This window comes from Malus domestica, chromosome 11, assembly GCF_042453785.1.
Source record: "Malus domestica chromosome 11, GDT2T_hap1".
Taxonomy (NCBI): Eukaryota; Viridiplantae; Streptophyta; class Magnoliopsida; order Rosales; family Rosaceae; genus Malus; species Malus domestica.
In genome coordinates, this window is record NC_091671.1 from 36,530,138 (window position 1) to 36,591,687 (window position 61,550).

General features: G+C 35.5%; 4 protein-coding genes across 4 annotated transcripts in view; 2 read left to right on the forward strand and 2 right to left on the reverse strand.

Annotated features, from left to right (window-relative positions):
* The window catches only part of LOC103448797 (uncharacterized), a 5,602-nt gene extending 4,717 nt beyond the window's left edge, over window positions 1-885 (forward strand). The window contains exon 7 of the mRNA XM_029089103.2: window positions 628-885. Within this exon, the coding sequence (XP_028944936.1) occupies window positions 628-753 (126 nt within the window). The 3' untranslated portion in view covers window positions 754-885. The remainder of the gene's footprint in view (window positions 1-627) is intronic.
* Window positions 886-1,506: 621 nt separating this feature from the next.
* LOC139189547 (seipin-3-like) lies at window positions 1,507-2,647 on the reverse strand. The gene is made up of 3 exons (XM_070808521.1): window positions 2,276-2,647; window positions 1,934-2,106; window positions 1,507-1,597 (listed from the first exon to the last, which is right to left on the reverse strand). Exons 1-3 carry the CDS (start codon window positions 2,645-2,647, stop codon window positions 1,507-1,509), a joined length of 636 nt encoding a protein of 211 aa, XP_070664622.1.
* A 1,343-nt stretch (window positions 2,648-3,990) lies between these two features.
* Window positions 3,991-12,213, reverse strand: LOC103448796 (probable LRR receptor-like serine/threonine-protein kinase At1g53430). Its single transcript, XM_008388062.4, has 24 exons — window positions 11,744-12,213; window positions 9,492-9,663; window positions 9,332-9,403; window positions 9,148-9,216; window positions 8,980-9,045; window positions 8,827-8,898; window positions 8,537-8,608; window positions 8,382-8,453; window positions 8,192-8,263; window positions 8,001-8,069; window positions 7,842-7,913; window positions 7,669-7,740; window positions 7,494-7,559; window positions 7,288-7,347; window positions 7,120-7,155; window positions 6,990-7,033; window positions 6,528-6,895; window positions 6,201-6,399; window positions 5,979-6,113; window positions 5,780-5,901; window positions 5,372-5,582; window positions 5,062-5,299; window positions 4,697-4,847; window positions 3,991-4,564 (listed from the first exon to the last, which is right to left on the reverse strand). The coding sequence occupies exons 1-24, from the start codon at window positions 11,856-11,858 to the stop codon at window positions 4,157-4,159; spliced, it is 3,033 nt and encodes a 1,010-aa protein (XP_008386284.2). The 5' UTR covers window positions 11,859-12,213; the 3' UTR covers window positions 3,991-4,156.
* A 30,599-nt stretch (window positions 12,214-42,812) lies between these two features.
* On the forward strand, window positions 42,813-55,041 carry LOC103448880 (probable leucine-rich repeat receptor-like serine/threonine-protein kinase At3g14840). Its single transcript, XM_070808239.1, has 24 exons — window positions 42,813-43,178; window positions 43,561-43,732; window positions 47,524-47,595; window positions 47,745-47,813; window positions 48,102-48,173; window positions 48,293-48,364; window positions 48,508-48,579; window positions 48,691-48,762; window positions 48,848-48,919; window positions 49,005-49,076; window positions 49,157-49,225; window positions 49,442-49,513; window positions 49,898-49,954; window positions 50,523-50,585; window positions 50,677-50,712; window positions 50,854-50,894; window positions 50,998-51,383; window positions 51,540-51,735; window positions 52,266-52,436; window positions 52,791-52,909; window positions 53,033-53,243; window positions 53,361-53,598; window positions 53,885-54,035; window positions 54,174-55,041. The coding sequence occupies exons 1-24, from the start codon at window positions 43,079-43,081 to the stop codon at window positions 54,567-54,569; spliced, it is 3,051 nt and encodes a 1,016-aa protein (XP_070664340.1). The 5' UTR covers window positions 42,813-43,078; the 3' UTR covers window positions 54,570-55,041.
* Window positions 55,042-61,550: the final 6,509 nt, after the last annotated feature.

The following is a 61,550-nucleotide window of genomic DNA, read 5'->3' on the forward strand; positions in this document are numbered from 1 at the left end:
AGATCACAAAAAGTTAGGAGGGATTAGAAATGCATCATATGAGCATAACCAAGGAATGTGGGAGGGATTTGCAAAAAAATCCCCTACTTGGAGGGAGTCATTTACAAATCCCGCCTATATGCTTGTTGATGCTCATATGATGTACATCTAAACCCTCCTATCTAATATTTTGTGATCCATTCCTTACTAACTTGTCATTAAACCCTTGGGACTTGGAAATCCCTCACCTAAACATATCTTGTAAGTTTTATAATGCTGTGGTGATTTGCGAAGCTTTTTCATTTAACTTCATTGTATATGTATAAATCATGAAACACACATTTACTAACAACGTTCCTACACGCTCACTAACAACATTCCTTTATATGTTTATCCCGTATACAGTTACGTTATATGATACAGTTCATTTCCATTAGCATTAAGTTGTATTAGGTATTTGACCTTGCAATTCAGTTACCATATACAACGTATATAACATATTTGTTCGGGCTCTTGGGTATCTACTTTTTTGCTATAAGTTGTGTTTGAAATAACTTACGCACAAGTCACTTTTTTGCTATAAGTTGTACTTTGCCGTACTCGCTTTTCTCTTACTATCTTCTTCTTTGTTCGGTCTTGCATCGTCAGGTTGGCAGATCCAAATGGAATGGAAATGTTGGGGACTCGGGGATCGTTTTAAGAGTGGATACTCCTCTTTCCAATGTTGGTCGACCATACTTCTCGATTCAGTTAAATAATGTTCTTGAATTTTGATGGCTTAGGTCCCAACAGAGTGCAAAATGCAAGTGTATATAGTCAGTCTCAAGCTCAAAAACACCCACCACATGTGAATATGTGAATCATGTTCTACTGCTAATTATACTAATGTTACCTGTTTTTTCTCCACTGAGACCTTTTTTGTTTTCTTTTAATTTTTTTTTTTTCAATTTTTTTTGCTTGTAATGTTCACTAATTAAAATTTTTGCCCTTCTGGAGAGAAAAGTCTTTTCACTATGTGCGGCGCCTTCAGATATTCCCTTGTACATAAAGCTAAATTTAAGTACGCAGTAAGATTTATTGCACAGGATATACAAAATCATCGCATTTCGTTTTTAGTTTTCATTTTTTGTGCTCCGACGATAAGTTCCTGTCCGGCGGCAACTGTTAAGTCACTACCAAGTCCAACCCGGCGTATGCTGAATGGGTTCATACGGACCAGCTTGTCCTTTCTTGGATGAATGGCTACTCTGGGTCATCAGGCTCTTGCCGCGACTGCCTGATATACGATAGCCCGTTGAGTTTGGCTTGCTCTTCAACAGCGCTATGCCTTGAAAACGAAAGCCGCATTCTTCAACTTTGTGTCACTTTTCTTCCAGACCAGGAAGAAAAGTTATCATTCCAATCTTTCCAAAAATGAGAGGATTAGAATGGAGAATTATTTTCACGTCTAATCCTCTCAGAATGAAAAATCACTCTCCTCTTGCTTCAATCTACCTTGAATTTCGAGAATTTTCCACTGGAGTTCAATCATCTAGACCAAACAAGGCCTAATGGAAGGATTTCGGGATAGGAAAAACCAAACTTCACATCATTCAGAATGCAGAAAGGGTATTCAGCTCTACAAAAAAAAAAAAAAATGAAAAATAAAAAACGAGACACAAAATTGAGAAAAACCTTAATCATGCTTGCATTTCAATGGCTGTTGAACAATTAAAATTGGTATTTGCTACGGTTCAGCTCAAAGACTTATTTAGTGTTCCTTGGAAGCACATAACTGCTTTTCTGCCAGAAAATAATGTTTGAGTGATCAAATTTCTTAGTACTGTAACATATTTTCGGTCTTCCTCTTGGGACAATAATAGGTCTGAAAAATGCTAGGATGAACATCAACTCTGCCAAAAATGAAACAAGACTTGTCCACACAAATATTGTTCTCCTCCACTTCCTAACAAACCTTTTTGACCGAGGAAGCTCAGATTCGAGCACTAGTGATGCAGCGTAAATTTGAGGTAAGCCGGCACCATTTTGGAACTCGGCTCTTTGCTCTAGTATCACCTTCAAGTAGGCAGTCGGCTCGAGTCCTTCAATGTGTCCGCTCATTTTTATGTTCAGAACTTGCGTTTCTGACTGTAAACCGGTAATGAGAGGAGCGGTTTTGAGAAATGTTTCGATGAAGTGAATTGGCTCGCTTTTGTATCGCAGCATGCACGGATGGCTTGAGCTAGCTTTGACACTGCCGTTTGCTGACAAGAACTCGACCCTTACCTTACTAACAATCTGTGATCAGATGTCATACCTGAAAAACACCCAGCTTGTGATTATATTCGGATTCAGGTGCAGTTAACGAAACAGCGAGCTGCAATTTGTGGTTATAAGGTATCGCACGGTCGCTACTGACACGAGAAGATGACATGAGTGGTACAAAAGCAACTGGACATGATTTGGTATAATCAAAGTTGAGGGCTTCTGTTGTCTGAATTGGATTCTCAACCAAGTGTCTCATAATAAATCCACTTAGTACAAACGCGAATGCCAGAATTCCAAGAAGCATGGAACGCACATAGAGTGACCTGAAGAAAGCAAACCCTACATTCACTGCCACTGACTTTTGAGCTTGCACGCGGCAGGATACCGCTGAAGTAACATTTTTAGATATGACACTGCACATTCTTGGTACATTTTTGAGAGTTCGAAATGGAAACAAGAAGAGCATGAACGAGAAATAGGATAATCGAATTGGAAGCGTGAAAAATGCGACCACTAGACTAAGTTGAAAACCTATGATTTTATCAGTAATGCCACAACGAATGCCAAAGTTTTCAAAAAGAAATGGATTGTAGCTTCGTAATGGAGAATGTACCATTTCGGCCAAATTGATAAAATCTCTTCTTTCTTCAACCTCATTTTTCACACTCCAATCCGAACTAGGCCTCCTTTCTTTTCCATGTCCACCCTGACCCCGAGGGAGATTTGCATGCAGCAAAGCTAGGTTTCAGCGTCCTTCGGTCCATGATCACCTTGTCAGCTCCATCTTGAGCTGGTTTCAGCACAGAACATTTCAGGACATTGAACAATTTGTGTGAATTCACGTCACATTTGGGATCGAAACTCCATAAACCATTCTGGGTTTTTAAGAAACGATGATCGCCAGGAAGACCAGTATCAAGAATTTCTGGCTCATCCATGGTGATGAATTAGAACAAAAAAGTGGCACTTGGAACTGGATACAGTTAGACTAGGGACTGAAATGGTTGCAATTTGCAACTATAATAACTGTATGGAGGACCATTTATAGGCGGGAAAGAGATGACGTGGCAATAATAACTTAGGCGGTTCAGATTGGATGGCGCATCATGACACACAATTCAACACTGGACTTGTTCATGTCTCAATCTAAGAAATCTTCAAAAACTTTGAGCGATAGTGGGAGTGTTATCTGTCTGTTGGCTAGTGGCACAACTACCCAGGTGAATCCCCGGCTAGCTCAATTAGGAATTTCCAGATTGTTTTCTTTCACCAACTTGATTGGAGTAATGGATGATACATCAAAACAAATCTTGAACGTTGAATCTCGAAACTAAACTCGTATTTTGTCTACTGGTAGTTGTTTCTGCTTAGTTGGAGGATATCCCCGATTCAACTCACATAAATGTGAGGATGACACATATTTATGATGAGTTTGATTTGATACATAACTTTTCTGCGGAGGTTTATCCCATTGTAAATTCTATCGTTCGTAAAAAATGTTGGATTTTGATGTATTATGTACAAAAGTGTCATGTCATTTGGTGATTGAAATGTATGAAAATGAATACTTGAACACTATTTTCTAGGGAGCTGTAGTCACACCCAGCATTTATCTCTTAACACCAGTCCACTGAACACTTGCAGAGATGTTCGGGGGAATGTGCCCAAACAATTTCACGACGAGCAGCACCAAATTTCACACAGCATGCCACAATTTGATTGTGAGGGTGAAGAAAGAAAATGCAGGTTTCTTTGCACCAAATGTGGGAGAAATATAATATTGACATTAACTGGAAAAATAAAATCAAGAAACCAATTATTCTTCAATAACTTCAAAACATATTTGTCTCATAATCTCCTTTTAAAAAAAATATGGACCAATTGAATTTGAGAAAAATAATTTGAAAACCTTCATTTCTTCAGCTTTTCATCACTGTAAATTATTAAGTAGCTTGCTTGTTGAGGAATGTTCCATGTTCTCATCCTTACTAGGAAGAGAAACCGAGGAATCAACCCACGGACCCTCCATTGATGCGCCTCGTACATGACTATCTTGTGAGAATATGGAAACGTTTGTTTGACTGTCTTGTGATAGCCTCTCAAAGGCCTTAAACCTTGCATCTTGTTCCACTGGACCGCGCTTCATTGGTGCTTGAACTGGAGTTTTGCCTTCAAGCATGCTTACTACAGAAGACATGGTTGGTCTGAGAGTGGGAGATGGATTTGTGCATAAGAGCGCCAGGTTCAGCATTGTCATCGCCTCCGTTTTAGAGTAGTTTGAACCAAGATCTGGATCCACGAGTTCTAGCATGTTTCCTTGCTCTTGTAGAACATAGGCCTTCACAAACATTTAGCACCTCTTAGAACATATAAATTTTGTTTATTTTAAGGACATTTTGAATGTTCATAACATGAAGAGCGGACCCGGAAGATCTTCTAAGGATTACGGAGTAGAATGGATAAAACTTACCCCATCAAGAAGATACACGAACTCCTCCTTTGGCTTGTAACCCGTGTTGCTCTTTCCACTAACAATTTCTAAGGCAACGATACCAAAACTGTAAACATCTGCCTTGTCAGTTAAGTAACCTCTCATTGCGTATTCAGGAGCCATATAACCTCTGCAGAAATAGCATATAACTCCAGATCATTGAGTGTGGTGCCATAAATCAACAGCGAACAAAGGCTAAGAGAAGCGTATATAAATTAGGGTATCAATATCTTTGGATGCATAAACCATGCTGTCTTCCTGACCTTTTGTTAACACTGAATGTTGTAAAGCAGTCATACTAATGCATTATAGTGAAGTTCAAATATGTGAAAGATAACACTAACATTGTTCCAGCTATTCGTGTGCTGATATGCGTGTTTTCTTCTTCATCCAGCTTAGCTAAACCGAAGTCAGATATCTTGGCATTTAGATCCTTATCAAGCAGCACATTGGTTGCCTTTATATCCCTATGCACAATTTTCAATACTGATTCTTCGTGAAGGTAAACTAATCCACGTGCTATCCCCAAGCATATCTTCTTTCTTGTTTTCCAGTCCAAATGTAGACGTTGTTCCTCACGACCTACAAATTTACAGAGAAATCAGATACAAATACCAAATTTGACATTCTGCTCAAGATGTTGCAAGTGTTTACCAAAAAGCGCGCGCGCAAGACTATTGTTTTCCATGTATTCATATATAAGCAACAACTGGTTTCCTTCAATACAGCAACCGAAAAGCCTCACGAGATTTGGGTGCTGCAAAGCTGATATCATGCCTATCTCGTTAACAAATTCACGGTTGCCTTGCTTTGATTTGGCCGAGAGCTGCTTAACAGCAATGATAGAACCATCTGACAGTACACCCTACGAATTGAGGAAGGTTATTTCAAATTCACATCTATAGAAAACATATTTCTCTATCAGTCCAACAAGCTCTCTCTCTGGCAGAAGACGGGTTTTGGAGGGAACTATTTCTTGCGCTAATAATCATTAAATTTCACATTCGTGCTATTACTGCCAACACCAAATGTGAAAAATAATATTGTTGAAGTAATCATTACCTTGTAAACAGGCCCAAAACCTCCTTCACCAATCTTGTTTGTAGGATCAAAGTTACCAGTGGCTGCTTTAATTTGTCGTAGAGTAAAATAACCAGTTTTTTGTTCCAACCCACGACGCAGTTCTGCCACAAGGAAGAATTTTAGAAAATAACATACAATGAGGCATATGAAAAACTTTATATGCAGAGATTATCCTTACCTTCATCTTCATCTTTACCCCCTAAGTAACCAGCCTTTCGGAGGATTACCAAAACCAATACAACAGACACAAATGATGCTACTACAATACCGGCAATAGCACCAGCAGATAGCCCCCCAGTATCAACCTTAAAATCTGAGAAGTAAAAGTTCTGATGAAGTTAAGAGGCATGCGAGTAGGGGAAAAAAAAAAAAGAAATCCTACAACACGGGTGAAACTTACTTGGTGTCACAGTAATTGCAGATATAAGAGGCCCATAGACACCTCTGTTGGGAATGGCAGTAGTTCCTTTCCCTGCCCAGTATAAGTGAATCTCTAGAGTGCTGCCGTGGACAATAACATTATCCAATTCTTTGACGACAACCTTACCAACACCTCCTGCTTCCTCCATAATATTGAAATCCTTCCAAACCAAATTCCCCTGCGCAAGAATCAAACTACAACATTACTTGCTAGCTTCCACCGAATTTACTCAATAGCCAAACCAAATCTTGTAAAACCAGCATATAGACGAAAATTCAACAATAATAAAAATCCACTCGTACTCACTTGAATTGAGATGTCAAATATGCGCTTCCCAAGGCTGCTGAATGTCTGGTCATCAGTATACATTATTTCGGAAAAGTGGAGCTGAACTTTGTAACTACCCTTTAACATGCAAAGGCCATAGTACTTGAGTGAGAGAGGAGAAAGGCGAGCCGTTTGATAAAAGTCTGGACCATCCACATTAAGAGAAAATGTGTTTGTTGCGATGTAATCTGCTTTATCCTTGTTCATGTATACCCCTGTACTACTATAACCCCATTTTTCAGATGTTGAAATGAAGTGTGATTGTCCCACAGTGCTCAAGTCCTCTTCGTATTCATTACCCTCGAACTCCATCTTCCTCCCTCCGCAATTGATAAATATGGAATGGTCTATAGGTGTGACAAGAATCGTTTTAGAAATTTATAAATGACATAAGTTGTTGCATGGTCATGGAAGAAGAAAATTAAATGAACCTAAACTCACGTTTCGGTTTTGACGAGCAAGGGAGATCCTTCTTTAAGCACCATCTATGCATTGAAAGAATTAAGGCTTAGTCATACATACATCTTGCAAAGGTTGATGACAAGAGAAGTAAAAGTTTTAGAAAACTTACAAGTTTTCTGAAGACGAATAACTAGAAACTAGATTCCTGTTTAATAATCAAGGGAATTAGCTAGTAAACAATATCCAACGAAGAAAGAGCATGTAATAAGTACATAACGACTTGGGAGAATAACATAGAAAGAATACAGTACTTGGGTTTGGATATTAACAGACTTACACAGTCAACTGTTGGCAACTAACAGAAGGCGATCCTGTAAAATTGTTGTAAGACAAGTCCCTGCAACAGATTTTACATGGGATTGATTACAACTCTAGATTCATAGAGAAGCATAATTGAAATCGAAGTTGGCTAGCATTTTGCACATAAAGAAATAAACACAGATAAACAGAACTTCATAGACTAGTAAAAGATTATAGACTGACAAGCTATATTTGCTGTTCAATATCCAGGTTGGTACTTCTCCGGTGAGTGAGTTGTTGGTCAAAAACCTGCAAGCTCAAATTCTTAAGATCAGTGGACATAACTAACTCAAGGAATAGATAAAACACGAAGCATTTGCTCGAATAAACGAACGCTTCTTTTATTTGATTGACTTACATATAATCTAGAGTGTCAACACGCTGAATCGTTTGTGGAATTTCACCAGTCAAGTTGTTAAAGCTCAGGTCTCTACAAGTTAGACAGAGGAAAAAGCCATCATACTAGCTTACATCAGTGTGGTGACGATAAATTTATGCATCTATAAGTATATTGATTCTAAAAGCACTCACAATGTTTTTAATTTTCTCAGCTCGCCAAAATAATTTGGGATTGTACCACTAATTGAACAGTTTCTCAGAGTCCTGAGTCATAGATGCAAACATAAATTAGCATAATTGCATTACTAATTACACGGAAGTAGAATTTTGATAGGGCTGTGTTATACTCACACTAGCTCGATATCCTTCATATCTTCCAAATTAGGAAACGGTGAACTTCCGTTTAAATCAGATATTCTCCTGATACAAAGGACACATCAGAAATATTTATTTTTTTATTGTTGCAGATTTCGAATTAGCAACCAATCTTTAGATCAATACCCTAAACATGTAATTACAAGATAGAGGAGCGGTGATCTCACAATTCAGTTAAGTTTTTCAACGAAGATATGATCGAAGGTATAGGGCCTTCCAAGGATGTGCCTTGCATATCACTGCAGTAGATTTAATATAATTCTTCAGCGGAAACAGTATAAACATTAACCAACATTCAAAAACTTGATTTAAAGAAGTGAATGATGGGAGATGAATATAATGAGGAGCAGCACGCACAGTCTTTCAAGTTTGGTCCAGTTTCCAATAAAATTCGGTATCTTCCCTGATAATTGGCTCCCATCTATCCTACTGCAGGCAGTAAAAGAAGATGAGAAATTGTCTGTTCAAGAATACTACACATCTAAACAATCAAGTCGTGCCACATCACTTACAAATCAGTTAAGTTCTTTAGGTTTCCATATGAATCTGGTATAGTCCCTGTAAAATTGTTGGCAGAAAGAAGGCTGTGGAAAATGAAAGAGACGGTTATGCATTTATTTCGAAGCTGATAGATTTCTCCGGTATTTACATACATAACAAGGAGCTGACGCTAATCATATGTACATGAAGAGCATAGTCTGATAGAAAATTTCTGATTAATCAACAAAAGTTTTCTGCATTGTTTGGATAATTAATTAATGAAAGATTTCAATGACGAATAGAAATGAGAATTTTGTCTTACAGTCTTTTTAAGTTGGTCAGCTTTCCGATGTTTTGGGGAAGACGCCCTTCAAACTGATTATCTTCCAACACCCTGGAAAATGCAATTTGGCAGTCAAGGTTATGCACATTCCTTCTCTTTTTGTCAATAAGCAAAGAACATTGCAATACTTACAACTCTGTAAGCATAGTAAAGCCATCAATGGGAATTGAACCACTGAGTCGATTTCCCAAAAGATTCCTGCAGCATACCAACAGTTAAATTACATGTTAGGCCTACACATGCTCAAGGTAGCCACACGACCATTACTTAAGGTCTCGGTGATACGAAGGCATCACTTACAGAGCGCGAAAAGGAGCACGGGAGAGGGTTGCAGGGATTGATCCATTGATGTAATTGCGAGTGAGATCACTGTTTAATACGGATAAACAATAGAAATTCATCTCCATAGTCCATACTCCAGCTAACGTGCATAAACAAATTCAATAAGCTGAGAGACAAAAAACGTAAAATGTGTATCACTTACATTGCTTCCAGATGTGTAAGATTTCCGAGTTCCTCAGGTATAACTCCAGTTAAATTGAGACCCTTCATCTCACTATAAAACCAACATTTAAGCAAAACTAATAATTAGAAAGGAACAACAGAACTAAGAACAATAGAACTTCAGACCAACAAAGTCATACATGATTGTGACATGGCAAGTGTTGCTTGGAAAGGAACAGTTGCAAGTGACATTGCTCAGAATATCATCAGTGAAGTATTTGTAGAAGCCTGCTCCACCATCTTGGCAAGAACTTTGGCTGATGTTCCAGTGAGTGTTGTGTAACTTTTTGGAAATTGTTTCAAGAATTTTCACTGCAACGTATGCAAATATCGATTAGCGATATTAAGCAAATAGGTTCAGTTAGAGAAACAAAGATTAGAGGTAACTAAAATAACACAATTCTACCACTTCAACAACCAATTAAGCTATTTAGTGCTTTTTATTGCTGCCTATAAAACTACTCATCGCACCCAACTTTTGATGAAATTAGTTTACGTCGTGTTTACGGCTAATCAATACTATTCACCGCACCCATGAATTCACAAGTCACACCCAACCCAAGCACAAACCCACACACTTAACATCATCTTCAGAATCAACATTACCAACCCAAATCACATTACAACACTGAGGTTTTATGGGTAATTTGGGACCCATATCAAAGCATCAAACTGCTCCGGCCAGTAGGTCAAGACAGTATGCCCGCTTATAACCAAATTCAAATATCCCGGCTCATAGTTTAAGTAATTTAAAATATATACGGTCTTGTCATATAAAAACGGCTGTGAGGTTCTTACGATATTAAATAGAGGTTATAAAATTACATTTCCGTGGGATTTATTGACAAATTTGAACAAATATTTCGTAATATATTGACAAGTTCTGGTAGAAGACTTTTCAGCCAAAACCAAAACAATATAGCAGTCTTGGAAGCAACTTGAAGAACATCACGTGGTCAAAATTCAATATGCAGAAAAATAATGGCCAGTATTCATATATATTTAAAAATATCCTCTGTTTGGGTCTGACCATTTAGTCAGAAAACTAGATCATGTGCCCCTGTTCACGCTTCCAAGGCATTTACGTAGTCGTCCAACTCAACTATAACCTAATTCCGGTCGACCTAAAATTAATTGTGAAACTCTATCCAGGAAAATAATATAATTGATAATTTAATATTTTAAATAGTATATCGGCCGACAACCATTTAGTACTACTCTCCAGTAGTATTCCTCTCATAGCTTGTAAGTGAGGTATTACGTTTGATTCTTGCCAAAGAGTAATTTAAACCATATTATTACTAATTCATTGTAAGATTTAGTCCGGTTCTTTATCTGCTTAGTGTAAATATTATTGTTTATTAAAAAAACAGTAAATCGTTTGTCATTTTGTTTTGATGGACACATTACGCAATCATTGGTATTAAGAAATTGCCGCATTATGTAATTATTGGACACTTGTGAGGCAATCAACCTACAACATTTTGCTATATGATAATCAAATATGCTACAAACAAAATAGATAAAGATAATTGAATTAAATTAAATTCAACCATGAAGATAATTATATTAAAATTATTATTTTTTATTTTATGAAAAAGAAAGAAGATTTTGTAGATTTGGAACAGGCCTATGCCCACATCTCCCTCAAGGTTTCAAGACATGTAACATCAGTGCAGACAGATGGACTGCCCATTTTGCAACTTGTACTCATGTGAATTATATAAGGACTATTATGTCCCTTATCATCAGAGACAAATAGCACAGAGCCAACTGGGAAGACCATGCATGTGGCATGAAACAGAATTATTGTCCCCGTAGCATTCTGATTTTATATTATAATGTCATGTTGAAAAAATGTTTATACGTGATATTATTTTATTTGACAAAAACGTCACGATAATAATAAACTCGTTCATAAATCATTCCCCTAAGATGAGGATCCTATGTGTAAAACAAAGAAATGGGAATATTTATACAGAAATACGGTTGAAACTGATCTTCTTAAGCCAAAAACAAAAAATGTTCGTTTTAAAATGAAGAAAAGTTGAGTAGAAAGATTTTAAATCTCTGATGCTAACAGTTGCGGTTCCCCAATTATATTTTGGTTTGCAACTGTTTTATGAAAATTCATGGACCAAAAAGAGAAACGACATTGACAGCGAGCCAGAGAAACTAGAAACATAGAGCAGTTAGCACAACACAGATGCAAAGGAATTCAATCTCCTTGCTTTTCTGCAATTTTCTTAGCAACCAAACAGAGAAGTTGTCACAACTCACAACACAAAACCAACTGCAATGCAATGAACGCTAAACCCAAAAACCTAGAAAATATTTGCAGTTAAAATAAAAAAAAAAAATTAAAGCGAGAATGAAGGATTATAGCACTTACCTTCTTCCAGAGGCAAAAGTTGAGCATTCGATTCGAACTCAGTGAAGCAACTCAAAGCCAGAAACCCCAGCAGAAGAACGAAAACAATCTCGGAACTCGTAAACATGAATCTCATTTTCCCCCAGGACACAATAACTGCTTTTCTTCGATGTTTACAGCAAAACCAAATTCCAATCTTATTGTCTTTACATTCAACAAACGACAACAAAACGGAAATAGAAAGAAACAGAGGGCGTGGTTGGTTTTTGGTGTGGAGGGAAAGAGACAAAGAGGTGAGTGAGTATGTTTTATGAAGAGAGAGAGATAGAGAGAGGGAGATTCTGGTTCATATACAATTTAAGGAGTCAAAAGGAAAGAGATGCGAAAGAGAGACAGAGAGAGGGCCGCCGGCCCGCCCACAAGGAGGGAGAGAAAAATTACAGTGTTTTTGCTTTGTGGTTATGGAAAGCGTCAAATGCATTGGACGTGGCGGTCAATAAAATAACACGCAAAAGTTTTTACAGTTTCTGCGGTATCCCTCCGCCCGCCTTCCTTTAAAGCACCTTGACCAAAATGAAAAAGACCCATGCTATAGAGAGATTAAATTTGTAAATTAAATAACATAGAAGTTGATGATTGGAATATTACTTAAACGTTGAAACGTGCTCATTTCCTATTAGTGACACATCATTTAGTTTGCAAATTTAGTCTCCTTAACATTACTCAACGAAGAACTGAGATAATGCTAGGAAGACTAAATTTGCAAACTAAATGATGTGTCACTAATAGGAATGAGCACGTTTATCAACGCTTAAATAATAAACCAATCATCAACTTTCATATTCTTTAGCTTCTAAAATTTTGTCTACAAATTTAGTTTCTATAACATTACCCAAAGAAATGTGATGTTCCAATACATGTTGTGACTTTTTTTTTTTTTTGAACAAAACGTGTTTGTGACTTTTAGAGACTAATTTTTTAAACTTATTTCTTTTGCTTCAAACTATTGATTTATCATTGATTCGTTCAATTCTATGACTAAAAAGATAGAGTGATGGAAGAAAAAAAAAAGGTGTAAAAATCAATCCGTTCTATGATGTATGGTGTGTAAATTTGTGTTCATTTTGATGAAATTTTTTATGTATTGTCTAAAACTATCATTCTTTTATACAAAAATATTATTTTGCCAAGGAGTGAGATATTTTGGCCTAAATCACACAGTGAGTCGATCATAAGAAATTATTGTAATTAGTTTTAAACTCGTCATTCACAAGATTCGAACCTTAAATTTTTTTTTAATAGAAAAAAAAATTATCCTGACTGGTAACTACATATTTGACAAAGAAAAATATTTGCATCTTTGTCCAGAAAAGAAATAAAAAATTTTGCATCCACCCCATGGGATTTACCACATTGTCCACCCGTAATAACAAAAATTATTTTACCATACAAATTTCATAATCACAATCACTATTTTCTTAATTATTATCTAGGCATCTTTGTCTATTTACCTCCTGAACTTGTATAGAGCTGACAATTCCCCCTAAACTTTAATTTTATCTGATTACCCTTTTGAACTTTTATAATTAGCCAATTCTCCCATTGAATTATAATTTTAGTTGTTACCCCCTTGAACTTTTATAAATAGCCAATTTCCCCCTGGTGTTAGATTTTAAAAAATTTCATCCAATTTTCCATCCACCTATCTTGGTCATGGAAACAACACATGACAACTGTATGAAGGCAAAAAGGATGAAAAATTGGATTGATGAAAAATTGAATGAAAGTTTTTTAAAATCTAACGCTAGGGGAGGATTGGCTATTTATAAAAGTTCAAGGGGTAACCGGCTAAAATTCAAGTTCAAGGGGGAAATTGGCTAATTAAAAAAGTTCAAGGGGGTAATCAGCTAAAATGAAAGTTCTTGAGGGAAATTGACAACTGCATACAAATTCAAGTTCAAAGGCCATTTAGGTATCCATATTAATTGGACAAAATGATAATGTTGCTACTAAGTAACATATTCATGATGAACCGTCCATGTATTTGATACATATAAATGACTAACGATCTCCAATTCAAACAAATTTTTAAATGATGATTGAGAAATTAAACAATTTCAATTATAAATTCGTACGACTAAAAAAGGTTAATCTTGAGGGCTGGATGAGGTGGTGCACCCCATGAGGTGAATGCAAGTATTTGTCTTTTTACAAATACCTTTTCCGTTTTAGGTATCCTTGAATTAAATTTTCATCACTTGTGATTTTAATTTTTTTAATCAAGATTTCAACTTCATTACAATAAAGACATACATACAGGGCTACCTTGACCTTGCTAAAGCAGGGTCCTTTTAACCTTGATAGGCCGAAGGAACATAGGCCCAAGGAAAGTCAAGGCCCAGAGAACCTGGAAAAAGTGAGGTCGAGCGCCTCGAAGGACTCAGGGCCTTCGAGTGTCTAGTATTCGATCACTCCGAGCACTTCCCCTGGAAGCCATTCTTGAGCGCTGAAGGGTGAAGTCATCTCTGACAACTTTTAGGCACGAGGACCTAGGGGCAGCGGAGACATGCCTATTCAGATGTTAACTTTGCGTCAAATAATAGTTACATAGGAGCCAGAAAGCCTACAAAATGGCATAAATGTTGACATATGGGGCTCTCGAGTACGGACTTCCACCAACTACATCGCCGTCGCCGAGCAAGGCGCTCGACCGGCTCATTCCAAGGGAGCAGGATTGTCTCCCTTCTGATCTTTCTCTCATTTCATTCCCAACGGTTGCGATTACGCTACGTTTACATCTTGTTTTGAATTTTTTATATAGAGAATAAGACAAAAAGAATAATGTAAGTAGAGGGGATGGAAATTGATGATAATAAGAAGGGAGAGAATCATACTCCCATTTCAAGATGAGGAGAGATTTTTAAGTGTGACGAGAATACGAGATGGTACACTATGTGTCACTATACAAATGGTAGGATATATGTGTTAAAAAGTTAATAACTTAAAAAAAATAAAAAATTTCATCATTTATATAAAAACACATGGTGTACCACTCGTATTCTCGTCACAATAAAAAAATTTCTCCAAGACGGACACAAGTGGATCTAGGAAGAAGCCACATCGTTGCCACGTGTTGGCCAAAGAAGAGGATGACAACTTGTTAGGTCAAGTCAATGCATTCGTATTAAATGCATGGAAAGTGAGATGTTCAAGAAGAAAAAGGGACTCAGGAGAATGCCTATAATAGTAACTCCACCATGCTCTTTAACCCGATGGACCGACCATTCCACCAACCCAATAGCCAAAGCTAAAAGCTCCAGCCCATGCAAGGCGTGTGGATGAAAGGGGGCCCGAGGGAGAGGCTCGGCAGGAATCGTTGGCCCGAGAACCCGAGGTGGAGATGATGCAAGGCTGACGTCAGGGCGACGTCAACCATGTTATTAAGGCACCTATAGGCCTTGACGCCACCACTTCCGATCTTCTCACCGACGTTGGCGTCCCTCCATCTCCTATTTCTTTGTCTCCGTTTGCTTCTCCATCCTCCTCTATTTTGTCTCAAACAATCGCTATATCTCCAACTGAAATCGATGACACCGACACTGATTCGAAGGCCTACAAGATTCTGACCACCTGTGCGGTGGATCTAGTGGGAGATGGAGAAACAAACAGGAGAGACAAAAAGGAGGACGAGGAGAGAGAATGGAGGACAGAGAGGTAAACAGAGATTGGAATTAAAAATGGCGTCGGCAACGGAATATTGGCCAGAATCAGTGGAGACTACGAGTAGGTGGTTGTGGATGGGTGTGGAATCAATGTGTATTCTTACCAACGACGATCATGATACCTTATCCGAAATTACAAATAAAATTATTTTGTATTATTTTATAATAAAAATATTAATATTTTATTGCCTATTGCCATGGCTATTCAGTGTAGGGGTGGAGATGCAAAAGGCAATTATTGTTCATTAAGGGCATTTACTGTTCACCGGGTGGATTCAATAGTGAATAACCCTAAGGGGCCTTTGCAACGCTGGAGTTGCTCTAAAAGGAGACAAAGAGCCCCTTAAAAAGGAGAGATTTTTCAATGTGACCGTCACACAAGGTGGTACACCACGTGCCCCTGTATAAATGGTGGGTTATGTGTATTAAAAGATTAATAACTTAAAAATTAAAATTTTCCACCACTTGCATAAAAACACGTGTGTATCATCCGTGTTCCCGTCACAACTAAAAATTTCTCCTTAAAAGGGGTTGGACGAATTAAGAGACATATATATTGTTCTATAGCCAAGCGGTACTTGTAATTCAGTTCATGATAAATAAATAAATAAAAATAAGTGGACGTAACCTAATTTTATGGGGTGAACCACTTAATGTCCATTTCCTTAATTGCAAAAGCCAAAATCCACTAAGGGACCAACTCTTATTCAACATTTGTAAGCCTCACTAGTTTTGAGCTTTAACATGCTTATTATGTGAGGAATGATAAACAAAAAATAGATAAAGACAACAAAATTAATATATGAAGGTTTCCGAGCATATAATTGGGATTAATTCAATTATAATAATTAAATATTCAACGCAAAATAAATAATAAACACGATATTTAATCTCAGTAACATATCTTATTGATTGTAATCGATAATGCAACAAATAAAGAAGGGGACGGAATTACTTACATGAATCATAGTTGTGTGTGCATTACTTTGTAGATCATCATTGTGCTTGTATTTTTTTCTCTTCATAATTATTCACAAGAAAGTTCCTTAAGCGTTGAGCTTTTAAGAGTATCTATACTGAAACACCAGTAACGAAAGATGGAGTGAGGGATTGGATTGTGCTAACAGGATCACTCACTTGGACTAAATCTTTGGCACAATAGGAAAAATGCCTAGGGGATTTTTTTTTCTATTCTTGTCTGAGAGGACAAATCTAATCTTTAGGGACATGGCCATTTGGTAGTGTTTTTGAAAAATTAATTTTAGTATTTTAAAAATGATTTGACTCTATGATATTCATTTCCAAAAGACTTTAATGCTAAGAACTGTCACACATGCTATTCTTGTAAGCGGCCAGGTATTACAAGAGAACGAAAACAATCATGGTGAATATTGGTCCCTGGCATCTCCAATTCAAAGGCTACATCATCATTAAGTTAAAATTTTCATATTGTTCTGCATTAGATTGGATAAAAGTTGGCACTGAAAGAAGGAATTTATCTTATTAAAAAAAATAGTTGAAACTAAAAATTCTATTAATATTTATAATTATCTATTAATTCAGTTAAGATAGCCAATAACGGGCTTGAGCCCGAAATGTGTTCATCTATGACTAAACTAGGTCGGCCTAGTCCGCCTACTCTTACGTTGTAACCTTATTTATCAGAAGAAGTGCCTTCAAATTGAATTAATAAAGTTAAATATTGTGTCTTGCACATCACACTACTATTTATATTATACTTATGTGCTCATATTGTACGTAATTTATGCACTTAAGGTTATGGAAAAAAATGAATTTACACATAACAATTACCATGCTGAAAAACTTATTTAACTCTTCTATTAACACCATGAGCATGCTCACAACTGCATGCATGGTAGGTCTTTCGGCTACTTGATGAGTGATTTGGATCTAAGATGAACTCTTGAATAGTAACCACATATTCAAGCATGCTCACGATTGAAGGCATGGTAGGCCTACATTTTGAAATGGCATTACAATAATGGAAAGCCACATATAAATACACAATACAATGTAAAAAAATATATATGAATGTACCAAAGTACAATATACCAATTTTTTATATAAAACGTACCAATTATTTATGTACCAATATTTTATGTACAATGTACCAAATTTTTATGTAAAATGTACTAATTTTTATATGTAAAATGTACAATGTACCAAATTGTTTCTGTAAACTGCACCATATATTTCATGTAAAATGTATCTATATTTCTTTTTGTAAGATGTACCAAATCTTTCAACCATAATGATTTTGCATTCTCTGCAAATTCCAACTTAACCCAGTTTGTGTTGGCCTTATCCAAGTCGTTTTAAATGGCATCACGTACACCCCTCTATAGTGAATGTCTCAAAATCCATGGATGTTAACAACTTATAATCTTTTGTAGCTTCAATTGGCGCACAATCCTTGAAGTGAGGCAATAAATCGTTCTTTGTTAGCTCATCGATCAATTCAGCCTTCATTTTCAATATATAGATGATATTGTCTTCGGCATCCTTGATTGCATTTACTGTGCTTATCTCATTCTTAAGCACATATTCAACAAATTTAAGCTTGCACTACAATATCTTTACCTCATCGAACTTTCAATTGTAATGTTTGCTATATAAATTATCGAACTTTCAATTGTAATGTTTGCTATATAAATTACAGAGAGAACCAATAAGGTACAAAGGTATAAACAAAATATAAACATCAACAATTTTACACTCAAGGTAAAAAATAAACTCACCAATCTCTTCTCGTAAGACACAGGTCATAAAAACTATAAACATTAAAAAAGCTAGGGGTGCGAGGCGAGGTAAGTCTTAAACCATGGTCATTTGGTAGTGTTTTTGAAAATTTGATTTTTAGTATTTTAAAAAGGATTTGTCTCTATGATATTTATTTCCAAAGAACTTTAATACTGGGAACCGTCACAAATGTTATTCTTGTAAACAACTGGTTATTACAAGAGATAAAAATTAACCGTAGTTTGCCACCAATTATCCTTTCTTTCGAAAAAAATAATAATAATAATAATCGTGGTAGTCATTGGTCTATGGCATCTCCAATTCAAAGGCTACAATACATTATTAAGTTACAAATTTTTACAAATTTACATATCGTTTGCATTAGATTGGATAAAGATGGCACTTGCATTGGGAAAGAACAAATTTATCTTGTCAAAAAAAGTATTTGAAAACACTAAAATATATATATTAACAATTATAATTATCTATTAAGTTAAATAAAATAGCTAATGACGAGCTTGAGCCTGAATGTGCTCATCTATGACTAACTTGGATCGGCCCGGGCCACCTATTTTTACGTATTGCTATAATCTTATTTTTCAGAAGAAGTACCTATAAAATTGAATTAATAAGGTTAAATGATATGTTTTGCACAACAAACTACTATTTATCAAGGTATTAAATATCGGTAATATCGGTAGTCCAAAAACACGGAAATATCGATGGAAATATCGGGATAATATCGATATCGATAAAAATTACATGGAAACCACGGAAATTGTAAGAAAAACTTGAAAATTTTTATTGAAACTTTGCAGAATGTTTATTTAGTCAATTATTTATTAGTTTATCACAAAAAATTGGAAGGAAATGCATTGCATGATGGATTTAACATTATCAAGTTGATTATATAGTGAGCTGACAAACATTGTGAGTGTAGAAAATATGTAGTAATTAATGAAAGAAGTCTAAACACACCATAATCATTTATATATAATGAATTAGTACAATATTTTACACTTTAGTACCACATAGAGTTCCTATGAGGTTCAAAATTTTCACTATCTTCATCATCTCTATGTGTAGAGTGAGTGTATTGTGAAGAGTAGTTATCAAATGATAAATCCCCTAAATAGTTTTGCATGTAATTGTTAACATGCCACCCATATGGATCTGAGATTGGTTGAGGTTGTCCATAAGCAAAATCATTTGAAGATTGAGTCTGGGATTGTTTCCATGAGTCGCTCGATTCCATCCCAACAGGAATGTGATATGAAGGGTAGGGAAATGGTTGGTTATGAGTATAACCATAGTTACTACTTCCCACTCCAACAGAGTCCGAAGTTCTAGATAACGAGTCATCTTCTTGACTTGACAAAATCCCCTTGCCTCTTTCTCTACGAGTATAGTCCTTCCCTATGGCACCAATTCCTGGTCCTACCCGCCTACTGCCATGGTCATCATCCTGTGTTGCATGCGTGAAGTTTGCCTCACCAGTGAAGGGGGTCATAAATCCGGGAGGTGGTCCATAATAGTTTCCATATCCACCACCACTACCTCCAGCTCCATTGTATCCTTCATCATTCCCACCTCCGGTGGTATGTGAGTCTCCTGATCTTGTACTAGAGCTATCATTAGTATCAGCACGATGTTGTGGTTGTGTAGGATTGGAAGAAGGTGGAATTCCAGTGTTTCTTGGTCTTGGGCGCAAAAGTTCTTCCAAAGAGTCAGTGCTGCTAGATCCCACCTCCTCCTCTAATACTCTTTCTACATTTATCCATTCATTACGTGCTTCTTCAGCAACTCTGGGAGCTGGGTTGCCTTCATCATCATCTAAATGAAGAGGTCTAATCCATTGATAAAGTTGGTTACCCTCTGTATCATCATCTTCACCAACAATATCAAACACATCTAGTGGGTCACCACGGTCGACATGATTTATTTCTGCTTCCTTATCTCGAATTTGAAGCTTCATGTTGTAGTAGCAATAAACTAATTTTTCCAACCTACTATGAGTCAACCTATTTATTTGCTTTGTGTGTATGAGTGCAAATGTGCTCCAATTTCGTTCACAAGCAGATGAGGAAGCTGTTTGTGATAATACTTTGATTGCTAACTTTCTCACAGTTGGTGCATCGGTCCCATACATGATCCACCATTCAGTTACAATGAAAAACAATGTTGATAAGCCTAATAACTCGAACAAATTCTATTATAAACTTATAGTGAAATATGTTTACACTCACTAGGAGACATTGTTGTTCGAGCAGCAATTGATGTTGGTTCTCCAAAAGTTCTTCTTGCATCTTTAAACCATGTTAGCTGAATTCAATAAATCGTGTTAGTTTAATCCAACAAAGTAATTATTATAATTTAAGTAATTGTGTACCTCATTTCTAAATTGGCCAACTTCTGGTGATGCAGGGTCCAATTTAGAGTATACATTATGTACAACACGTATAAGGGCACCATCATCTCCAACACCGGGTCTGTATTGGTATCGAAGATTCAAATAATATACTGTTCAAAGAAACACATACGCTAATAAGAGAAAAAATACTTATGCAACTAAAGAAATGAATTGCAAATTACGACATAATTTATACCTGCTGCATGCAAATCGTGGTATAATGCTTTATACCATCGGTCATCAATTATCTTTATGACCCACCTTGCACCAGGTTTTCTTTCCAATTCCTCCTTCACTACACGCATCAACTCATATATTGCCCCCATAGTAGGATACACTTCTGTGTCAATAATCCGTAAAACCTTGTAAAGAGGTTCAAACAGTTGGCACACATGTTCTGATTGAATTCCAAAAAGCATGATCAAGCATTATACTTTCCACCATACGACCTGCATTTGAGCGGCTGAAATTGTGGTTGGCCCAATCGTCACTAGTGAATAGTTGCTTCAACCTTGCTTTCTTCTTAAGTAGGCTGTCTAATGCAATATAGTTGGTGGCGAATCGAGTGGTAGCTGGACGAATAATTTCTCCTTTGCAAAATTCACGCATCTTTGCCAACAACCAACTGTGGTTGTAAATATAATTTGTGATCGTTCTAGCTCTTTTTACAACATTAGCAATATTCTCTCTCTTCCCCATTGCCTCAAACATGAGATCAATACAATGTGCTGCACATGATGTCCAAAACACATTATGATGCTTCATTAACTTTTTTCCAGCTTTAATAAATGCAGAACCGTTGTCGGTCACGACTTAGACAACATTATGCTCTCCCACCTCCATGATTACATCCCTCAATAACTTGTAAATATACTTGTAGTTCTTTATATGATCTGAAGTATCAACGGACTTCAAAAAAATTGTCTTTCCCTTGGAGTATACCATAAAGTTTATGATAGACAATCTGGTTGGGCCAGTCCATCCGTCACACATGATTGTGCAACCATTAGTTTCCCACTTTGACCTCAACTTGTTAACATACTCGCCAATGTCTTTATGCTCAATTTCCAAATATTTGTTTCTTACCTCATAGGGAGTGGGAGGTTGTACTCCAACACCGGCATGTTGAGTTATATAAACTTGGGGCTATTGGTGGTGTTGGTTGTGATTCTCTAAGACTGCCTCCCCGTCTCATTTGTACACCACCACTTGTCCCGGAACCTTGTCCTCTATTAGGAATTTTATGAAGGTGTTCTCTTTCCCATGCTGACTGTTTGGAGGCACGTAATGTTTGTTTGAAACTGCGCCGTTCTTCAGGTCCCATGTCATCATCACATTCGTCCTCATCGTCATCATCATCACTGTCAACCGCTTGGCCAATGCCTTCTCCTCGTAGCCCAGCTCGAATATTTTCCATTCCATATGCTTTTTTTTCCTTCTGGTGTTTTTTATTTTTTAATAATGTGGTGATGAATGCCTTCACTTCTGGGCGGACACTATCGCATCGTTGGACATTATGTCCTGGATCTAATCCACTAAGATGGTGCTTAGGTCGTGTCACTCCGCCACTCTTCATTACATGACCACAATATTTGCAAATTGTGCCATGTTTGTTTCCGTCTATTGGGTCTCCATGTTCCCAAGCTGGATCACGTTTTGACATCTTAAACGTACCTGTATTTATTTTGCATGGAAATTAGGCAATTATTTTTTGGCCAAAAAATATAGTAGTGACGGTTATATAAGAGAACCTAAATAATAAAGTTATTCTACAAAAGAATTAAATAGGAAGTAAACAAAATGATTGTAAGGTGTAGAAATTATAAAAAAAATATGGAATAATAAAACCTAATATTAATGAATAATAACCATTTTGATAATAAAATAATAAATAACATTAAACATATTAAAATTATCCTAGGGAATAATTATACAACATTACTTAATTACTTCAAAAAATTAACATATTATTTGGTTCTTAGATCACATGCACGGGTCTACACAATTTTTTTTTGTATAATTAACCTCCTTATATATGTACATTATCTATATATCCAACTTAACTAGTGTTTGTATTATATATTATTACAAATTGTTAAGAATTAAAAAAGTGTTCTAGACAAACTTCTTTCTTTTTTAGTGTTTTAAAACCTTTTTCTTCTTTTTTTTTGTTTTTTGAGAAAAGTGTTTTAAAACTTTTAAAATTGTTTATTCTTTCCTTTTCTTTTCCTTGCCGTTTCTTTTATTTTCTTTGAAAATGGAGACTAAAAGGATTGATTATGGACCCTTTTCGTGGGAGGTATGTAGAAATTGTTTAATCAAAATGGATAATCAGAAGCAAACGAGCTCGAACAAAGCCATAAAGCAAAGTTAGTAAATGTTTTGCCCCTCTTTTGGTGTTGGAAAGTTCATTTACGATAGTGTGAGGATGTGAAATTAAAGAATCTCATGCATGTGTCCACACAAATTTTTTTGTTGTTGTATAAATTACAATAATATAAATGTAAGTTTGTACACTTACCTTAAATGTAACAAATCTGGAACTTTCGATGTCGTACGTAGCAGCAGCAAAACCTCGACGATCATCTGCAGCTTGCCGTCTGTGAATAAATGAGAGAGAAAAGGTTTTGGAAAGGATCTGAAAGGGCTAAGGGAAGAAAAAGAAACGGAAATGTGTAATAGAGGTTTTTCAATTTTCGAAGGGTAAAAAAATGTGTGATGATCTGATACTCCACCTTTGGGACGCACACGGTTTTGAACTTTTGGCAGTGTTTTTTTTTACACACACACATGGGTTTGACAGTGAGAAACGACTCCACCATACATTTTTGTCTTGTCACTATTTTTTTCACACACGGATATATCTTTTTGTCTTGTCAAGATTTTTTTCACGGAAAATGATTCTCATGTGATTTGAAGGTGTAAGGCTACATGCCTGTATGGCAATATGGGCATATGACAGTTTGGTTCAGTTTCAGTGGGTTTTCTTTGGATTTATTTGCAAAATTATTGGCACACACACACTCACACTAACCTAACATCTCACAGTCACGGGCACATTATTTTCACATCTTTTCACCTCTGGGTGCAAAATTATTTTCACCTATTTTCACCTCTGCAACACTCTGCAACACACACATTCACCTATTTTCACCTCTGCAACACTCTGACACACACGATGCAACATAGACACACGCACACGCACACGCAACACGCAACAAGCACACACGCACACGCACACACGCATACCTTTCTGGATCCTTCTCTCTCTCCCTCGATCTCTCCGTCTCCTTCTCTCCCTCGGTCTCTCCGTCTCCTTCACACGCACACGCAACAAGCAGAGAACACAGAGCCTTCCGTCTCCGTCTCTCCCTCGGTCTCTTCGTCTCCTTCTCTCCCTCGGTCCGGTCTCTCCGTAGTCCGTCCAATATGCTGGGTCACCTCATCACCTCAGATTCTCTCGAATCTTGATCTCGATCTGGATCATTCCCTCAGTCTCTCCATCCTTCTTCTTCTCCCTCAGTCTCTCGAACTCGATCCTTCTCCGGTTCTCCCCCCCCATCTCTTCTCTGCAACTCCGTCGAGTTGCTTGGGGGCTTTTTACGGTCTCTCTACACCCTGGGGGACGTGATTTTGCTGTTGTTCAGCTCGTACCCACCACCTGTGGTTTCCTCCTCCCTTTCTCACCTCCCGCCGGCGGCGACGACGACGAATATCGCGATATTATCGCTAATATCGATAATATCGCGATATTAGCGATATTATCGCGATATTTTAAAGATATTTTAATTTTAGTAAAAAAAATATCGGCCAGTCAAAAAAACGATATTATCGGCGAAATATCGCCGATAATATCGATTTTTAAGACTATGCTATTTATATATATATATATATATATATGTGTGTGTGTGTGTGTGTGTGTGTGTGTGTGTGTGTGTGTGTGTGTGTGTGTGTGATAGGATCAAGGGACAAATATTTTGACAAGCATTTTTACACTTCCTTGTAGCCTTTAGATTTTATAACATTTAACGGTCTAAATTAAGAGTGATGTGGAGAGTTTTAAACATTAAATGACTTGAATGATGATGTGGATTATAACTAATGAAGAAAACACTAATATAAATTAAAAATTAATATCTAATAAGATAAAATTGAAAAAAACCAATAATGAACCCTAATAAATAACAAAAAATGAATGATTTAAAAAAAAAAAAAAAGGTTTTATCAAGGATAAGATTAATACTCAGCGGAAACGAAACTGCTATAATAAAAAAAATTGAAAGCACAGACGAATGAAATCAAGTTGTTTGTTTGATTCGAAAAGCTAAAAAAAGTAGAAAAATCATCAATGACCTAAATTGACAAAACTAAAAAGATTTTGCAAATCCTAATTTAATCACCTTACATATATGAACAATTTTGTACGTTTGCTTACATAATGAAGATTCAAGAGACTAATAGCTTGATTCGTTGTAGAATGCATCAAAATTTCATATCAATCCTATGAAAGTTGCAGACCTCATCGGCAAAAAGGGAGATGGAGGTTACAGTATTTCGAATCAATGGAGTCCTACCTCCTTTCTTGTTTGCACGCTTAAAACTAGGGTTTCTTCCTTTTTAATTTTATTTTTAATTACCTTCCATATTTTATGTTTAATATTAGTTAAAATCCACTTAAGCTTCCATGTCATTTAATGAATGAATATGAACCTTTGAATGTTTTGTAATCTAAAGGTTTACAAAAAGTGTAAAAATATTTGTTAAAATGTTTGTCCTTTGATCCTCTCTCTCTCTCTCTCTCTCTCTCTCTCTCTCTCTCTCTCTCTCTCTCTCTCTCTCTATATATATATATATATATATATATATATATATATATTCTACTTTATGTGCCCATATTGTACTAAATTATGTGCTCAAGGTTATGGAAAGAAATGATTCACACATAACAATTATCATGCTGAAAAACTTATTTAACTCTTCTATTAACAATATTTCTAAACATAAAATATGTATAGGAAGTAAAACTAACAATTTGTGAGCTTGTACGTTTAAGCGCTAGATTTAACAATGTTGATAATCTATCTAATAATGTGTCATTTTCTCTCTTTTTTGGTGTCCCAACGAATTATATGTGTCATTTTTTTCTCTTTTTTTGGGTCCCAACGAATTATATGAGTCATTTTCTCTCTGTTTTGGTGTCCCAACGAATTATATGAGGATTGACGGGATAGATATCATAAAGAATTATAGATGAAGCAATCGATGACCCTTCAATTAATCTAATTTGTATTTTACTCGCGGCCCGTTATAAATAGGATTGAAAATCAACTTCATCATTGGATCCATCTCATTACTTGATTAGAGATTTGGGTCTAAGACTAACTCTTGAACAGTAACCTTGCCTTCAGGCATGCTCACAACTGAAGGCATGATAGGCTTAAATTTTGACGTGACATTAGAGTAATGAGAGACATATTGATTGTAACCATAATCTCTTCTTTGTTGAAGTCTGAGCCTAACCTTGGATCCACTGGGTTCATCAAATTCCCGTCCGATTTTAGAACATGTGACTTAAAACATGAAAGGAATAGAGGCAAAAAAAAAATATTTTCTTAAAAAATAACCAGAGAACTTTCAACAAAAAAAAAAATACAAAAGCAGTATGTGTTTGTCTACTGATGTTAGTTCTTCTTCCACTACTAATGTCCAATACAACAATTCCAAAGTTTAAACATTTTCTTTATCAGTCAAGTAACCTCTAACTGCATATTCCAATTCCATATATCCATTGCAAAATCATAACATCATGAAATTGATTAGCTGAAGAAAATACAAAGAATACTACTAAGCTTACAAAAACAAGGTATTTTTCTCCTAATTAAAAGCTTCACATCCATACAATAGTTATAGAGATATGCGGTAATACAACTATACTGAAAGCAAAAGTATAACAAGATAAGTTAAAATATAGACCCACAAAGTTCTAGCAACACGGGTACCTATGTGTGTTTTAACCTATTCATCAAGTTTGGCCAATCAAAAGTCAAATATCTTTGGGTTAAGATTTTCATCAAGTAGCACATTAAGTAGCATTGATATCTTTATGAATGGCCTTCAAACTTGATTCCTCATGGAGGTAAGCGAAACCTTTCGCTATACCAACACAGATTTTATGCCTTCATTGGCCAATCTAATAACGGGCTTAACCTCGAAACGTGCTTGCCTATAATTGTTGGGTCAGCTTGGCTCGCCTATTCTCAAGTACAATTGTAATCCTATTTTTGGATGAAGCAACTTCAAAATTGAATATTGAAGTTAATATTGTATCATGATGTACACATGACACTAGTATTTATATTCTATTTTATGTGTTCTTGTTGCGTTAGAAATTAGTTAAGAGAGACTGAAACGGAATTAACATGCTCATTGAGTGAAAGCTTCACTTCGAGAAAAAGTGAATCTAATAGAGAATCACTTCCAGTAAACTTGAATCTAAAAGGGCATAGACAAATATGCATATTTGTGCTCTAAATTTACATCTTGCATTAAACCCATTCTTTACGAATGTTTTCTTTAAAGGTGTTGCATGAGAATAACTATTTAGATCCGAGTCCAAAAAATTGAGCTACTTTCCGATTGAGTCCAGTTCCATGTGCCTTCTCAGTTTAGTTTCAATTAATCATTTTTATGTCCATTTTGCCCTTTTATAATCTAAATGAAAATATATTTAAATTTCTTGATTTATCCAAAATTTGAATCTTCAAAGCCTTTAATCTATTCAATATCCAACGAAACAAATTAAAATTCATGGCACGTTTATCAACAACAAAATATACTGTGATATAAATTCTTGATAAAAGTAGATTACAAAAAGAAAAAACCTATGATATAGGTACATAAATACAAAATATGTGATGAAGATATATGTAAATAATATCTAATTAAACTATGGTGTAGGTAGATAATGCAACTAATCTGGGACGCAGGTAGGCAATGCAATCAATATGTGATGCAGGTAGTTAATTTGCAAACAAAAAAATGTACGATGCATAGGCAATTAATCTCTAATGTAGGTAAAGTACTATAAAAAAACCCTAAACACAATTAATCTTAGATAGATTATCAACAAAACATGTAATATATATATATATATATAGGTAGATAAATACAATTATTCATGATACAGGTACAATATAATATTAAAAAAAAAAGACAAGTGATTTAGGTAGATAAAAACCAAAAAAAAAAAGGGGAAGAAAATTGATATTGAGGGGGGAAACACTAGAGAAAATGCTAATTCGATGGAACTTCAAAATAAATAAAATAATAATAAAAAGGAGAAAGAAGTAAAAGAAAAAAAAAGGGGACGAAGAACCCAAAGCACAAGATTGACTAATGCAATTTTTTTTTAAAAAAAAAAACCAATCAAATGTATATTGATCATCCTTATGGAAGGAGCTAGGAGAAGAGGAATATTATGGAAGAGTATTCCTGGGCAAAATAACACAGGAAGAGAAAGATATTGTGAGGGAGAAACAAGAAAAGAGAAATGAACGGTTTGGGGAATGAGAAGAAAAAAGGAGATTTAAATCCCTAGTCCTATAATTAAGGATAAGATTAACATTAATCACAAATTAAAAAAAAAAGTAATTACTTAATTAGTCAATTTGTGGGTAAATTTGGCAAGAGAATACAAATAAGCTTATGTGGATAATGAATCACTGGACCTAACCAAAAAATTAAAACAAAATTGGACTATAACTAATAATGGCTCATAAAATTGGACTCATATTAAGTTTCCTCTTGCCCAACCCACTTTAGGGTTTAGGGTTTAGGATTTTTCTTGCCCACCTCACTTTTTTTTTTAAATTTCTAATTTTCCCTACACCATTTCTCACATATTTTTCACCATTCCATACTATCTTATCTCATTTTATTTCAATTCTTCACATTTCATACCATAGCCCTTTGACCCTCGGTGGAGATGGTTTTTTGTCATAGGGCTATGTTTGGCATATGGCCCTCTGGCCCTTCGGTTGGAGATGGTAAGAAATAAGGAAAACTAATGAAAAGAGCTTGAAAACTTTAAGTTTTAATGATAAGGACAAAATAAAGGGTAAAGTGAATAGTACCAGGATTGACTTTTTAGTGTAAAAATGTGGTTTTCGTTAAAGTGAACAGTACCGGGTGCTTTTCGTTAAAGTTCCCTAAGAAATATGGTTATGCACTGTTCATTAAAATATTAATTTCTAGGAGGACCAAAGGGTTCAAACGAGCCCTCTGGCCCTCCAAGAAATTAATATTTTAATGCATAGTGCATAACCATATTTCTTATCATCTCCAACCGAGGGCCATATGGCTCATTTTAGCATTGTCACAAAATTTCATCTCCAACCGAGGGCCAAAGAACCATAGGGCCAAACATATTATTTAAATTTAAAAACTACAACAACTTAAATTAAATGCACATTTACCATCTATGATAGGAAACTTATATTTGTCACACATCAAATGTGGGAGAGGTTTGAGCAATCAAACATGCTTATAAAAGCAACATCCCCACATAGAACCAATCACCTTTTTGGACCTTAATTAAATATTTTTTTTGGCCCAAAAATAAAACTGTAAAAAAAATATAATAATAATGGCTAGTTGACGTTAGCTAGTGACCGTTGGGATTTGAATTCCAGCCCGGCCCAGGGCCGGCTGGTTGGCCCTTTCTTGTCCAGTGGGGCCCAAGAGCCCTTTGGCTTGACCCTAGGTTGGAGATCGTTTTTAGGTTATTTTCGATCATCAGACCATCTAAACCATTCGGTTGAAGATGGCCTAAGATCATCCTAGTTAACCCGTTTTGCTATTTGGACTGAAGTTTCCCTTTATTTTCTTGCTCTATGATTCCATCCCTGTCATCACTGGAAAGTAATTTTGGCTTTTGGGAATAAAGTTAGAAAATTCACATGTTTAGGGGGATGAATTTAAAATGTGTGAATGAATCAGACGATCACAGGGCTCTTTACACAAGTTGAATATGATTATATTATTATTATTTCTTGGCAAATGCATGATAATTTACTTGTGATATTTGTCGGATTAATTCCCAGTTATGGCATCCCATAACTACTATCCTAAACCGTCGGCTTGACCTCCTGTTTCAGTTCAAAGTCAAAAACATCCAGCTTCAACGCATTGGTTGATTTGGAGACGAAAGATGTTGGGCTAAAAAGTTGTTAATAATGGAAAACAGAAGAAAGCTGTGACCTTTTTTGTGGTTTAGGGAAACAACTTTTCGTAGTTACGTGTTTGATGCAGATATGAGAATTAAATAATTAATTGCTGGGGACCGGAAACAGTGTTCTTCCAAAAGTATGGAAAGAGATTCTGAATCAATTCTTACTTGTTCGTGTTCTGTAACTAAAAAAAGTCTTTTAAAATTTAAATTTGATGTGTATTTTACAACCAATTCATTGATTAAATTTAATAAATAAAAATTGTTGTAGACATAATTTACTGAACAATTATAGAGGCCTTAGAGAGAGAGGGGGTGCGGCAATAGAGAGATGTGTAATTGTGGGTGTGTGTTATCTCATCCCATTGTGCCTTTATTTATAGTAGTAAGAAGTGTAAAACCTTTCCCTTTAGGATTACAACATTTAATAGATAATCTAATCCTAATAAGAATATAAGATACATTCTCATATTTCCTAGGATTTACACAATCACATTCCTATTCTAAATATGACTGCAACACTCCCCCTTGAGTGTGTAAATACTCAAGTAAATGGCGCATCAAATCTTCATTGATGAAGTAAGTACAGTTGATGAAGTCGCCGCCACAATGGGCAAATGCGAGTCTCAAATCAACGGAAAAATGCATAAAAAGTAAAACTCACAAAACCTCGCTATGGTAAAACCCAAGGTGGGAGAAAAACCCATATTCTAAGGAGAAAAATGAGAAGTTGCATTAAGTCAAAACTATACGTATTTTGGACGCAAGTAGAAGAGCTCTCAAGGGTATGATCAGCTCAGGATGGGTGCCTCTTTAAAACCTAGTTAGGTAGCAAAAACCCAGTGGGAAAAATGCTCCTAATCGTAGGGAAAAAAAGTATATTAAGATCAAGTGAGTATACTTCTGGATACTCCCTCTGAGTTTGACATAACTTCCAAATGAGAACTACAAGCATTGCATATGAGTAGTTAGGCATACCAATTCCTCGGACAAGCTTCTGGAAGGTCGACTTCGGCAGTGACATCGTGTAGAGGTCCACAAAGTTGTCTGGGATCGGTTTGCATGACTTCAATCTCCTGATGCTTTGCTGATGTAGATGTAGACGTAATATGTCTTGGCGTTGACTTCGTTGATGTATCATGGCTTGGTCGGGTTGATACATGTGGCATAATCTTCATGGATCGTCGTTGGGACTCAACGATGGATGAAAATATAACAAGTACTTCGAATATGCTCAACAAGAACTCCTAACCATGTCTCACTTGTGGCATAGTGAAGTAAGGTGAGTCTTGGAACGATTCGAAGATTTGGCAACTAGGGTCATATCGTGGCCCTCCAAGATATTGTGATATCCCTAACGGTAAATACATAACCATTCGGGGATTTTGCCTTGTGCGGGTTTGATAAGTAACCAGCGTCAGCATAACAAACAAGGCAAGCATCATTTCAAGGATCGGGGGGTTAGATCCGCTGAGATGCGTTGGGATTTGATTTGCCCAAATTCATAGTACCTTCAGGGTGCGTCTTTAATACTAATTTAGCGGTTGTGTGTAGGCGCGGTGCTGCCTCTTTACCAAGATCAACAGCGAAGGAGATGTCCTGTCTAAATACAATGAGTTAAGTACAACGAAGCACAAAGTTGAACTTTTAGATATGGAATTTCGGATTCCATAAACTCTTCAAGAGTCTCATTTGCATATAACGTATAGACGATCATGGGTATACTCAAAGGTGACACATTCCTGGTGTAGTTTGACTGGTAGACCAAAATACCGTCAGAACAATGCTTCAACTTCAGGTCAAGGCATAAACGAGTTTTCCTAAGATCCTTCATCTCAAATTTCATCTTCAGGTGCGATGCAGTTTTCTCAAGCTCTTCCAGAGTCTTAGTGAGATTCGTGTTAACGACATAAACTGTAACTCTAGCAATTTGGAATAAGACTTCATAGTTTAACATGCAATGACATAATTCATATCCTTGACTGATCAAATAATCACTTAGACGGGTATACCACATCCGTCGGATTTTTCAATCCATAAGTGAACACCTAAAAACGAGTTAAGAGGGTGTTCCGTGGTTTGGAACTATTTGAACCAGTCCATGTAATTCTTCGGGAACTTACATGTAAATCACACTTCGTAAATTCGATCATCCAAATACCAGCCCGCACAACTCCTCTGCCAACCAGGGTTGCCTGCAGAAACCCTCATATCATGTCGCAACAGTGCCATACTCAAACCGAACAAAATAGAAATTGTCGTCACTCTATCCAGCACCAAGCATCCTATCCTTCTCAGTTCTTTCAAATGTGACCAACTACTCCAGTGTTTTGCCAATAAATAACCCATTTGAAAATGGTAATTTGGGATTCAAGAGAAATGGCTACCGTGTTAGTAGTAGACCCAAAAGCTCAAACCAAGCAAACAGAAAACGATGAGTCACTTTCCCCAATAAACCGTATGTCTAGGGAGCTGTTGCAATACTCAATTCACCTCTCCATTTGCTTAGTTGTAGATTTCTAGTCAAAAAAGGCCAAAGTTGGTGGAAAGAAGAACTCGCAAATGATCATCCTAACAACCAAAGAGAGCACGCACATTTCGAGAGAAGTGTAAAGATTATCCTATTCTCGCCTCGACCATGTTGTAATGCCATCCCAGAGTGTACCAAAAAGATCTGCTATAAGTGTTTCGACAACCACGTACTCACAAACAAAAGAGTCTTGGAGTAGAGCAATGAAAAGATGCGTTGAGATGAACACATATCGTTGGAAAATAACCAATGTGATGCCTATAAATTATAGTAAGATGGTGATACAATCTGCTGACCTTCTGTACTAAAACCTTCAACCAACTCTTACTAAAAGACCGCTCAAACCTCACGCCCACATGCTCACGAACCGAAAGATCCTGGTGCGAGGTAATGGAAAGCTATGTTGAGGCGAACACATCACATCATCGAAAAAGTCTACTAGAGTACAATATGATGGTTATGAATTGTAGCAAGATAATGAGTGGTGACCATTCAATTCAGCGTGAAGATAGTGATGCAATCTGCTAATCATCTGCACCACAATCTTCACTAGTCTCTTACCAAAAGACGACTCAAACTTCACACCCATGAGGAACTCTTTCTGGTAAGTCTGGTAAGCTTGTGAAAAGGTTATGCTCCTGTCGTTCTTGTCTGAATCGACACGAACTGGGTGCACACTTCCGCCGAATCGATCGATTGTGAAGTCCTCACTGATTGAGCGAGAAACCATGTCGAGAAGGCTGAAAGAATACTCAAGAAATAAGGCCCAAAGGCCTTGGTTTAGGGTCTAGGGTTGGACTTAGTGGTTTAGGGTTTTAGATAAGGCCCAAAGGCCTTGGTTTAAATAAATACAAAAAAACAATTTTAAAAGCAAAATAAACTCAAACTTAGTGAAAATATAATTTAAATTAGGGGTGGGTGTAACACAGAGGGTAATAGGGTGGAAATAGCCCGAAATGACACAAAAACCGACTCCAACCGAGGGCTAGGCCAAAGGGCTTGTGGACCATATCGGGCAAAGCAGCCAATTAAGCCAGCTGGCTGGCCATATCCAGCCAACCCGGTGAGCCATTTCTCACATATTTTTCACCATTTCATACTATCTTACCTCAATTTATTTCAATTATTCACATTTCATACTATAGCCCTTTGACCCTCGGTTGGAGATGGTTTTTTTGGCATAGGGCTATGTTTGGCATATGACCCTTTGGCCCTTCGGTTGGAGATGGTAAGAAATATGGTCATTCATTGTTCATTAAAATATTAATATCTTGGAGGAACAGAGGGCTAAAATGAGCCATCTGGCAAGCATTCAGTTGGAGATGGCCAGATGGCTCGTTTTAGCCCTCTGGCCTTCCAAGAAATTAATATTTTAATAAACAGTGCATGACCATATTTCTTACCATCTCCAACCGAGGGCCAAAAGGTCATAGGGTTCATTTTAGCATTGTCACAAAAATTCATCTCCAACCGAGGGCCAAAAGACCATAGGGCCAAACATATTATATAAATTTAAAAACTACAACAACTTAAATTAAATGCAAATTTACCATGTATAAATGCACATTTACCATCTATGATAGGAAGCTTATATTTGGGGGACCCATTATATTTGTCCCACATCGGAAAAGAATTGAGCAAGCAAAAGCTTGCATGTGTGGCACCCATTATATTTGTCCCACATCGGATGTGGGAGAGGTTTAAGCAATCAAACATGCTTATAAAGGCAACATCCCCACATAAAACCAATCACTTTTCTGGACCTTAATTAAATATATATATTTTTTGGCCCAAAAATAAAATTGTAAAAAAAAAAATAATAATAATGGCTAGCTGACGTTAGTTAGTGACCGTTGGGATTTGAATTCCAGCCCGGCCCGAGGCCGGCCAGTTGGCCCTTTGTTGTCCAGTGAGGCTCAAGAGCCCATTGGCTTGACCTTAGGTTGGAGATCGTTTTTAGGTTATTTTTGATCATATGACCCTCTAAACCCTTCAATTGAAGATGACCTGTTTTGCTCTTTGGACTGAAGTTTCCCTTTATTTTCTTGCTCAATGATTCCATCCCTGTCATCACTGGAAAGTAATTTTGGCTTTTGGGAATAAAGTTAGAAAATTCAGAGGTTTGGGGGGATGAATTTAAAATGTGTGAATGAATCAGACGATCACAGGGCTCTTTACGCAGGCTGAATATGATTATATTATTATTATTTCTTGGCAGATGCATGATAATTTATTTGTGATGTTTGTAGGATTAATTCCCAGTTATGGCATCCCATAACTCCTACCCTAGCTGTCAGCTTAAAACCGTCGGCTTGACCTCCTGTTTCAATTCAAAGTCAAAAACATCCAGCTTCAACGCATTGACTGGTTGATTTGGAGACGAAAGATGTTGGGCTATAAAGTTGTTAATAATGGAAAACAGATGAAAGCTGTGGCCTTTTATGTGGTTTGGGCAAACAACTTTTCGTAGTTACGTGTTTGCATGCAGATATGAGATTTAAATAATTAATTGCTGGTGACTGGAAACAGTGTTCTTTCAAAAGTACGGAAAGAGATTCAATTGCCATGGTGGAAGAGATTCGGATAAGAAGCTTTCAAAAAAAAAAGCTTTAAAAAAAGAGATCGGATAAGATCTCTTTCCCAGGAGTACCATGGAAAATGAAAGGACAAAGAATTCCATGATGAAAAGTTTTCCTGTCCCTGAGTGGATGGTGACCTGGGATTTTCCACACATAATATTGGTCGGAGAAAACTGCATGCATCCGAGTTATTTCTACATGCAATCATGCAGGTTTAGATCCTATATCACAATATAAAAGCAAACAAAGAAGCAAAATCAAAGTAAAAAAGTGTAAGCGAATAATTGCAGAAAAAATATCCTAAAATCGTGTGGTACATTACAATAAAAAAAATTGTAACATTTCATTTTTACAGACCTTTCAAATCGACTATTTTTTATGTATCGCAACAGACGATCCCAATGTTTATTGTAGAAAAGAATAGCCACACTAGGCTTTTCAAACCAGAAGATGTCTCTTTATAAACCAAAAGAGTAATGCTAGAGATATCAAATTTTTAAATCAAATTTACAAACCAAAAGATGTGTCACCGATAAAAAATAAGTATGTTAATTTATACATAATTAATAATCAAATCATATACAACCACATCATTTAATTTGTAAATTTAATTGAAAAAAAAATTGATCTTCTAAGCATTATTCAAACCAAAATATTCCAAGAGTATAATGGTATTTGAAAAAACATTAAAAGCACGTCTTTAGAAAGAAGATAAATCAATGACAAAATCCAGCATATCAGAAGGTAGATCCCTATAACCTAGGGAGAAGACAAAACCTTGCAAGAGGCAATAAAGAACGGGCCCGGCTTCTCTGCCCTCCTAGTTTTCATACATTCTCATTCTTTTCTATTTTGTGATGTCACGGTTAAACCACATTAACATTTTATATTATTTTTTTTATAGAGATAATAAGACAAAAAATAATAGTAATATAAAATGTTGACGTGGTTTAATCGTGATCGAACAAATAGGAAAAGATGACAGTGTATGGGAACTGGGATAGAGAAGCCAAGTCTCGTCTACATTAAGTAAATGAATGGCACAGAGTACCAGAAGGCTAAATAAATGGGAGCTGAATTATCAGCCCTTCCATTTCCATACTCTTCTCATTTCCTCTTGTTTGTGTGATCACGGTTAAGCCACGTCAAAATTTTATATTTATTTTTTTATAAAAATAATAAAATAAAAAATAATATGAATATAAAATATTGACGTGACTTAATCGTGACCATACAAAACAGAAGGAGATGAAAAAAGTATGAAAATGGAAGGGCAAACAATCCACCTCCAAATAAATGTAGTTCGAAATTAATCTTACAGGACTTGGACTTCTTCACTGACACTCAATCAAAGCAAAGGTTGGTTGGTGTTTGAATACGATCAATTGACTATTCAGCTGAGATCAAGAACTATATTCCGTATGTACGGCAACCCCAAGTAAATCAGAAACTTAAAAAATTAAAAATTACGAAGCTCTGTCTCCTTTTGGGATTAAAAACTTGTAAATTTAGAATTACAGACCAGTTCGTAAATGGTTTCTCAGATGTGTGCTATTTACACATTATTTTTTATTTTGAATAAATTGAAGAAAATAAAAAAATAAAAATTAATAAAGGTGTGTGAGAAGTAAAAAATAGTGTAGATAGCACAACCCTTCTTAGATACTACTGAAAATAAAATGTAATTAAAAGAGTAGATATTCATTATAAAATAAAAAACTATAACATATATATTTGGGCCAAATTTGTAACACTATTTTTTTACACAATTTTTTACAACTGTTTTGTGGCTTTCACTACATAAAATACTTTTAACGATCTAAACTGTTTATTTTTGAGAAAATTATTCATAGATCATTCTTGCAAAAAATTAACCAAATATAAAACCGTTAAGACATTCAACGGTCATAAGATTTCATATTTAGGTGATTTTTGGTAGAAATCGTATTTGAAGAAAAACTTAAAAGATAGACAGTTTAGATCCTTGAAATACATTATAAAATGAGCCTTATGAAACAAGTATCAAAAGTTGTGTAAAAATATGGTGACATGAATCTGGCCCTTATATTACTTTTTGCTATATAGGTATAAGGTGGGAGTTATTGAATTGATTATCATGACCTAATTACCAAAAAGTATTGGATCATACTGTGGAATATTAGCATATGGCCATGCACAAAATGTGTGTGAGAATTTTTTATTTTTGTATTTGAAATGGAAGGAGAGAGGAAGAGAGGGAGAGAGAGCGTGGGATGTGGAGAGAGAGGAGAGAGCTTTATTTTTTATTTTTTTAATAAAAAAATATGTTAGAATCACATATAGGAGAATTTTTTATTTTTGTATTTGAAATGGAAGGAGAGAGGAAGAGAGGGAGAGAGAGCGTGGGATGTGGAGAGAGAGGAGAGAGCTTTATTTTTTATTTTTTTAATAAAAAAATATGTTAGAATCACATATAGGATAGGCTTGGAAGAAAAAAAACAAAATTTTGGTTGTGTAAAATTACATTACTGCCCACATTTCTTATATATATATATTCAGTTTTAATTAAAGGTTTAGAATGACAATTTCATGAATTTTTTGTTGACAATGAGAATTTTATTAATATGTAGTTGAGATAATCAGTACGAAAATTTGTATGAACTATGTATTACTAAACAGTGAACGCCTGCCGAGGTCAAGTTTGGAAGCTCTCTCGAACATATTCCATGCAAAATACTAATTAAAGACAAATTCTAGTAGAAAAATATCATAAAAAAGATTTTGAAAACCTGTTATTTGACCGATACCGGTGGGCGGCCAGATGCAGCTAAAGATATGCATACACACCCAAGTGACACTCTTTCATAAGGATCCAATTTCAAGACTTTAATATATGAGAATTTTCCATTTTAGACAATTTTAACATAAATGGTTGATTGAGACGTAGGTGAAATTTTAGTCATGTGATCATAAATGGATGACTGAGATGTATGTGGAATATATTTTTTTAAGTAAAACTGCAAATAGTTGAGATGGATGGATTATAATTATCGCAATTGTTTTTTTTTTTTTGTTGAATAATTATTTCAAATGTTTGATCAAGTGGGAATTATATAATATTGGAAAGCCGTTTTTTAACAACAAAAACAAAGAGCTTTTTTTTTAGTTGACAAAGGAAATGAAAATTTTCATAAAAATATTACGAGGTCATGGGACTTGAGCTATATTTGTAACTAACAATCGACGATAAAAAAATAATTAGTTGTAACTGTTTTTTTGTTGTTGAAGTAATTGGTATTATTTGCTCAATACACCAATTTGTGGCAAAACAGTGTCGACGCATATTATTTGCAGCTCATAGTCAGCTTAATTAAAAAACCTTTCCAACAGCCGAACTCACGATATTGACAACAGTATATAATAAGCTATTAGTTTTCTATGATTATGAAATTTAAAATAATTAATCAGGCATAATTTAAAGTACACCCACTGGTAATTAATATTGATTATGAAATTTAAAATAATTAAGTAACAGTAATTTAAAATACACTGTTGACTTATCTGCTATTTTCAACTAAGCCAAGCATGGGAAATTTCCTACATGCTTTCTTAATCAAGTTGTTGGAGTTTACTACTGAAGCTAATTGCTTGCAAGCAATATACAAATGTTCTGTATTTTTGTTTTCATACCATAAGCCAAGAGTTATGATTCCAAGTGATACTATTTAATTGTACATTGATCAGCATTCCATGACTAAAGTAATACTCAAACGTTTGAGAGATACTACATTTTAGAATTAAGCACTCATCACAAGTGGCCTTCTGCCACGTTTTTGTTTTTTTTTTTTTTTTTGTTTTTTTTTAGAAAATTTCAAGGTACAAAGGAAATTTATTGATATGAAAAAAAAAAAATTATACCTAATGCTACACATCCTTAAATGTGTGTGCGTGTATTTTGACACAATTTTTTGTAGTTTTCATTTCATAACTTTTTTTTTTAAATATCTGAACCGTCTATATTTCAATTTATCATTCATAAATCATCACTGCAAAAAATTCAAAAAAAATTCATTTATAATTAAAAACATATATGGTCCTAAAAAAACAATGCTAAAATTACTTGTATATAATATTAATATTTAGTTTATCAGTTAGTCGACTGTACAGGTTGGAATGGAACATCATTAATTGTTGGGTAAATAGCCAAAATGGTTTCTCAGATTTGCATAACTTATCATTTGATCCCTAACATTTCAAATCAATCAAACTGGTCCCTGAGATTGTTCACCATCCATCATTTTGGTCATTCCATTAAAAACTCCGTTAAGTGTCCCGGAGCTCTTGACCGGAAGTTTGGGCAATTTTCAAAGCTTCGTAACTCAATCGTTTCATAACCAAATTCGACCCATAATATATCAAAATGAAGATAGGAAAGTGTAGAATAATTTATACCTATTTAGAAGCCCAATGGTTGCCGAAGATGGCCAGAAAATAGCTTCAATTGATTGGTCCGAGAGAAAACTGGAAAACTCGCCAAAAACTGGGTAAACTTTAAACGTTCATAACTTCTTCAATACTAAATGAAATCAAGTGATTCAAAAACGAAAATCATAATTCTCGATGAGACAAAGAGAATGGTGCCTTTTTAGATGGCTGACTCGCCATGGTTTGGCCGGAAAACGGCTCGAAAGTGGCTGTCTATGGCCACTTTTGAGCGGTTTTTCTGCCAAACCACAGCGATTTAGCCATGTAAAAAGGTACCATTCTCTTCATCTCATCGAGAAGTATGATTTTCGTTTCTGAATCACTTGATTTCGTTGAGTATTGAAGAAGTTATGAATGTTTAAAGTTTACTCAGTTTTCGGCGAGTTTTCCGATTTTCTCTCGGATCAGTCAACTTTAAGGTTATTTTCCGGCCATCTCTGACAACCATTGGGCTTCTAAATGGGTATATCTTATTCTACACTTTCCTATCTTCATTTTGATATATTATGGGTCGAATTTGATTAAGAAACGGTTGAGTTACAAAGCTTTGAAAATTGCCCAAACTTCCGACCAAGAGCTCCGGGACACTTAACGGAGTTTTTAATGGAATGACCAAAATGATGGATGGTGGACAATCTCAGGGATCACTTTGATTGATTTGAAATGTTAGGGACCAAAGTGATGAGTTATGCAAATCTCAGGGACCATTTTGGCTATTTACCCTTAATTGTTTTGTGTGTGTGTGTATTAGAGTTTATACAAATAATTTTAACATAGATCATTTTGGGCTACTTTGTTTCCTAAATTCTTCTAAATTCAATTCATATAAAAAAATGAAAAGAGAGTGCAATGAAAAGAAGTATATAGAATTCACTTCTCGTAATTTATCTACATATTAGTATCTACACGAGCGCATGTGACAATAATTCACTACCACACAAAAACTTATGTCAATTGTAGTATTGTTGTCTACTTTATTTGGAGGGTGCGAGTCCTCTGAGCGATGTTTGGGGGAAGGATTCTAGCCCTGTGAACTTAAGACCAATTTAGTAAAAAATGAATTATAAAATACTATATACGAGAGATTATAAAAACACTGTATAAGCATTGTAAAAACATGTAAAAAAGATTTGTAAATGACTTAAACCATATAAACAGTTTATGATAATTTCATGACCAATTGTCCTTCAATCCCTTCTGAAAATCGGAACTGGATCTTCTCTGGATCCAAAATGATATAAGCCCACTGAGCAAAGCATCCGGATCATTGAAATTTGATCAAACGATTACAATTATTATAACTTTAGAGGGGTTACTTGTTTATGGCCGTTGAATCAAATTTCAATGGTCTGGATGCATTGCTCAGTTGGCTCAGATCTCTTGGATCTGGAGAGGATACAGTTCCCTAAAAATCACTCACCCAAGCCTAATCTTGACAGGTAGTCCTAGGACTGTAGGGCCTGTCTCTCGTATTTATGTGGAAAGCTTGTGCTAGGCGTGTTCTTTATGGACATGGCTTCTCTGCCCTCCCAATTCTCATACACTCACATCTCCTCCTATTTGTGCGGTCACGGTTAAGCCACGTTAACATTTTATATCATTATTGTTTTTTGTCTTATTATCTTTATAAAAAAATCAATATAAAATGTTAATGTAGTTTAACCGTGACCGTACAAAATAAAAGGGGATAGAAATGTATGGGAATTGGGAAGGTAGAGAAGCCGGATCCATGTAGACGTGCACTTAGGCCCCGTTTGGGATTGAGGTGATTTTAAAAAAAGCTACTGTGAAAAAAAGCTGAGGGTCATTTTTGTGTTTGGTAAACTGAAAAAAAAAGGCTTATTTTGGAAGCTGCTGTGAGAATAAGCTGAAAATCAAAGGAAAAGCTGAAGCTGCTATTTGCTGCTTTGAAAAAAAGCCAGTTTTTTCAAAGCACACGGAGCTACAGTGCTTCTTTAATGAAAAGACACACTATCATCCTGATTTTTTTTCCAAAAGCACTTTCACAAAAAAGTTTACCAAACACTCTACTGGCTTTATTTCACAGCCGCTTATTCTCACAGCACAGCCGCTTATTCTCACAGCAGCTTTTTTTCAAAGCACAGCAATACCAAACCAGCCCTTAATTTCATGCACGGTTTTTTTTGAAGTTTTTCCTTTTTATTTCTTTTATAACATTATGTAAGTGTCGGATTGTCTAAAGAATATGACTTTTTTCTTTAATTTATTTTGTCGCCGGTTTAAACGCTCCGATCTTAGTGTAACTTAGATTATTAATTTTGACAAAAAAAAAACTTAGATTATTAATAATAAGACTGATTGTAATAAAAAAATAAATATATATTCTCAAAACGGAAAAAGGGTTATTTTTTAGGAAAACTAATGAAAATGTTTTGAAAATTTTGAATTTTAACGATAAGAACGAAATAAATGGTAAAATGAATAGTACCAGTATTGATTTTTTAGCCTAAAAAAATGATTTTTCAGTCTAAAAAAATGATTTTTCATTAAAGTGAACAGTACCATGAGCTTTTCGTTAAAGTTCTCTTATTTTTTTTCATTTTCAAATGGTGTTGGACACAATTTATTTCTTTAGAAACATGACATGAACAGCACTGTTAAGCTAATAGATAAAATTTGAGACACAAATATGGATTTCTTTTCTAGAAAGTTCATCCTTTAGACATTCTGCATAATTAACATTTAAATAGGTGGCCAAATTATATCTTAAAGATATTTATTGTATTAATATGTAAATATTGTAGTCAAATTCATATTTTTATCACAGATGGTCCCTGAAATTAACAAACGTATCAAAATGATATATGAAATTGAAAATTGATCAATGTTATCTATAAATATGGAGATTGTTGTTGGTGGCTGAGTTCAAAAAAGAAGGAGAAGATGAGGATTTTTAGTTTGTTGTTTTTCTTCTTTTTACCTTTTTAAATTTTTGAAACACTTTATTTAATCCATGTGTCATCATATTATTGGAGTGCAAAGTCTTATGTTTGTCACATCAACATATAATAGATTTTTTTTAACAAAATTCAGCCAGAAGACAACATTGATTTGCAACACTCATATTCATGGACCACTTATAATAAAATTCTAATATAATATAATAACTTAAGTTTAACAAGTCATTACCCGCAAAACCAATCTTTTTAACATATTACTAAGGCGTCTATCCATTGTCAAACAATAAGATAATTATATTAAATTTAACTAAATTACAGTAAGCGGAATTCAAACTTTGTGTAAGATAAAACACAATGACGCAACTAGCTTGGCTAAACTCAAATTATGTAAATGTATCTTTAATTATATAAATAATTAAATAAAAATAAATATAGTAAGTGGTTGGGAATAATATTTTTTTTCCTTTCTTGTTTGGTCTTTGGTTTTAAGGGGCAAGTAAGGTTAACACAAGTCATTGACTTCCGTTTGTGTCCTTCGAGGTCCACTCCTTCCCTCCCCTCAAGCGAATAAAAAGCTGTAATTCAGACTCATTCTCCTCACAAATCTTTCTTTCTTTCTTTCTTTGCCACTCTCACAACTTTTCATACATACAATCCAACAAATTCCATCCAGCTAGCTGCACAAACTGATCCTTTTGTCTCTGGTTTTCTCTTCAAATGTGAAAGACTTTGCCTAGAAAATTGATGAATATGTTCTTCCCTCGACTTCTTCCTCATTCTCTTTTCTTTGTAGCTTGCTTTGTAACTTTTGCCTTTGGAGCTACTCGATTGCCAAATGATGAAAGTACGAGTAATTCACCTCAATATCTTTATGTCAAATATCTTCCTTAGTTTCCTTTGTATCGTTCTATAAATGATGGTTTTAAGTTCGTTTGATAATCTTTTAGTTTTCAATTTTTTTGAGTTTTCAAAATTTGGTTTGGGTTGATTTTGGTTTTCAGTTTACATTTTTCCGAGAAGTGAAAACAGTTACCAATGAACGAAAAATTAAAATAGTTATCAAATGAACCTTAAGTAAACAGATATTTGTGTGAACTCAGTAGATTTTTTCAATCGTATGATGCTGAGGTGCACTCTGTAGTTCTTGTCTATGCATCAATTTTTTTTTTTTACTATTTTGTTGAGCACGATGTTAATTTGCTGCCTTTTATTTTGCGTATATGTAGTGCAAACTTTGGAAGACATAGCAAAGAGACTGGGGAAGACGGACTGGAATTTCGGTGGAGACGCAGATCCATGCAGCGGCCAACTTCCATGGACTGATCTAAACGCACTCAAAGGATCTGAGAAGGCCATCAACTGTAATTGCTCCTCCACTGTCTGCCATATTACCGGAATGTAAACCTCTCTCTCTCTCTCTCTCTCTCTCTCTCTCTCAAAAACAAACATGCCCAACTCAGAATTAAGTGAGATTTTTTAATTTGCCTGGAATCATTATATAAATTGTAAGTTATTTATGTTAAAAAATTAATATAATTTGAAAAATAAAACTTTCTTTTACTTATATAATGACACGTGTTCTATGTTTTGAATTTTTCCACATCTCACAAGCTGATACCAAATATTCTTGTCGGCTTTTTGTGATTTAAATTGATGTGTATTTATTGGTGCCACCGACAAAGGTTTTTCCGGAATATTATTAGATCGTTGGGGATATTTACTTCGATTAGAATTAAGAAATTAAAATACTACTTGTTTTTTTATTAACGGGGAGACAAATTTGAATTTGGTACATCTTTTAAATCTAATAAGAGAAGTACCATTAGACCATCAACTAGTTAGTAAAATCTAATAAGAGAAGTACCATTAAATCTCATTCTACACTCTTTTTTCTGTTTCACCATAGAGAACATATCGTTAATATATATATATATATATATATATATATATATATATATATGGAAGTGTTATTAACATTCCAAAAATCTCATTCTACATGCACAAATGTTTTTTTTTCCTAATATAGAAAGTTTGGAGTGTAATGAGAATTTTGAGATGCTAATAACAATTATATATATATATATATATATATATATATATATATATATCTCTCTCTCTACTAATTAATAAAACACTTATTGTCAACCAAAATCTTATGAAATTACCAGTTTAACCCTTTAATTAAAACAGAACATGAATAAGAAATATGAGGTAGAAATGTAATTTCACACAACCAAATCTTGCTGTTTTTTTTTTCAAAACATCACTTATATATAATTCTAACATATCTCTAATTAAAAAAAAAAATTCCCATGTTCTCTATCACTCCCTTCCTCTCTCCTATTTCAAAAACCAAAAAAAAAAAAAAAAAATTCCTTACACTTTGTGTGTGCCCATGTGCTAGTGTGTGTGTATATATATATATATAAGAATAGTTTTATGTTTGAGACACCTTGTGACTATAGAATGTTACTTTACAGTGAAAAGAGTTGGAAAGATATATATATATATATATATAAGAATAGTTTTATGTTTGTATAGTTCTCTTGTTTGAGACACGTTGTGAATATAGAATGTTACTTTATAGTGAAAAGAGTTGGAAAGAAGTTGTTAATAATAGATTACCGAGATAAATAGGTGATTCTTTGTTTTCAATTTATTTGACACATAATATGCATATAAGATTATTGCGTTAATAAACACCAATTTAAGTACTTAATGTGTCACTTAGCCTTTTTTTACTTGTAAGTGAGATGTTTTAGGTTCGATTCTCACCAAAGATGTATTGGAACCATATTATTACTAACTCATTGTGAGGTTTAAACTACTCTCTCATGCCTTAATGTAGATAATTGTTTATTAAAAAAAAACTTAATGTGATAAAGAGAACATAAGTTGGAAAATAAACGTTGGGTTATATAGAATTGTCATTGATTGACTTATTTCTTAAGCCATTAAAAATTGCTCATTAAAATTTTCTTTTCTGGATAAATAGTTTGCTCGTTGTGTTTTGAACGAGTTCCATCTCATGATATATAGAACTATTAAGAGAAAAATAAAGAAAGAGTTGAGAAAATAAAGAAAAAGCAACGTATAGATTAGGCGCCTTTTGTTGTGAAAGGTTGAGAAGGATAAGATCAAAGTTTTTCAGTGTTTGTTATAAGAATAACGTTAAAAGAAAAAAAACAATAAAGGTCTACGTCCACGTAACATCCTGTTAGATTGTATAATGTCTACACAAAGACTTTTTTAGGTCAATGAATCTTAATGAGCAGAAAATTTTGTAATTATCAGCGAATAATTTAAGTTATAAAATAGGTGAGGGAATACGAAAAAAATATATCATTTTCTCTACGTATAATATGATATTTAGTGTGCCGCTTGAAAAAATCCCTTCTCAATGAGCATTTTCTCCTAAATAAAAAAAAGGATCTTTAGATATGGGTTAAAAGTAACTAAAAATTGGATCTATTTCAAAAATCAAAAGTCATTAAAAATTGAACCTATTTCAAAAGTAGACCTATAAAATTGGACATATTTCAAATTTTTCCAAAAAATTAACTACGCATGTAAGAGAGGAGAATAACTTGTATTAAACAATTTTTTTATTTTTATTAAACAAAGCTTCATATCAAAAGCGCTTTATAAAATTTACGTTGAATCATATATTAATACGTGTAAATTTTTCTTAACGTGACATATGTTATTATATTAAAAATATTGAAAAAAAAAATTCATTTTATGTAATCTGCTCATAAATGTGCGAGGAGAAATGTTGATTAGAAGGTTGGAAATCGGTTTTGTGGACCCCACGTCTATATGCGAAAAGTATCAATCAACTTTTCACTGAATGTCCCCAAACCTATCCCCATGCCCATGAAACCTCCAAAATAAAGTAGGAATTATAAGGCCTAGTGTGGGCCTCTTCGAGTTGTCTATTGGCAACTTGGCACGTCGTATTCACTCCTTCAACCTTACGTCGGGCAAAGTAGCTAGGCCAATTGATTCCATTTGGATTTGAGGGGTGTTAGTTTAAATTAATAGCACAGTCGAGCTCCTTTGTTTCTTTGTGATTTTCTCACGCCCCGACCCTAGCTTCGAAGAGATTTTTTTAGTGCGTTGTGAATACGGTTCGGTACACCAAGTATCGGTTGGATACATGAAAAAAATTTCCAACCACTTGCATTCTTGACGTGCAAGTCAAGATTGAAAATTTCGATTTCGACCAATTCAGTTTTTGTTGGAACAAAATTATGAAGAAAATTGGAATATATCTTAAAGTTCCCAAATGGGCCTTGGCCACCTTACACTAGAACGGGCTTAGCCATCCTTACACAGTTATTAATTTTGCAGTCCAACCTAATTCTGATATCTATAGACTAGTTGGGTTTCCATTTCCCAATCCTTTAGCCCTCCAGATTTTTTTATTTTTTCTTCAACCAGCAACCAATTGGAAGTTTTTGTTGGTCTAATAAGAATTTGTTGTGCCTTGAAATTCAAGAAAATGCAAAAAGAATAATCTATTTTTTATTGAATGAACAATGAAACATTCAACCCTACCATGTATAGCAATTCAACTTAACTTATCTGCAAAATCGAGTTCTAGGATGTGACTAATTTGCTCAATTACTATAACAATGTGTTTATGATCTGGCTATGACCCAGCATAGATGTTCCATGGCATGCTGTGTTGGTTTTTCTTTATTTTTAATTTTAATTTTTAAATAGGCATGCTGAGTTATTAGGACTTGGTATTACTGCTGTGCTGTATTTAGGCTTGATTCTTGCATACTTGATCAGCGTACAATTGTTCGTAGTCACCACAATTCTTGCGTACTTATTATACACATACAACTCTGTATCGACATAGTTATTAGTTACAAAGCTAATGAAAGAATGACTCACAGTGTGCTTGTGACAAATGCACATTTACTGTTTGTGTAATTGCTCCAGTTCTATTCTTTTTAAAGGACATTGGACTTTTTCCTTTGGTTTTCAAGTAAGAAAACCAATTCCTTCTGCCTATTTAACTACTTGACCAAAAGTAAGTATTTTCTGTGATTAATTAGTGTTTTACCTCTTTGGTCTCGCTTTTGAGGCATCTTTTCTTTTTAGTCACAATATAGATGCGTAATAGGTTTCTGTTAATTTGCGACTAACTTTGAAACATGTTTACCGATGAAACACAGAATTCTAAAAGCTCAGGATTTGCAAGGAACACTCCCACCAGAGCTGGTAAATCTCACCTATCTTCAACAAATGTAAGCACATTTTTACCCCTCCAAGTTTACATTATTTAAAGTAAAAAGAAAATAACTTTGTGTCGTGTAATGGTTTATTCTAATTTCATATATAGCTTACCTTTATTTTTGTTGTCAATGATACACTGGTTTCTTTCTTTCTCCTTCAGCGACCTTACCCGCAACTACCTGAGCGGTACCATCCCTCCAGAATGGAGCTCTCTTCCACTTGTGAACATGTACTATCTTCTCTCACACTGCATACATTTTTGTTTTTGATGTTCATGTCATGTTCTTGTTACTTTATTTGGTCACTCCAATGTTCTTCAGCCATTTCTTTCTTAAACTATGAATCTACTACATTGGGTTTTGTTCATGATAATGAACTTCCGTGGCCATGAGGCGTTTGAATCATAAGTATTGAATCGAACACATGGGGTTCATTGCCTTCTTATTGAAGTACATGTTAATGTTATGGAGCCTCTTGCTTGATAAAAGTGATCTTAAAACTATAGTTTTGAATGCAGATCCCTTGTTGGAAATCATTTGACGGGTTCTATCCCCAAAGAGCTCGGGGACATCACCACCCTGAAAAGTTTGTGAGTGTTGATTGCGCATTTGTTTCTTGCTTAGCCCATTTGATTTTATGGAGATCCTTAATGATGTTTTTTTAATCAATGGAATTGAATTGAATTGAATTTATTTTATTTTTGTATAGGGACATCAGTTTCAATAATTTCTCTGGACCCCTCCCTGAGGAGCTTGGGTCTTTGGCCAACATAGAAAGGATGTAAGAGTCCTTTTCAAATTTTACCGTGTTAAAAAATATTTGGTTTATGGGTATTTTCTTGTAGACAAATTCTGGATACTTTCACCAGTAAATCATCGATTTCTTTATCGTTGATATAATTGTTATATCTACTTCATTTTTAGGTTGCTTTCCTCAAACAACTTTAATGGGGAGTTGCCAAAAACATTTGCAAAGCTTACCAAAATAAAGGACTTGTAAGCTTTTGTGTTTATTTCTTCTTAAAGGTTTCCTGAGCACTTTAGACATTTGTTTTACTGCTTTCTGATACAACTGGTACTATTTTCCCTTTTCCAATCATTATGCAGTCGGGTTAGTGACAGTAACTTTTCTGGGCGGATACCTGATTTTATTGAGAACTGGACAAATCTTGAAAAACTGTGAGTGTTTTTCTCTCATGTGTCATCTTTTCTGTTATTTGATTTGAATATTATCACTAATTCAAATGTTATAACTCGTTAACAGATTGATTCAGGCTAGCGGTTTGACAGGGCCAATTCCTTCTGGCATTTTTCTTCTGACAAGCTTGACTGACTTGTTAGTATATCTGGTCTCTATTTATAAATACAAAACGATTAGCAAAATCCGTAGTTTATGTTCATGGCTCAATTTTAACATGCAGGAGAATCACTGACTTGAGTGGACCTGAATCACCCATTCCTTCGCTCGATAAGATGAAAAACATGAAGATACTGTGAGTTAATGGTTCCATGACACACAATTTCTGTCTGTACATAAAGTCTTCTGTAAACTCAAAGCTTTGGTCCGTTGCAGGATGTTGAGGAGTTGCAACCTTACTGGACAACTACCTCCAGATCTTGCGCAAATGAACTTGAAAACTTTGTAAGTACAAATGTCTTAGTCCCTATTTTTTACATCTTCAAATAAAAAATTTCTTCTAGAAGTGATTCTACTAATTCAAGGATTATTGAAGTGACTTTTAGACGATTTTGGGCGGACTTTATATTTCTGTATTTATTAAGAGAACATCTCTTTCAGATGTCATTTCCCTCTCTACAGTGAGCACATCTAAACCGCATTTGCTATTTGTTTGTGCAGAGACCTCAGCTTTAACAAGCTGACCGGGGAAATTCCAAACAGCTTCGCTAGTCTAGCAGATACGAATTATATGTAAGCTATTGGAATGACCAATATAATCTTTCTTACATGAAATTGAGGCAGACATTCTTCAATGGTTTTGTTACACCCCAGCCTGACAAGCTGGAAGTATTTCCAATCACGATTACTATAATTATAAGTCACAGGTTATACTACAATGAAAATGAAAACGGCTCTTCTGCTGAGAAATGAAATGTTTAGTTTATTCATTAGAGTCATCACTACTCATGCAATTAACTGACATAAGGTGATCACCCTTAGATGTGTCTTTCGGATGGAAGTACTGATCTAATGCACTCAGAGTTGGCAAACTCAAATTTTCAAATCTTTACAAAGAAATTCCTAAGAACAAACACTATATTCCTTACTGAGTTTTTCTGTATTCATTATTTTTAGATTCTTAACTGGAAACTTGCTGACTGGACCTGTACCTGATTGGCCGAAAAAACACGTGTAAGCTTCTCTTCCAAATGCTTACTCAGGAAATTTATGCTGTTTTTTTTACTACATAGATATACAACTATTATATCAAAAACTTAATTCGAACCATGTTAATGTTTTGTTTCCTTTTGTACTGAAAAACTACAACTGGAAAAGAATTTGTTAATGCTTCTTTGATTCTAGTTTATGAAACCTCAATGAATATGAGGACTGGAGAAGATAATTAATACTGAAAAAGAAAGGATGAAGAAAATCACAGAGAATGTATGTCCTCGCTGCTCTGCCAAATGCAGCAGAGGAAAATTCTTGTTCATTCAATATCTCTCACTCTCTCTCACACACAAGCCGTGCAAAGAGAATATTACCGTTAGCAAAGCACAGCTGGATCCTTAGACATCACAAAGTGATCTCAGCCACACATCTAACTATTTTCTAAGATCATCACACATCTTTGAACCTCACACTTGGCAATATTACAACAGAGTGAATACACAATTAAGCTCATAACTTATTTCACTAATTCTAATCAGCTAGAGACTTACAATTCAACAGAATTTGCATCATAGCTCTTTTTGTGCAGTGATCTTTCATATAACAACCTCACCATAAGGGATGCAAGTTGTCCACGAGTCAGCAGCAACATGTAAGAATGTCTCCATTAGCTTGAAGTTAATCTGTTTGTGTTATTTGGAGCAAAGCTTAGCTTAACTTTTCATTTGTGTTAATTTCTGCAGTAACTTGTTTGCAAGCTCGTCAAAGGGCAATAGTTCGTAAGTTCAAATTAACCGTCTCAAAGCATGCACCTATAAATTTACTTCGGTTTCCAATGGTGTATTCTGTACTATTTTCTTTTTTTCCAACTTCTCATTTATGATTGTTGACATTTTCTGTACCCTGAATTACTCTATTAGGAGATTTGTTACATGTTTAAAAACTTCAGAGTGTCCAAAATGTAAGCCGAGTTTCTACACAAATAATTACCTGTATTTTTTCAGTTCATTCTTTTTTAGTTTTCCTCCTCAATGGCTACTAATCTCCATTTTCTCTTTTCATAGATTTGTACTACTCGCTTCATATAAATTGTGGTGGGAATCAATTTACTGTCCCTGGAAAGAATGGTACACAATATGATGATGACATATTTTCAGCTGGACCATCATTTTCCGAGAGCAAAACAAATTGGGCATTAAGCAGCACCGGTTATTTCCCTGATGATGACCGCACTACGGACTCCTTTATATGGACTAATGAAACTAGACTCTCTATGGCCAATCCTGAACTATACATGAACGCACGCCTTTCTCCCATCTCTCTAACTTATTTTGGGTTTTGTTTGGGATATGGAAACTACACTGTAAGCCTCCATTTTGCAGAGATAATGTTTAGAAATGGCAAAACATATAGAAGCCTGGGAAGGCGCATATTCGATATTTACATTCAGGTAACTATCGCATCAACTTCCATGTATACTCACCAGTGATTATTCTAATTTTCAACAAGCATTGTTTATATTTTGGTCGATTTGAATGTTAACTTTCACATTTATGATCATGAAATGTTAAGCAACTAAATTAGCATATATACATATATATTGCAGGGAAAACTAGTGAAGAAGGACTTCAATATCATGGATGAAGCTCGTGTGTTTGGTGATGTAGTCATAAAGAACTTTACTGCTCCTGTAACTAATAATACATTGGAGATTCGTTTATATTGGGCCGGGAAAGGGACGACAGGCATCCCTGTTAGAGGAGTCTATGGTCCTCTTATTTCAGCTATTTCAGTAGTCCCAAGTAAGTTTTCACTGATCTGAGCTTCGTCTAATTACCATGCGTCAACCACATGCATTGATATATCTACTAAATTACGAGATCCGACTTCAGTTCTGCAAGGTTCTTCAATATTTCATTTCCCTTGTATTTTCATAAAAATGCTTCTGCGCTTTTCTCCTGTTTTACTTAGTTTGAGCCAAGACTTGAAGAAATACTCTCTTAAATTTTCTTATCACATAATATGCTGTTTTTTTTTTCTAGGTGACGGTATGCGCTTTTAAATACAACAAAATTCAACTTCGAGGATTTTTAATTATTCACATGAAAACAATCCAGTTCACTTAAGAAAACATGTATATAATATTTACAACCATCCAAAGAAAGTTTGTTCGAGGGATTACTTCATATACTATCTACTATTTAAGGATGCCCCAAAGACCGGGTTCAATCTTATGTTTCTGTGTGCATTAGATAGCTGGTTGAATAATCCACTCTCATATCAATTACATTTACATTTACTCTAATTTAAGCTATATTCTTTTTTCCGACAGAGGACTTTAATCCCCCGCCAAAACCTGTAAGTGACACATCACCTGGTGGAAGTGGCGTGCCTGTAGGTGCCGTGGTTGGAATTGTAGTTGGAGGAGTCTTCATTGTACTACTGATATTTGGTATTCTTTGGAAGAGAGGCCTCCTAGGACAACAAAAGACATTGGAGGATGGTATTAATTTTCAGTTTATTCTGTTATACTGGTTTTTCCTATTTTGTTTCTCCATTACTTTTTCTTATCGAACTTTTTTTCGTAACTAAGAACAATATTTATGCTATTTTGCATGGTTCTCATGCATATTGACGTGCACACACAAAGACAGTAATTATTTGGATATTGAGCTTTCCGGCACTTTGATGTTGCTATAGTATATTTATCGTCCAAACTCATGATGCAGAGTGCCTGCCTATAGATCCAGTTACTAGTTAAATTCAAGAATCAGGCACAAATATTAAGAACTAAGAATTCTGTCCTTCTGAAAGTTTTATTAGACACAATATCTTATGAGTTTTACTTGTTATACAGATTTGAAGGGTGTGGACCTGCAAACTGGTAAATTTACCTTCAAGCAACTCAAAGATGCCACAAGCAACTTTGACAAAGTCAATAAGATTGGTGAAGGTGGTTTTGGATCGGTTTATAAGGTATTCTTCGGAGCCAATATTTAATAATGTATTACATTTTTTTCTAATTTGATACTGTCCGTTCCTAATGAAAGTTAATTTGCTCCATAGTGATGTAAATTTGACTATCTTTCTCAAATGCAGGGCGTTCTAGTAGATGGCACCGCAATAGCTGTTAAGCAGCTTTCTTCCAAATCAAAGCAAGGGAATCGTGAATTTGTTAATGAGATTGGCATGATTTCTGCTCTGCAACACCCTCATCTTGTCAAGCTCCACGGATGTTGTATTGAAGGAAATCAACTATTGCTTGTCTATGAGTACCTGGAAAATAATAGCGTTGCTCATGCTTTGTTCGGTAAATATCAGTCTCATTTGCCAAAAGTTCATTTCATTCATACAGTGGGCATAAAAGATCTTATGCACTAAAAATATGTCCTTTACAACTAATTTTGTTTATTTTGGCAAATTGAAGGGGAAAAAGAAAGTCATTTGAAGTTGGATTGGCCAACAAGGCACAAGATTTGTATTGGTACAGCAAGAGGTTTGGCTTATCTTCATGAGGAATCAAGATTGAAGGTCGTTCATAGAGACATCAAGGCTACTAATGTTCTGCTTGATAAAAATCTTAACCCGAAAATATCCGACTTTGGATTGGCCAAGCTTGATGAAGAGGATAATACACATATTAGCACTCGTATTGCTGGAACTTAGTGAGTCCCTACACTTTTATTTATCTTCTTATTCTTAAGTTTTAATCTTCTTCCACCGTGAAAAAAGAAGATAGAGCCAAAGGAAAGTCTCTAACTTACTTAATTTTCAACCCAACCAAATCCTTGTTGTTCAAGAAATTTGAAGGGCAGATTTGTTCTTTGAATACAGTTGTATTACTTATTATCTATCTAACTATTGGATTAATCTTAAGTATTCAATTAGCAATATTTTTACTAATTATTTTAGCTCAATTTGGGTTAATGATATGATTTCATGATATTACAGTGGATATATGGCGCCCGAATATGCAATGCGGGGTTATCTTACTGATAAAGCAGATGTTTATAGTTTTGGTATTCTCGTATTGGAAATTGTTAGCGGGAGAAACAACACAACTTACCGGAAAAAGGAAGAAAGCTTTTATCTTCTTGATTGGGTAACATGAATCTACTACTTCCTAATTTAACTTCAAATTTTCTTAATATGCCTTATATGTGTGTAAGTACGTTTGAATCGATGAAGTTTAATCCAAAGACAAAATTTATATTGCTTTTGTTACTTCCATTTTTTGTAGGCACGACTTCTAAAAGAACAAGGGAATTTGATGGACCTAGTTGATCCAAGGTTGGGATCAGACTTTAATAAAGAGGAGATGATTGTTGCAATCAATGTGGCTCTCCTTTGTTGCAATGTTACTTCGACAGCTAGGCCTACCATGTCTTCGGTTGTGAGCATGCTTGAAGGAAAGGCTACTGTTCATGAGTTGGTCTCGAATCCAAATGCTCAGAGTATTGAGATCGATGCAATGAGGAAACATTTTCAATCTAGTTTTGGTAGGGGCACAGGCGAGAAACAGATAGAAACGGGGTCAACTGAAGGGCCATGGACTGCTTCGTCTGCGTCTGCTCACGATCTGTATCCCGTCAATCCTGATTCAGATTACTGGGAGAACAGAAGCGGGAGAACTTGAGCTGCACGGTTATCAGTTTGACTCAACCTTAGCACACTCAAACATATCAGCTAATTAATCATTTGTTTTTCCTTTATAACTATTTGTTGGCGTGAATCAACCATATAGTTTGGGAATGTGATCATGTGATTGATTTCTTGTATAATTGGGATTCTTATTCCCTATTTTATAGGACCTCTTGTACCACGTTCATTGGGTGTGGTACTAAGAGGAGAGGATTATGTTACGTGGATGATGTGGTACTAGGCCAAGTCAACCATGTCCGCAGTGGTCACAATAACAAGATCAAGCAAATTCGGCTATGGCATCGTCGACTAGGACATGCATCCTTTGGTTATTTAAAAAAATTACTTCTGTCCTTATTTAATGGCATTTCAGACTCTGATTTTCAATGTAATGATTGCACTTGCAAAAAGTCATCGTACTTCTTATCATTTGAGTTTCAATAAAAGAACAGTGCCTTTTGAGATAATTCATTCAGATGTTTGGGGCCTTCACCAATAGTAACGCACCATGGAATTCATTAGTATGTTACGTTTGTCGATGATTGCACCAGAATCACTTGGCTCTATATTATGAAACAAAAGAGTGATGTTGGGCATATCTTTCAACAATTTTATCGCATGATTGGAAGTCAAATTTCTCTTTTGTCCTATCAAAGTTCTTCGAACTGATAATGGTGGAGAATATCTTAATTCAAAGCTACCACAATTTTTCGCGGCGCACGACATACTTCATGAGACTACTTATCCTCAAACTCCTCAACAAAACGGTGTGGAAGAACACAAGAACAAACATATCTTGGAGACTACATGAGCTATTCTCATTAGAGCTCATGCCCCTCCTGCTTATTGGGCAGATGTAGTTATGTATTCCGTTTATCTCTTTAATCGAATGCCTTCTCGAGTTCATGACTTTTGAACTCCCATGGAAGTCTTAACAGATCATGTTACTTTACCATCCTCTCTCCAATTATCACCTCGCATATTTGGGTGTGTGGCCTAAGTGTATCTTCACAAGAATCAACGAAGTAAATTGAATCTGTGTGCCGTTCGTTGTGTCTTGTTTGGGTTTAATAGCCAACAAAAGGGATACTGGTGCTACCATTCACCCACTAAGCAATTTTATGCCACCATAGATATCACGTTTTTCGAAAGAGAGATGTTCTTCATCACTAATCAAACCCACTCTACCCTTATAGGGAAGTTGCATGGTACAAATGAAGAATATAGTGGGTTTGATGTCCCACTTGAACGAGACAGCTCAGGTAGCCCATTTGATGGATCTGGGCCCAAAAACAGTTCTGGAGAGACCGAGATGGCAGATTGAGACTTCAGCAATAATTCAGGCCGAGCTTCAAGAAGAATGGGCCACGACATCAGTTCATGCAAGCCAGCATACAACCCAGTAATGGACCATAGCACACCGAGCTAAATAAGTCCACAAATGGGCCACGATACGACTAGTCAAACAGGGCAAATTTCAATGGCCTCTGACCTTGACTCACGTGACACACCTAAGCAACAATATGCAATGGACCTATACAGTTAACGTTGGCAGAATAAATTAATTGGTCTTCGAGCGATACCAAGACCATGCAAATGGAAAATAACCCCTCATCCTTCTCCATCGGTACACGCTCATGTCCTCGTAGATATTTTCTCACACTTTGGGTATGGTTGAAAATTCTTTTATTTTACCTCTAGGCAAAATTGTGGGAAACCACCTAATAGGTTTTCTCCTGATGAAAAAGTGAGATGTGCGATTGTACAGTATGTGTCCACTTATCAACTATAGCCCAAGTACCAAGCCTTGGTGAATGAAATGGCTAAGATTAAAATTCCAACAAAAGTGGAAGAGGCCTTGTGAGATCCTCGTTGGACATAAGCTATGAAAGTAGAAATGGAAGCTTTACAGAAGAATGGAACGTGGAATGTGGTACCACTACCACGAGGGAAGAGACCCGTGGGATGTAAATGGGTATTTACCATAAAGCACAAAGTAGATGGATTGATTGATAGATCAAGGCAAGATTGGTAGCAAAAGGGTACACGCAGACATTTGGGGTTGACTACTAGGAAACGTTTGCTCTGGTAGAAAAAATCAATACTATTCGAGTTCTTTTGTCCTTAATTGTTAACTTAGATTGGTCATTGAAACAGTTTGATGTGAAAAATGCTTTCTTACATAGAGACTTGGAAGAAGTATACATAGATTTTTCACCAGGACATGAAGTGCCAAATGGAGCAGGAAAAGTGTGTAAACTTTGAAAGGCTCTCTATGGACTCAAACAATCACCCAGAGCGTGGTTTGGAAGATTCACTTAAACAATGAAGAAGTATGGCTATAGACAGGAAAATACAGATCACACCCTGTTTATCAAACGCATGGGAGGTAAAGTTACTTTCTTGATAATCTATGCATATGATATTCACCAGTGACGATACAAAATAGATAAAAAGGTTGCAGGAATATCTCTCTTCAGAATTTGAGATGAAAGATCTAGGGGGAGAGGTGAAAGATCTATGGGGCTTGAAAGACTTCATGGGCATTAAAGTTGCTCGTTTTTTGTGATGGTATTTATTTGTCTCAGTAGAAGTATGTTCTTGATCTTCTTTCTAAAACTGGAATGTTGGCTTGTAAACCAGAGGAAACTCCCATTGTGCAGAACCATCATCTGGCAACCTACCAAGATCAAATTCCTACCAATAAAGAAAGATATCAAAGATTGGTAGGACAGTTGATTTACCTGTCGCTTACACGGTGAAATATTGTTTATGCAGTCAGTGTTATTAGCCAGTTTATGCATGCTCTTAATGAAGATCACATGACAGTTATGATACGTATACTGAGTTATCTTAAAAGAGCACCAGGTAGAAGATTACTCTTCAAGAAACATAGACAAATGGAGGTAAAAGGGTATACTAATGCTGATTGGGCAGGAAATATTACTGATTGTCGCTCCACATCAGGCTACTTTACATTCGTGACATGAAATCTAGTAACTTGGAGAAGCAAGAAGCAAAGTGTGGTGGCTAGATCCACGACAAAAGAGGAGTATATGGGGATAGTACATGGAAGTTGTGAATTGTTATGGCTCAAGATTCTCCTTAATGAGATTAGGTTTAAACCTCAGGGGGTTATGTTGTTACAATATTACAATCAAGTCACTAGGGAAATAACCAATAATCCAGTGCAACATGACCATACAAAGCATGTGGAGGTAGATAGACACTTCATCAAAGAAAAGTTAGACGTAAAGTTGATTGATATTCCGTACTTGAGGTTTGAAGAACAATTGGCTAATGTGTTAACTCATGCAATGCCAACAAGGATGTTTCAAGACTCACATAGCAAGTTGGGCTCATGAGATATCTACGCACCAACTTGAAAGGGAGTGTTGGCATGAGTCAGCCATATAATTTAGGAATGTGATCATGTGATTGATTCTTTGTATAATTGAGATTCTTATTTCTTATTTCTTATTTTATAGGACCTCTTGTACAACTATATATTTACCTTCTAGAGAGAAGAATAATAAATACAATTAAAATCAATGTGTACATCTTATGAGGAATTGTTAAGAAAAAGGACATTGCATGTGCTTATAAGTAAGTTTGGATACTCCTGTGAGATGGTCTCGGGCCTGATGTTTGTGGACTTCTTGGATCTCTGCGGAATAGGGCTTGTAAGCCCATAAAGTACGACTAATGTACGTAGTCTGTTAAGGGTAGAACAGTTATATTGAGTTTAAAATACATGTGGCTTGCTCTAACAAATCAGGATATTTTATGTCCCGACAGAGATGTGTCTTGATAATCATATGAGGTCAGTTTAATATAATTATTTAATTGGTCATTAGAGTTGTCAGTTGTGGATAATTACAAAAGAGTATAATAAATGTACACCGAGTTACACATAGTCCTAAATTAGTACTTAGTTCAAAAACGCCAATAAGACATATCCAGAAGATTCAACTTCTCGTCCTTATCATATCAGATCAACCTATTAAGCCACCATTACCAATACCTCCACAATTTGTAGATCGCAATGGATGCTTAAATAAAACAAATCCATCAAGGATCTGTAGAAGAAAAAAGACAAATTAATGACAAAACCTAATATATCAGAAGATAGATCTGGAAAATTTATGACCAAACTCGCCTGATTCAAAGCCCTAGAGACCTAGGGAGAAGACAAAACCTTGCAAGAGGCAATGAAGAATAAGCCTAGCACAAGAAGGCTAGGGAGCAAAAGCTCTCCACATAAATACTGGAGAGAGGCTCGATAGTCCTAGGACTCCTTGTGAAGATTGTTGGAAGCTAACCAACTCCTGGAGTCGAGGGGTCGAAGGCAGCAAGGAGCTCCCGAGCAAAGGGTGTTGTCTGCATCAAAGAAGGAAGAAGAAGAAATGAAGGGTTGGCCTCAAACCGGCTAGTTTTGTTTAAATGTGTGAATGACAAATGTACACTCCAGATTAGATCACTTAAATCCCAATGAAGGGCTAGGATTTAATCTGGAGTAGTAAGGTGATTTAATGTTTAAATATTGTCTTATCACCAACTCTTTTACACAAGTATGGGTGATGGAAATGTACCATACTCTTACACATTTTCCCTAATTTTCCCTACTTAATGAAGTATGACTGCTGCATTTTTTGCACAACCTTGAAGTTGAAAACAACACTCCAATATTCTCTCAATTCTTTGCCATTCTAAACCCCAAGAAACCGATCCCAAAATTATAACCAAAAACACCACAAACAAATCAACTTTAACATGGCCTCAGAGCTCAGTTTCTGATCTAAAAAGCTTTTTGGGCGTAATCTGTGAAAGTTAAGACTTTTGGGAGCACCAACGAAGTGTCCTCAACAACAACAACCAACAAACAATTCTGAAAATGAAGGGATTTAGCAGTAGCACTGAGCTAAAAACTCTAGTCTTTGATGGCGAGAATTATGATTTTTGGAGAATAAGAATGACAACCATTTTCAAATCCTATGATCTATGGGATATGGTTCAACACGGGTATGAACTACCTGAGATGAAGATCGATTCTCTAGATGAGGATCTCACAGAAACATAACTCAAAACACTGAAGCAAAATTGGATGGAGGATACTAGAGCACTTGGAATCATTCAAGGTGCTATCTCAGACATCATTTTCCCGAGGATAGCAAATGAAGAGACTATAAAGGGGGCTTGGGAAGTTTTACAGCAAGAGTATAGAGGAGACACTAAAGTTAGAAAGGTAAAACTTCAGTCCCTTAGAAGAGATTTCGAGTATACAAGAATGAGGGAAAATGAGCTGTTAAAAGACTATTTTACTAGGCTGTTTGATGTTGTAAACAAGATGAAAACATATGGTGAGGAACTGCCTAATGAAAGAATTGTCCAAAAATTGTTGATTTGTTTGACTAAACCCTATGATTCAATAGTAAGTGTTATAGAAGAAACCAAAGACACTGAAACTCTCAGTGTGCAAGATGTGATGACATCCTTAAGAGCTTTTGACCAAATACTCAAGAGGCATGCTGATTTTGCACCTGAGAAAGCCTTCCAATTACTCAATGTTGGATCTGGTAATCAAGCTAGTGCAAGCAATCAGAAACCACAGTGGAAGGGCAAGAATAAGAAATGGGAAGGAAAAGGGTTTCACAACTTTAGACCTAACCTAGGCAGCAACATTAATACAGGTCCAAGAACTAAACAACAATGTAAACAGTGTGACAAATTTCATCTTGGAGAGTGTTGGTTCAAAGACAAGCCTAGGTGCCACAAATGCAACAGGTTTGGGCACATTATGAAGGAATGCAGATCAAATAATGTGCAGCAAGTGAACTGTGCAAACCAAGTGGAGGAAGAAGCAAATGTGTTCTGTGCTTTTAGCGCAAAAGTGGAGAAAAACAATGAAGTGTGGTACATTGATAGTAGCTGCAGCAACCATATGACTGCATATGAGTCATTGCTCATTGATATTGACACAAACTTCACTGGAAAAGTGAAAATGGGAGATGGAAACATTGTCAAGGCCACTGGAAGAAGAACTCTAGTTATCAACACCAAGAAAGGAAGAAGATGCATAATGGAGGTGATGTTAGTGCCAAGACTGGATGAAAACCTACTTAGTGTGGGTCAAATGATGGAGCATAGGTATTTCCTACTCTTTGGGGGAAATGTGGTTGAGATCTATGATGACAGATCGCTATCAAATTTGGTGACCAAAGTAGAAGTGAAAAACAGAAGCTTTCTACTTGTGTTGAAGTACTTAGAAGAAGTGGCAAGGAAAGTAAGTGTGACAGGTTCTATTAAACTATGGCACAAGAGGTTTGGTCACTTAAACATGACAAGCCTAGAAAATCTACAAAAGTATGAAATGGTACAAGGGATACCTAAGATGGATCACTGCAATGAAACATGTAAAGGATGTGCATTTGGGAAGCATCACAGGGATCCATTTGAAGTTGGCAAGGCTTGGAGAGCAACAAAGCCACTCGAATTGATTCACACAGATGTGTGTAGACCAATGAAAGCAACAACAATAAGTGTAAACAGGTATTTCCTAACCTTCATTGATGACTACTCACAGATGTGTTGGGTGTATTTCATAAGGTTTAAGTTTGAGGTATTCACAATATTCAAGAAGTTCAAGGCAATGGTGAAATTGTAAAGTGGATACCAAATCAAAAGACTAAGAAGTGATAGGGGAGGTAAGTACACCTCATATGAGTTCAATGCATTCTGTGAAGATGTGGGGTTAGAGAAGCAACTCACTATGGCATATTCACCACAACAAAATGGGATTGCAGAAGGGAAGAATAGGACTATAATCAAAATGGCTAAGTCTATGTTGCATGAGAAGAACATGCCCTATACATTCTGGGGTGAAGTTGTGAACACCTTAGTGTATCTATTGAATAAGTGTCGTACTAAAACACTGAACAAGAAGACATCATTCGAAGTGTTCAGTGGAAGGAAGCCC

Excerpts from the sequence above, each read along its gene's own strand:
- LOC103448880 (XM_070808239.1), top strand. The coding sequence starts at position 43,079 with ATGAATATGTTCTTCCCTCGACTTCTTCCTCATTCTCTTTTCTTTGTA. Across the intron at positions 48,365-48,507 it reads TTGGCCAACATAGAAAGGAT|GTTGCTTTCCTCAAACAACT; the intron begins GTAAGAGTCCTT and ends CTTCATTTTTAG. Across the intron at positions 54,036-54,173 it reads GCTTTTATCTTCTTGATTGG|GCACGACTTCTAAAAGAACA; the intron begins GTAACATGAATC and ends CATTTTTTGTAG.
- LOC139189547 (XM_070808521.1), bottom strand. The coding sequence starts at position 2,647 with ATGTGCAGTGTCATATCTAAAAATGTTACTTCAGCGGTATCCTGCCGC. Across the intron at positions 2,107-2,275 it reads ACAAGCTGGGTGTTTTTCAG|TCAGAAACGCAAGTTCTGAA; the intron begins GTATGACATCTG and ends ACCGGTTTACAG. Across the intron at positions 1,598-1,933 it reads GAGCTTCCTCGGTCAAAAAG|AGCTGAATACCCTTTCTGCA; the intron begins GTTTGTTAGGAA and ends TTTTTTTTGTAG.
- LOC103448796 (XM_008388062.4), bottom strand. The coding sequence starts at position 11,858 with ATGAGATTCATGTTTACGAGTTCCGAGATTGTTTTCGTTCTTCTGCTG. Across the intron at positions 9,664-11,743 it reads ACTTTTGCCTCTGGAAGAAG|TGAAAATTCTTGAAACAATT; the intron begins GTAAGTGCTATA and ends CATACGTTGCAG. Across the intron at positions 7,034-7,119 it reads TATTCGTCTTCAGAAAACTT|ATGGTGCTTAAAGAAGGATC; the intron begins GTAAGTTTTCTA and ends TTCAATGCATAG.